Source organism: Balaenoptera borealis (assembly GCF_965194805.1).
Source record: "Balaenoptera borealis genome assembly, chromosome: 20".
NCBI classification, from domain to species: domain Eukaryota; kingdom Metazoa; phylum Chordata; class Mammalia; order Artiodactyla; family Balaenopteridae; genus Balaenoptera; species Balaenoptera borealis.
In genome coordinates, this window is record NC_138879.1 from 41,317,136 (window position 1) to 41,388,747 (window position 71,612).

The 71,612-nt window shown below is 49.2% G+C and overlaps 1 long non-coding RNA gene across 1 annotated transcript; it reads right to left on the reverse strand.

Annotated features, from left to right (window-relative positions):
• Positions 1 to 1,147: 1,147 nt before the first annotated feature.
• LOC309618453 lies at positions 1,148 to 21,798 on the reverse strand. The gene is made up of 2 exons (XR_014238494.1): positions 18,701 to 21,798; positions 1,148 to 18,395 (listed from the first exon to the last, which is right to left on the reverse strand). It is a non-coding gene; the product is annotated as an uncharacterized lncRNA (long non-coding RNA).
• Positions 21,799 to 71,612: the final 49,814 nt, after the last annotated feature.

Here is a 71,612-nt window from a genome sequence, read left to right on the forward strand (position 1 = left end):
TTGTCTCTTTTACAGCTCTGAGGTTTGGGAACTTAGATATTTTCTCTGCCTGGACCATTGAAGAAATCCTTTCGGGTTAAGAAAACAACACACGCGCTAGGGTTGAGGTTGATGCTGGGGCCAGACCTGGACCTGCCCGTTTCCCTGCAGTCGCCTTTCTGTCCCTCCGGAGGGCATCCTAGCCCTGAAGGGAGATCGCTCCCCTTCTCCTGGCCGCACCCTTCCTCTCCCACACCCTCTTCTCCCACAGCTGTTCCGTTTCCCACCAGGAAGCTTAACTTAGGCCTCCTGGTTGGGCTTTTAATTTGGATTTATTGCCGGCCATGACTGTATGTTAAACAAACTCCAGGCGATTATTAAAAACATGATTATCACGGTTTATTGTCTCGCTAGGTCCACGGTGGGTGTTCTGGTGCTGAGAGCCAGCCAAGCCTCTCGGATACAGAGGAGTGAAGACCCCCAGAGAGGGTCCGCTCTGATTTCTGGCCTTGTCACACCTCTTAGGGGAGGAGGTGGCAGTGGGGGCGGAGGGATACTTCCGAAGGAGGACAGAGACCCTGGGGAGGGGCGGTGATGTGGCAGAAAGAGCACGAACCTGGGACCTGGGAAACCTCGTGCCAGTTTGACCCATGGCTTCTTTGGGCTTCAGTGTCTTCTTCTGAAAACTTGAGAATTGAACCAGATGACCCAGTGCTCTGAGAGCTGAAATCCAAGTATCCGTTGGGGTTGGAGGAACTTCACTTTGTTCCGCAGAAAGACCCGAGCCAGGCCGCTGACAAGGCACACATAATTCAGAATATTCCATCATGGGCATTGGCTGAAGACCCGCCCAACCTAGTTATCCTGGCCTGGGGAATATTCTCCCGTGTCAGGCAGGCTGCCTGCTTGCTGCAAGGTCACCTCTGGTTTGGGAGGGACAGAGCCACGCAAAGGCATCAGCAAGGTGAGGCCAGTGGAGAAGGCGGAGGCTCCTGGCCTGGGAGCCAGGACCCTGGGCTCTAGTCACAGCTCTGCCATTGACTGGCCAATGGCCTTGGGCAAGTCATTTGTCCACTCAGGGCCTCAGTTTCCTTGTCTGTAAAATGAAGGGGTAGATTGTTCAATGATTTGCAAGCTTTAAAGCATTAATGGTGCACTTTTTTTTCCCCCAAAAGAGCATCTCCTATAGAAACTAAAGATTGAAGGCAGATGAGGGAGGGAGCTTGGAAGCCAGGAGCAGAGAGCCTAACCCATGGCCTCTCCCTTGCCCCAGCACCTGCCCCGTCTGGGACATGATGCCAGCAGTTCTCAAATGCCTTCCTTGACAGTCAGCTGGGATGTTACCCACTTGACTTCCCGTGGAGAGCAGGGTCCCACCATTGCCCCATGGATCCTCACCGCCTCCTGTAAAACTGGAGGGCAGACAGGGGTACTCCCACTCTGGGGAAGGTGCAGCCCACACTGTTGAAGGGAGGGTGCCCAGAGCCGGGGTCGAGCATCCTTGGGTGCCCAGGGCGCCTCCTTTGTCTCAGCCCCACTCCACCGAGCGAGAGAGCCAGGGCTGGCGGAGCCCCCAGTGCAGCTCCGGAGGCCCACATGCCTGCCCAGCCTGCCGGCCCCCTGGCCTCCTCTCTCATTTCACCTCCGCTTGGCTCCTTAGGCAAATGCTTGGGCCAATCCCAAGCCTGATGAATCTTTGATGAATTCTGAGTAAAGTCATTTTTAAAAATTCAGAAAGGTAAGGAGGTGTTGGGATGCAGGAAGGTGAGGTGATTCTGCTCCCCTCCCGTCCTTCTCCCCTTGTCGGTCGGCTAACGAAGCCTGAGCCCTGGAGTGTGGGGCTAGGGACAGGGCAGGACACAGCCGAGCCACCCAGACCAAGAGAACCTGCAAAACAAGGCCAGCATCCTGGAGAAGGCTTCTGTTAGCCTTTCTAATTGAAGCAGAGGTAAATTCTAGGACCAAAGGATATTAAAGATGGAAAAAGCTTAGAAATAACCATCTAAGACAACATGCCTACACTGAATGGAGGTAGGAAATGGAGTCTCAGAGAGGAGAGATACATGCCCAAGTCAGACCCAAAGTGGTCAAGGCAGGCCTGGAACTCAGACCCCTGTCTCCTGGTACAGTGCTGAGCCCACAGGTTACCTCTGGACCCAAGTGCCTGTGACAGGCTTCCTGACCCCCATTCAGAGCTTTGCATTTCAGTCCTTCCACAGAGCCACCTTCAGGATGTGCAGGATCCAGGGGACAGCTTGGTCATTCATCAGTGAGAAATGGAAGGGCAGAGACTCAGGGAAGAGGGAACAGACTAAGACAGCTCTACCCCTGCTGCTGATAGCCGGTCAACCCCTACTCTTGTCCCCCCCAATCCTCAAGGCTTAGAGGAACTGGGTCTCTTTCCCCTGCTCTGTTTCTCCCCGAACCCTTCAGGTTGCCTTTCTGTGGCTTAATTTCCTCTTTGCATCTCCCCGCAGTGGCTCAGTAGCCCAGCCTTTCCTAGATGAATCCACGTCCAGACGGGTTCAGAGCCTTCCCAGCTGGCAGCTGGATAGAGAGGAGCTGACATGGACTCACTGCCCTGGTTCCAATTCTGGCCCTACCACTCCCTAGCTGTGTGACTGTAGACAAGTTACCAAACCTCTCTGAACACTCTTCCTGAGGATTAAATGAGACAAAATGGCTGAAAGCCTAGCATGGTGGAGGCACACGGTGGGTTCCATACAGATTGATGGTATTTCTTTCACCTTCTAAAATCTGATCTCCAAGTTCTAAGAAAGTCAGGACATTTCCCACGTCTTTCTTCACCATCCTCCTTGGATGCCCACGGTGTCTGATATCCTTAGAAATCCCCCTAACCTGAAGGCAGAGAGGGCTGCCACGCTGCATAGCTTTGGGGGCGCCATTTGTATTATTGAACGTGCAAATGGCAACCCCTGGAGGTGAGCGCAATCTCTGTGGTTCTGTGTAGTGTTGCCTTTGGCAGGGAGGCAGGGATGGAAAAACCTGCATCCTTGAGTTCTCAGATGGAGAACTCTACTGAGTTTGTTTTTCTTCTGCTGAAGTTCCATTCCCTTCTCTTGGCGGCGATACCTGTCATCTTGTCTGGCTCGCTGTGTATTTTGAACTTTACTCCCAGAGCTGAGATTTCAACTTGATTCCCATAATTTAGACTTCAGCTTTCGGAACAACTTCTCCCTTCACCGATGTGCTCTGCTTTGATTTCCAAGCACGTAAGAGTCTAGAGACACATTTTTTGGGTCTATTTCAATTGTGCATTCATAGGACTTGTAAATATAAAGGAGGCCCGTAAACTGAGAGATGCTGCATATTGGCCTCAAAAACAATACATTTTATATCAGAACCTGAAGGATAAGCCCTAAATCAAGCACCTGGGTTTGCACCCTCCAGGTCCTCAAGTCCAAAGTGAGATTCTGCATGTGCTTCAAGGGGTATCTGGGGGATCACAGAGTACGGAACACAGAGCCCAGTTTTATACTCATATTTATATTTGGAACCCTACCACTTCCACCCTAGCTGTGTGACCTTGGACATGTCACATAACCTCTCAGGGTCTAAACTTCCTTTTCAGCAAAATGAGGCTAATAACAACCATCCACCTCACAGGGCTGTAGGACAGTGGCTTGATGTTTGTGGAATGACAGCCATTGTCAATACCCTGAGACGTTAATTCTTGTCCTGGTCTCCCTCCCTGCCCATATCACAGAAGAGAAAGTAGAAGCTCGGAGAGGTCAAGTTGTATTTGCCAAAGATCACTGAGACAGCTGGGATTCACACCCACACTTCCCCGACTCTGAAGTTCAGAATTCATCTCCTAGTCCAGCTTTGTTGTAAGCATGTCTTCTTTTGGTGTGTGTGCTAAAATATACATAGCATAAAATTTACCATTTTAACTATTTTAAATGTACATTTCAGTGACGTCAAGTACACTCACATTGTTGTGCAACCATCACCACCATCTATCTCCAGAACTTTTCCATCTTCCCAAACCGAAACTCCATACCTATTAAACAATAACTCTGTACTCCCATCTCCCTCCTGCCCCTGGCAACCACTATTCTATTTTCTGTCTCTATGAGTTTGACTACTCTGGGAATCTTGAGTAAATGGAAACATACAGTATTTATCCTTTTGGGACTGGCTTATTTCACTTAGTATAATGTCCTCAAGGTTCATCCATGTTGTATCCAATATTAAGGCTGAATTCTATTCCACTATATGTATATACTATGTTTTGTTTATATAAGGATGCATTTTTAATGCATGTAAGGAACCTGGTACATGCTAGATACAAGTCCTGTGATATTGTCATTGTTGGTGCTTATTATTATTCTACTTGACTGTTCTAAACATTTGCTATAAAATTCAGTTCTTCAGTGACTTAGTAATAGTAATGACAGTAAGAAATATCCACCAAATAGAGAAGTCCGTTCTTTTATCCCATGTCAGGATTTCCCTGGTCCAGTGAGCTCAAACTCTGGTGTGCCTCAGAGCCACAAGGGCAGCTTGGTAACCATCTCAGTGTCTATATTCTCAATAAGCTCCCCGAGTTCTGATATGCCGTAAATCCTGAGCACTATTATTCTGGTCTTTGAATCTTTCGCTGGTGGTATCTGGAAAGATGCCACAAAACCAAGGTCAGGAGGATGCGAGGGCAGAAGAGTGGAGGCACTGGTGTTTCTGAGCAGCTTCTCTGAGACCACAGGCTCTGGCTTTGTGACTGACCCCGTTCTGACTTTCCTGTGTTGGACAAGCTTTCCAACCCTTTCTGGGAAAATGCCTGAAATGACCTATTCAGACCTGCATTTGGAACTCAGGCAGACAGCTGTGTCTGTCTCACCTCTGCTTTCCTGGTGGGTCAGGATGGGATTTTTGGCTCAAGGCTGGAATAATTAAGAGCTTTGGTGAGCAGGGGCTCTTTGTTTATAACCTGCTGCTATGGACTGAATGTTTGTGTCCCCCAGACCCCCAGATTCACACATAGAAGCCCTAATCCCCAGTTTGTTGGTATTAGGAGGTGGGGCCTTTGAGAGGTAATCAGGTCATGAGGGTGGAGCCCTTATGATGGAGTTAGTGCCCTTAAAAAAAGGACGCAAGGCAAATGATCTCCTTCTTTCTCTCTCTCTCTCTCTCTCTCTCTGTCTTTGTCTCTCTTGGCCATGTAAGGATACCATACGAAATTCAGGCAGGAAATCAATCCTCACTGACACAGGGAATGCATTGGCATCTTCAGCATCCCTTTGGTCAAACTCAGTACAGCCAGGGAACCCAGAGCAGAGCAGAGAGAGAGAGATTTTAAGGGGCACATGGAAGGCATCTGGTGCACTGGGTTCTGCCTTTCCATCTGCCTGGAATTCCTTCCACTCACTCTGTCTTCCTGGGCTGGCACCATCCTAATGATCCTTGAGGACTCAGTCCAAAGTCACCTCCTCTGGGAAGGCTTCCCTGATCTCTGCAGGCAGAGCTGGATACTCCTGCCCCAGGAAGCTTACTGTTGTATCATTGTATCAATTGCATGATTGTGATTGAGACCTTTGCTCATTCATCCCATCACCCAGGGTCTTTTTTGCAGCAGGGAGGAGGCTGGAAACCTCAGGTAGATTTATTCATATTATAAAGATATAGCTAAATAGTACACCACAGCATTTTTATAAAATGATTGCATTTTCAGTCTAAGAATCACGTTCTGATTAAGAATCCTGTCATTTATTGTGAGGCACATCCCAGATTTAGGCTGTAGTTTGTTGAATTGGTCTAGGGATCACCCAGACATTTCAAATGGAATAAGATTTTGAGTGACTAAAATAAAGCAGATGTCACAAAATTCAGAATTCAGCGTAATGCCTTCCATAATTTCCTTCCCACTGTCTTGCTTTCCTTGTAGCCTTAAGGTCAGATGTCCTGGATAATATTCTGGCCGTGAGCAGCTATATTCTTACTGAAAAAAATTATTGTGTCACTTTAAAGTTAATAGTTGTGAAAAAGAAAAAAAGGGAGCTAAAGTCCACTTGCTTATACAAAATGATGATTCTCCCAAATCTTGTCATGTTCTGTAAATCTCACTCTAAATTCTATTCTGTGACTTTTTCACTGCCCAGGGACATGACATTGGCAGAAACTAGTAAATGGAGCCAAAAAAAGTCAAAAGATTGATGCCTGTTGATGTAGCTTAAAATGCCCCTAAAGCAGCAGTCTCCAACCTTTTGGCACCAGGGACCGGTTTCATGGAAGACAATTTTTCTATGGACCAGTCGTGGGGCGCGGGGGTGGGATGGTTCAGGTGGTAATGTGAGTGATGGGGAGTGACAGATGAAGCTTCCCTGGCTCACTGCTCACCTCCTGCTGTGTGGCCCGGTCCCTAACAGGCCGCGGACGGGTACCGGTCCTCGGCCCAGGGGTTGGGGACCCCTGCCCTAAAGAATGTAAATTGCTGCAGCCACTAAGGAAAACAGTATGGAGGTTCCTCAAAAAACTAGAAATAGAGTTGCCATATGATCCAGCAATCCCACTCCCGGGCATATATCCAGACAAAATAATGATTCAAAAGGATACATGCACCCCTATGTTCATAGCAGCACTATTCACAATAGCCAAGACATGTAAGCAACCTAAATGTCCATCGACAGATGAATGGATAAAGAAGATGTGGTAATATATATATATATATATATATATATATATATATATATATATATGATGGAATATTACTCATTATATATATTATTATATATATATAATGGAATATTATATATATATATAATGGAATATATATATAATGGAATATTATATATATATAATGGAATATTATATGTATATAATGGAATATATATATATATAATGGAGTATTACTCTCTCTCTATATATATATATAATGGAATATATATAATGGAATATAAAAAAGAATGAAATAATGCCATTTTGCTGCAACATGAGGAACCTAGAGATTGTCATACTAAGTGAAGTAAGTCAGAAAGAGAAAGACAAATACCATATCACTTATATGTAGAATCTAAAATGTGACACAAATGAACTTATCTATGAAAAAGAAACAAACTCACAGACATAGAGAACAGACTTGTGGTTGCCAAGGGGGAGGTGAGGTGAGGGAGGGATAGACTGGGAGTTTGGGATTAGCAGATGCAAACTATTGTATATAGAATGGATACTGTATAGCACAGGGAACTATATTCAATATCCTGTGATAAACCATAATGGAAGAGAATATGAAAAAAATGTATATGTATGTATAACTGAATCACTTTGCTGTACAGCAGAAATTAACACAACACAGTAAATCAACTATACTTCAATAAAATAAATTAACACCACCCCACCCCCCCACCCCAGCCAAAATGCCCCTAAAGCACCTGGGATTATCTGTTGGGTACTCCCTCAATTCAGAGTCCATATCCTTTCTATATTATATACAATCACTTCTAAATGTCCCCTGAATGTCAATTTTGACCACTCAAGAATTATTTCAGCAGATATTTATAAAAAACCTATTATGTGTCAGATACTGTGTAGATGTGAATGGCGCCCCTGGGAGTTACAAGTAGGAATAGCACAAACCTGAGTCTAGCGGGCAGTGTGGAGGGAATACTTGGAGCAAGGGTTGGGCTCTATCTGTGGATGACTTCTTCTTCTTCCTCTTCTCCTTCTCCTTCTCCCTCTCCCTCCTTCTTCCTCTTCCTCTTATTTTTTTTTGTAAATAAATGTTTGATTATAAACCTTTGATTTTGGAATACTTTTAGATTCATAGGAAAGTTGCCAATACAGCACAGAGAGTTCCCATATATTCCTCACCTAGTTTTAGAGTCTCCTCTTGAGAACCGCTCGGAGAGGAATTTCTCTCAGGTCCCAGCATCAGGATTGCTTATGCATCTCCGGAGTTATACCCATGCTTTATTTTAAGGAGCACTGTGAATTGTACAACTTTGAGGATTTCTCCTTTTGCATTGACTACTAGGAAGCTCACAGGCAAATTTGTGGCTCGATTCTAGCAAGAGTGTGGACCTTTTGGTAGACATTTTGGGTATTAACTTTACCCTTGCTTTCACCTTCTTCCTCCTACATGATTTTTCTTGCCTCGTTTACTTCATTTTCACTTTGTTTTTCTGTATTGAGCTTTGTTGGCCCCTTCAAATCATTTTTGGAACGAGGTGGAGGAATATATAACTGGATAAACAGACCATTTCCTCTGTGTTCCCAAAGTGCCTGATGCAGGCTTCTATTCTTGCATTTGTCACGTTTTATTATAATAGCTTGTTTATGTGTTTGACACCCCCAGTGGGCTGCGACTGCCGCGTGGCTTCCCCGCAGCTGGAGTCCTGTGCATGACGGAGCACCCCAGGATGGGCTGTTGCCTGAATCCCTTTTTTCAGACCCTGAGCCTACCACTGCCATCCCACCACTGCCCTACGTGGGCATCCTCACCCCTGCACATGCTCAGAAGCGGCCTTAGCATTTCTTGGAGTCTGTCCTGCCCTGGTGGATATCCTGTACACACCACTGTGAGGTGTGGGCAGACACAGTGTGTCAATATCAAGAGCGGAAGAGATACCAGCGTGCACCCACAGTCAGAAGATGGTGGCCTGAGAAGATGGAAAGGAAATCAGGGGTGCAGGCTGTTTCCTCTTCCTCCTCCTCCTCAGCTCCAGGGTGGCACCTCTCTCCTCCCCCCAACCATCCTGGAGATGGGTTGGAGAGGCCTTGTATGACAATAGAATCACAGGATCACAGGTTGTTGGCTCAAAATTACTCACGTCTCACCCAGAAACTCAACTTGGACCGTTCTCTTACCCAACTTTCCTCCATTCTACATAATTCCATTGTGTAGAAGGAGCAACTGAAGCCCAGAAAGGGAGAGTGATTTCTTCAAGGTCACACAGTGAATTCGAGGCAGATCTGTTCTCTACTTGGAGGAGGGGGCAGTGAGCTCTGTTCTTTGTGACCATCAGGCGGAAGCTGAGCTGGTTGGGAGCATTTCAGGGGGCAGAGGAGCTATCCGAGTGCCCCGGAGGCAGCCACCCAAGAAACTGGCCAATCATTCTGGGTAAAACCCTTCCTCTCTGCCCCACCCCCAATTCCAGGAGGAATCGTGTAGACTCCAAAGGTTTTCTCTGATGGAGGAAAAATAATGGTAAAGGGGAAGTTTGGGATTGGGTGGAGGGAAAAGTGGGTCAGAGAATGGCCCCAGTGACTTCCTGGGAGAGAGAGGTGAGGTGGGAGAAAGAGACTAGAAAATGTAGAATAAGCATCGCAGACTCTAATGCGTGCAGGGGTGCTGGGGGCTGCGGGGTGGGAGTGGCCAGGGAACTTGGGGCCTCATCCTGAGTGAGTGCTGGCTGCTCCGTGCTGCTGCTGTCAGGGGGATGAGGCTGCCAAGTTGCAAATATTTCAATTTTTTTCCCAAGAAAATGTGAAAACCTGATGTTTGTGTGAAATCCAGATTTTTCATATGTTGACCACCAATTCAAAAATTTAAAAGCTCTGTGTGAATACAACGTGTAGATTTTATTTGGATTCAAACAAAACACCTGTAAAAAAGGTGTTTTTGAGATAATTAGGGAAATTTAAATATATAAGAGGTACTGGATGTTAATAAGCAATTATTCTTCATTTTGTTAAGGTGATAATGGTTGTGTTTTCAAAAAGGTCTTATCTGCTAGAGAGATGTACTGAAGTATTTATGGATGAAATAATGTGATGTCTAGATTTGCTTTAAAATACCTCCAAAAAAAGGTGTGTGGGGGGAATAGATGACATGGGATTGGTAAAGCGGTGATAGTTGCTGAAACTGGGTGATGGGTTCATGTGGGTTCATTGTACTAGTCTCTGCTTCAGGGTGTGTTTTAAATGTCCTTGAAATAGAAACACTCTGTTTGGGCTGAACACAATCTGTCGGTGGGCTGGATGTGGCTTAGACCCCCATTTTAAACCTTTCGTCTAGGACTTTCTCTTATACATAAGCCACAGAATACTAGGGGGTGAAGAAACCCTAGAGATTGCATAGGTCAGGAGTTGGCAAACTACATGCTAGGGGCCAAATCTGACTTGCCACCCGGGTTTTTTTGTCAATAAAGTTTTATTGGAACATAGTCACGTCCACTTGTTTTCATATTGTCTGTGACCGCGCTGGTGCTGTGATAGCAGAGTTGAGGAAATGCGATTGAAACTGTATATCTCAAAGAGTTTAAGATATTGACTATCTTTTCCTTTTATGGAAGAAGTCTGTTGACCACCGATCCAGGTCAACAGCCATCCGTCTTTAGCACTGAGGCCCTCGTGCTGCATTTTCCAAGCCCAAGGCTAACTTGGGGTTGGAGGGAAGGTGAGCCTACTGATGGGGTGGGGAGCAGGAGACCTGGGCAAACAGATCTCAGGGACGGAATTAGGGCAGTCGGGTAAAACGAGAACGCTGAGTGAATGTTAGGTGTTGAACAAATCTTAATTCCACCAATCCATCCATCCTTCCATCATCCACTGTTAGTCTGTCTTGTTTTCCCCAACCCCAAATGCCCTACATTTGGTCTATATGGTTAGTAGTTTGGTTTGCTGGCTATATATTCTCTTGGCAAGTTTTTTTTGTTTTTTTTTTAGATCGTGTTCTTCAAACTTTAATGTGTAGACAGATTCTTATTCAGTAGGCCTGAGGAACAAGCTCCCAGGAGATCTTTGTCACACTTTTAACATCAAGGGTGTAAAAGATATTGAGCAGAGTCTCAACACTGCTGACATTTTGAGCCAGCTCACTCTTTGTTATGGCCTGTCCTGTGCATTGTAGGATGTTTAACAGCATCCCTGGCCTTTTACTCACCTGTGATGAGCCCTTAGGTTGTGACAACCAAAAGTGTCTCTAGACACTGCCAAATGGTCCACCCCCAGTTGAGAACCATTGGGGTAGAGAATAATTGATCCACAGGCAAGTGCAGGGTTCACGAAACTATCTATAAATAGTTTCATCAATTGCCATATGCAATCAGGCATCTAGTGTTAATGTTCTGACATCTAGTATCAATGTTGTGATGATGATGACGATGATGATGCTAATGATGATGATGATGGTGATGATAATGACGATGATGATGATGATGACGATGACGATGACGATGATGATGACGATGATGACGATGGTGACGATGATGACGATGATGATGATGACGATGATGACGACGATGACGATGATGATGATGATGACGATGATGATGATGATGACGATGATGATGATGATGATGATGATGATGATGATGACGATGATGATGACGATGACGATGATGATGATGATGACGATGATGATGACGATGTTGATGATGATGACGATGATAGCTCCCACAGATCCGTATGCCCAGAGCCTGGTCTTAGCTTTTCCACCTCCTTAGGGCTCCGAAGCTCCTGCTTACCTTCATCATGCTTCCATTCTCCTGATATTCCTACCAGGGCACCTTTGTGAAGACTAACCATCACTTAGAGTACACATGATGCTGTCACTGCTGTAACCCACATAGAAGGGCAGGTGTTATTACCTTTGCTCTGCAGTTAAGAAAACTGAAGCTCTTCGAGGCGAAACGAACCGTCCTGTGTCACAGGACATCTTGGACCCAGAGCTGGGGTGCTAGCTGAGATGTCACAGCTGCCCCTGGGACGGGATAGATCTAGTCATTCTCCCCTAGAGGGTGAGAGGTTGTCATCCCTCCCCTTTCCTCCTATTCACTGGGTCAGGGGTCACTGGAATAGTAGTGGCTGGCATTGACAGAGTACCACTGAAAGCATTTTACAAATATTAATCTACTATTCCCTCGTGACAACACCTTGATGATAATATAGATGGGGAAACTGAGGCACAGAGAGAGTTAAGCAGCATCCCCAAGGTCATGGAGCTCATAAATGGGAGAGTAAGTGTTCAAACCAGGCAGGCTGGCTCCAGAAGCTATGTGCTGTATCGCCTGTTGTGACCTGGATATAGAACCTGAGGTCCCTGCCTCCCAGGCTGTCATTTGTCAGCATGGAGTCCGAGGAGATCGTCATAGGTTGCCAGAGACACCCGTGATGAGGCCCCCTCTGCCCAGCGTGGCTTCAGCTGCCCCCAGACAAGGCGTAACCCCACTGGCACATCTCCTGCCACTCCAGCCTGGCGGGAGACAGCTCCTTTATGCCAGTCTTCAAGGCTTACTCAGGTACCGTGACTGCGTGACAGATTCACAAGCTTTTTAGCCTTGTAAAGAATGTTCCAGCTTCCTCTGGTGGGAGCCAGCCCACCCAAGGATGATGGGGAACGGAGAGAGTCAGGGGAGCCTCCTTCAAAAGCCTGTAGTCGTTGTCAGAAAGCGAAGAGAACACACCTGTGCTGGCAGAGAGACTGCAGATGCCAGCTGGCTGCGGGGCTTCTGCTAAGGAGAGCGAACAGGCAAGAGAGCATTTGATTTTCATTTAGAGCTTGAATCCCAGCTCATCCACTGTCCAGCTGTGTGACTTTGGGCAACTGATGTGACCTCTCTGAGCGTCAGGTTCTTTGTCTGTAAAATGGGGGTGCTAACACCCAACTGAAACGCTGTTGTTAAGATGAGAAAACCCATGGGAGGTGCTGGGCAGGTCCCGGGCATTGAATAACAGGAAGCTGTTATTATAAGGAGATGGAGGTTATAGAAGTCCCATGAGCTGGGCACTCGGAGGTTTGTGGTCTTCTTGAGAAGGTTGAAAAGTCATGTCAGGGAGCCCTGTTGGGTTTGTCTGTTTGAGACCCCCTTCTTGGGGAAAGAGCTCTCCATCTTTCCTTTGGGGAATTTCCCTTCTCCCATGCCATGTAGTGTTGGTGGGACTGTGAAACCCAGCACATGCCTGGTTACAGAGAATGGCCAAGAAGTGGGCACAGGCCCAAGCCAGGCCTATCAGAATCCACCCTGGGATTTTACATACAGATTTTTACATACAGATTTTACATACAGGGGGAGAAGACTCTTTCCCTGTCCTCTGAGATTATTAAACTGGATTTATTGAAGCCTAGAAATATTTGAGGCATGGCACCTACTTCCCTGTCCCACCTACCCAGCCCCACAGAGAAGCCAGTCTCCAGAAGGAAAAGACCACACAGAGGCACACAGATCTATGTGAGAGAGAAATGCTGACCTGGTGATCTCATTTTCAATGCTTCCCTTCCCCTGATCCAGACTTCTCCTTTCAATGAGCCAATAAAGTCTCCTTTTAGGTTCAGCTATCATGAGTTGGGTCTTTATAACTTTCAGCCATAAGAAGCCTGGCTACTACAAAGAGGTACTCTCAGAGACTTGGGGTGACCTGGAGAGGGCATCCAGCTAAAGCTGTGCGGGTCCAAAGTCAGAAGAAGCTGTTTGGGGATAAATTTCCCATTCTGTGGTTCCTTTGCTTTTATCGATTTCTTACATCTTGCATGTCTTTTTATCTTACAGCCTTTTAGAGCTTCCCATCATGTTTGAGGGAACCTTAGGTAGTCAGGGCTGGAATGCTATACCTAGATGGACCTTGTTCAGTGGCCTTATCTACAGATACTGGACATCCAGCAGGACACACGTGGTCTGAGCTGTAACCCTGGTGCCAAGAAATCAGCGGATTCGTGATTTGGATGTGGGTTTCCAAGCACTCCTGGGCAGTGCAGCTGCATGAGATGCTGGGAGTGTAAACAAAAAATAGTCGTGAAGTGCAGCTAAGCCAAGAGCTGGCCCCCAGTCATGTCCCGAGGACGAGCAAGTGAAGTGCTATGTGGGGCTCCTAGCAAGCCCCCCCGGTGCCTGGGGTGAACTTGGTGGGAGAAATCATCACTATGCAAATGAGGTATAAATTGGAGTGAAGAACTTGGCCTTAGATTCAGGTCGAGATCCATAGGGTGAATTTAGGCAAAGTGTTAGGAAAAGTTGGAGTTGTTCAGGACCCTGACATATTGATAAAGGGAAGAGGGAACTACTCTTTTTTCCACTACTTGCCAGACACCATACTAGATACATTATAAACACCATCTTAGTTCAGCTGGTAAGGACAGCCCTGGGCCTCATACACTGCCGGTGGAATTGTAAAGCAGTGCCGCGCTTCGGAGAACAGTCTCTGATGCCTCCAATGGTTAAACAGAGAATTCCTGTATGACCCAGCGATCCCACTCCTAAGTATACATCCAAGGGAAACGAAAACATATGTCCAAGTGAAGACTTGCGTACCAATATTTATACTGCATTATTCATGATAGCCCAGAAGTGGAAACAACCCAAAGGTTCACCAGCTGATGAAGGAATAAAGAAAAGGTAGTATATAAGCACACAATGGAATCTTATTAGGCAAAAAAAGAAACGAAGTACTGATACATGCTACAGAATTGGTGAACCTTGAAAACATCATGCTACGTGAAAGAAGCTGGTCACAAAAGACCATATATTGTATGATTCCATTTATATGAAATGTCTAGAATAGGCAAATCTATATAGAGACAGAAAGTAGATGAGTGGTTGCCTAGGGCTGGGGGAGGGGAGACAGAGTTGATGGCTAAGGGGTGGGGAGTTTTTTGGGGGGAGGTTAATGAGAACGTTCTAAAATCAATGGCGGGGATGGCGGAGCAAGTCTGTGAATGTGCTAAAAGCTATTGAATTGTACACTTTAAATGGGTAAATTGTATGGTATGTGGCTTACCTCTCAATAGAACTGTTAAAAAATTCAAAGTGTTTTTCTTAGAGAAGTAAGCAACGAGAAGTAGAAATGGGACAGGGGTTGCTGTTTTTTGTAAAAGTCTCGGATAATGATTTGATGCTTAACCTATGTTACGTGGAATAAAAGAAAAATTAAACTAAAAATCACGCACTAATCCTAAAAAAAGGAACAACCCTGTAGTGTATTGCTGTTTCTATTTTACAGAGGGATAAGCTTAGATTCAGAGAGGGATGGATTTTTTACTCATGATCCAATTGCTGATGAGTGGAGAGTCAGGACTGGAACTTGTGTCAGCTTGATTCCTACTGTTTAACCATCACTAGGGGCCAGAGGAAAGAAGATTAGCTCGCTGCTCTTGAAAAGCATCCTCTTTGGGGGATTCGGCATGAGACCATGGATGGATGAGGTTGACCTCGTCCCATCTCGCCAACCCACGTGATGTAAGAAATGGCACCTGCCTGGATGAAAGGCTCCATGCTTTACTTCCAAGATTGGTGTAGGAAAGAGGGGCCAACAGGGAAGCAGACCTGCAGGGACCTCCATTTCACCTTGTTTCAAAGGTTTCCTTTCTGATTTCTGCCATTGCCACCCTGCTGGCTTCGGGGGGATGCTGAGACTTCAGTAACACTCTAGCCCCACCCTGGACAAATGGCCCTTCCCTTTACACCCCATAACAGAGCCAAGGAGAGAGCAGATGATCTTTCATAAAGGCTGTGGAAAGCAGGGGTGAAGAGGAGATGGACTCAGCTGCTTGAACTTGAGCAAAGTCACTTCACTGTCCTGAGCCTCAGTTTTCTCATCTGTACAAGGCGTTAAGAAGGCTCAGATTACAGGATCATGAAGACTTAATAAAGAACACAGGGAAAGTGTGACTGTGGGCCCCTGATGTCCTTTTGCCTGCAGGGCTGGATCCTGGGGAATAAGAGATGGAGGTCAAGGCATCCCCATATTTTGGCCCCTAAGTTCATCCTCTTCACATGTCTAACCTTACTTTTGCAGGAGTAGTTCCTGTGTATCATTTCCCAGAAATGGTTTGGGTACCATCTCGCCTGGGTCAAGTGAAGGCCCTCAGGAGCTGGCTCCAGCCCCTAAGTACTTCCCAGCTGTGGCTTTTCAGGGGGCTGCCACGTATGGCTGCATCTTCCCCACCCTGAGACTGGGGTCCGCAGGTACAATGCAGGCTTGCTCACTGGTCCTTCCTTACTGGCCAACATCGTGCCTACCTTGCAGTAGAACCTTAAGAAATAGATCAAGGACGGGAAAGAGAATGTCAAAGCTGAAAGAAACCTCAGAGGACGTCCAATCCAGTAATTCTCAGTTTATTTTTAACCTCAAAACCCTTTCTTCAAAGGGAAGGTTTATGCAGAGGTCCGGTCTATCTATAGATGAAAACTGAGCTGTCTGACCACAGTGGGGGTAGAGCCAGGCCTCGCCCTTGTTCGGTCCTTCCTTTCCAGCCATCTCTGTGGAACCCTTACAACTGCAGGGAGTGGAGTTTGAAACTCACTGATCACATCTCAGCTGCCCATTTCACAGATGGGAAAACTAAAGCTCAGAAAGGAGGAGTGGATTGTGACTTGCTCAGAGTCATGGAGGGTGCAGTGCTGGGTTTGCAACTGGGCTTCTAGCTCCCGGGCCATCTCCCTTGCTATACAAATCTCCCAGCACTCCAACCTTTGAGTGCAGTTTGAGAGGTGCAGGTGCTTCTAAATGCCTTTTTCTTTGCAGCAGTGTTGACTGTCCTGGACTCTTCACAGAACAGCTTTGCTATCATGATCGTGTTAATCATTAACCGGGGGAAGCACTGGGGTGAAGGAGAAAGGCAGAGGTTTGGGAACTTGCCAGAATAAGTCAGGCTTTATTATCATCATACTAAATTGACACGACTCCCACCTCTTCCAAGGAGCAGTTCCTCCCAGGCTGAAGGGGTCTATTCCTCTTCCATTCTCTTTAACCCCTTCCTCCTGGCCTGCCTGCCTTCTTACCTGTCTCCCTTTAGTCAGCCATTCACAGTGCAAGATGCAATGGGCCTTTGGTGATTTAGTTGTTTCTTGATTTAAAAAACAACCACTGTATCCAGGCCCCTAAGGCGTGGAGCTTCCACTGATGAAAGACCCAGACTCAGCCTTCCAGGAGCAAAGACCCAGGGAGAGACTTGGAAAGCAGTTGGTTATATGATACTGGGCTTGTTGCTCCAAACCAAGGCAGCTGGGGGGTTTACCTATGCATTATCGTTATGCAAACCACGTTTTTCCAGCCCCAAATCAGGACACCCGGCAAGAACTCACGTACCTAAAGAGACAACAGAATATGGAATATTTGAAATTATGATGGTCACCAAGAATCTGGGTGATTTGGGTGTTTTAACTATAATATCAATCTCAATTTACCTGACATCAAAGTTAAGTATGTGGTGAATATATACTCAGGTCTCTTTAAAGCCTCTGCCTTTTAACCAGAAACACTCAGAATCTTTCCTTTGCTTTCTTCCTTAATAAGAATGGGGGAAAACTTAACCCTTTTTTAAAGCAACTAGAATTGAGTTTTAGTCTTCACAAGACCCACAGCTGATTTCTTGCACTTGTGACAGTTTTTGTGTGTGTGTATTTCTGACGGCTACAGCTGTGCCCCTGGGAATAGGGCTCTGTATGGGTGTCTGGCTTCCTCACTGCCAAGACAGGAAGTTCCTTGAGAGCAGGAACAGAGTCTTATTTATATTTATTTTTCTAATCCCTCTGGTGCCCAGTACAGCCCTTGGAATGAGGGAAGGCTTAACCAGGCCTTGTTGAATTGAATTATTGAGTAGACAAGCTTGTGATGGGAAACAAACAAACAAAAGAACCAACCCCCTATGATTCAGTGCTGTTCAACCTGTCACTTGCAGAGTAAATCCCCAGCTCCCTCAGATGGATGGTGAAGGGGACACACAGACAGGGAGAAAGAAGGATGTGCCAGGTGCTGCGCTGGGCACACCTGGTCTCCCTCATCCCTCCCCGCATCCCTGGGAGGGAAGTGCTCTTGCTATCTTGTCACAGATGAGGAAACGGGCTCAGGGAGGTCCAGGCTCACCAAGTGGAGAGCTGGGTTGGTGCCCACAGCCTGCCTGTCCCCAGTGCATGCTTTTCCTCCCAGACGGCACTGAGTCAGTGTTGTCATGACTCCTCTCTTCCCTGGTCCCTCACAGTTCCTGGAAACAGGCTGCAACCCCCTGACCTGCTGATCAGGTGAAAACAGTGGCTATGGAAACAACAGTTGTCAGGACCTCGGCAGTGGCTTTTATCTCTTTATTGGTCCCAAGTTTCTGAAAGACGGCAATGTAAAGATGTGACCCAGAGCCTTTCAACCATCAAGACCTCTTTCAATGGAAAAATGTTTCGGGTTATAGGAAGGGATTTTGTTTCTTTGAACTCCTCTCTGTGTACAGCATCTGGCACATGGTATGTCCTCAGTTCTTATTTGTTGAAAGATGAAGGAAGGAGGCCTGGATTGAATGACTGAATTGTCCTGGGTCAGGTGTTTCTCACCTCTCCTTTCTTTGGAGAGCGGAAGCCCAGCCTGTGAAGGCCTGATCTCAAAGTGACCCTAAAGGCCAAAAAGAAACAGAGAAAGAAAGAAAGAGAGTAGGCAGGAGGGAAGAAAGAAGAGGGAAAAAGACCAGCTCTCCCTAATTCCTCTGCCCTCTTCTCCATGTATATTTTCTGGAAATAAAAGTTTACCCTGGGGCTTCCCTGGTGGCGCAGTGGTTGAGAATCTGCCTGCCAATGCAGGGGACACGGGTTCGAGCCCTGGTCTGGGAAGATCCCACATGCCGCGGAGCAGCTGGACCTGTGAGCCACAATTACTGAGCTTGCGCGTCTGGAGCCTGTGCTCTGTAACAAGAGAGGCCGTGATACTGAGAGGCCCGCGCACCGCGATGAAGAGTGGCCCCCGCTTGCCACAACTAGAGAAAGCCCTCGCACAGAAACAAAGACCCAACACAGCCATAAATAAATAAATAAATTAAAAAAAAAAAAAAGTTTACCCTGTGGGCTACTCTTTGCTACTTTAAGTGTGGTCCATGGACCAGCGGCATCCACATTCCCTGGGAGCCTGTTAGAAATGCAGAATCTCAGGCCCCACCCCACTCTTACTGAAAATCAGAATTTCCATTTAGCGAGATCTTCAGGAGACTTGTGTGCACATTAACTGTTGAGAAGCACTGGGCTAGAGGACAAGGCTGTAGGAAGCTTGTCTATTCCTTTAAGAGGGTAGTCAGATTCCTTCCACATCATGGGAAAGGACTTGGAGGGGTTTTAATGCACGAACTTCCGGAATGGAGAGAGAAGACACCTTGGGAGGAGACTAATAGTGACGATTATCATCACCATCACCATCGCCATCTTACTGAGCCTTGACTACACGCAGAACACTTGACATTCATGATCTCATTTTATCCCCGCATCGACCCTATCAAGGATCTGTCATCATTATTCCTATTTCAGAGATGAGAAAATTCAGGTTGTGGTGACAGTGCAACTGGCCAAGGTGACAGAAGGAGATCTGAGTTCTGACTCTACTCTGACCTTGGCCAAACTACTTTGGTCTCCAGGCTAGGCTGCTCCCTGCCTTCAAACCAGAGAGAACAAAGCCCAGAGCCTTCTAGGAAGCAGGCAAGAGAAGAATAGCAAATACATAAGACTGCAATGTCCTTTGGAGCTGAGATGTCCTATTTCCAATGCAACAGAATCATTTAACTGATAAACATGGAAGCCATGTCAAGATGGCAGTAAATTGCCTTGCTATCAAGCTAGGCCTTTGTGTTGTGTTCAAAAGAAACTAATTAAAGGAATTTTTCTTTAAAGTTTATTTGACCCAGACATTTCCACATCGGCCTAGGAAGCCAATTCAGTTTGAAAACTTGGTGTGAAGCTTGAATTATTAACGCATGCATGAAAAATGATACTGCATATTTGCTTTAGAACATTTTGGGGATGGGGGAGGATTAAGTGTATCTCTGGAGGATTTGGCCAGGGGTGGGGGTGAGGGAGGGTAAAAGCAGAGAAGGATGTGAGTGTGGGCCAATGCTTGTAAAACATATATCATAAAACTTGGCGCTTCATAGGAACTCCAGCGTTCAGATGACTGAGACAAATTTTAAAGAGAATTTTCCACAGCTAATACATAAAACATGGTCCTCGCAGTCTTCCTCTTTAAACAGCTTTGTTTAACACATCTTCCTATTTAACACATCTCCCTTGCTGCTGTGTATCCATTAGGGAATTGTATTTATATAAGGAGTTTCGCCTGATCATCTCGAACTGCTTAGAAAACATCAGTCCGTTCACCCTCTTGGCACCCTAGTGGGAGCCATATCAACACTCCTGGCTTATTTCTCCTCCCTTGGTGCTGGAGTGGCTCTGTGAAAAGTGGACTTGGCAGAACCAGAGTCCCAGCTAGCGCCTTCCAGGATAGCTGGCGCAGGGCTGACTCTCGCTGGCCAGGTTGCTGGGATCCAAGAGGATGGGTGTACGATCGGGGCTGCTGCAGCTCCTACCATCACACACACTCCCCACTCAAGTGTACATCGAGCTGATGTGGAAACTCCAACAAGGAGGGAAGCTGGCGTCTAAATAACGATGGTAATGGTACGAGTTGCTAAGATGTGTTGCTTAAGGTGTGACAGGCACCCTGTAAAACACGTGGCGTAGGTAGCCCAGGAAATCTTTGCCTTCGAGAGGCTTCTAGTGTTAACCTTATAGCATCGATGAGGTCTAGAGAGGTTAATTCACTGGCTCAAACCCACATTTGTCTCGTTCAGTCCACACTTGTATCCATCACTATGATAGACCAAAGGACACTCAAAGAGGGAGTTGGATAGAGGGAGAAGATGGAGTGTGAAACATTTTATATGCATAGATACATATATATATTCAACATGTGCATTCATAAATGCCGCCAGCCTTGCTCCCTCTCATTCGGTCCTCAACAAGGAAGCAGAAATAGTGTTCTTTTTTCCCTTAAAATTGTCTGTATCTGATTATGTGAAGCAGCTAGCATGGTGGCTGGCACGCAGTGGATAATCAATGGTGTTGCTTCTCTTTTCCACTTAAAGTCCACACACACATGCTGACACGCCCTGATTTCACGAATCAATATATTTCTTGAAATCATGCTCGGAGAAGAATCCTGAAAACGTGGATTGGGCAGGATTATTGCAGTCATCAGTTTAAACATGGTTAGCCATACACCAGCACAAACCATTAGAAGCTGAGGTAAGGTAAAAAGGAAGGAAGTAGAGGAGCTTATTAGGTAGCGTGGAATGAACAGAGAGGTGGGTGAGCAGCAGAGTGGCGAAAGTGAGGACTAATCTGATATTCTGCTGTGGAAATGCTGGTGGGGCTGATGCTGAGAAGAAAAATCACTTATGGCCCCAGGGCTCCTATGTACAGTTGTGCAGGCTGCGCACTGCAAAACTCCTGGGGGTTGCTACTTTCACCCACCCTTCTGGGAATGGCAGCCCTGAGCAGTGGGATGCACAGTGAGTATGGCCATAGGCAAGGGCCTTGCAAGCATCCTTTACTGAGCTCTAAAAAGAGTAGAAGCATGTGTTGTGGGGAAGTGGAGAAAATACGGGGCAAATTGGGACTGGTTGGGTTAAGGGGATCAGGGAGGGATTTTTAAGCTGGGCCTTGCTGGTTGAGTAGAATTTCAACAAGTGGAAAATGGGGGGGGGTGGGAAATCCAGGTGGCTTATTTTTATTCATCTTTGAGACTGAACTCATCTTGGGGATGAGTTCCGACCCCTCCTATAGCACTGGGCTTACTGTATTCTAACTTTTACCACACCTTTCTGAAATGGTTCATTCATGCCTGTCGACTCCCATGGTGCCTCCACTACACTGTGAGCTCCTCAAAAACAGGAACTACGTCTTTCACTCTCATATGCAGGGTATAGCACGGGTGCTGGCGCAAAATAGGTCCCAGCACATAGTAGGTGTTGAGTGAACCGAGTAACAAATGTATGAATGGGTGAAGCTTCTGCGGCAGGGATGCTGATGGAGGCAGGTGGCCGGTTTGCAGCTGAGAGATGCTAACATCCCCAGAAGGGCTAGTGGACCAGGGTGAGAATGGGCAGACTGAGGGGATTGCTGGGCTGTGGGGTGGTGGGGAGAGTTGAGAGGAAACTGAATGATGTCAGCCACCCGGTATGGAGCTGGGGCCTCTGCTCATGAACCCGACACACAGCCCGGGGCTCGGAGCCAGGTAACAAGCTCCTGCCCTGGGCCCTGAGCCTCATTTGAAGGCTGATGATTTTTTAACAGCATTTGTTCCCCCAAGGGTCAGGATTCAGTATGTGCCTCTCTCCAGCAGGGCAGGGAATGGGCTGGGAGACAAACAGCTTTTACCAGATTGAAAAATTAATATGTGAAGCAAAGCCAATGCTGCCGGCTGCTCCCAGGCATAGAAAGGCCAGAGAGCCGGTGATGCTTGATGGTGGACTGGCAGGTAAGGCCAGTCCTCCAGGGCCAGAGGCAAGGGCTCCCTTGCTCTCCAGCCCCTGCTTGGAGAGACCTTCCCAAGGCACAATACAGGTTTGTTCCTTGAGGTCAGAGAGGTGCTGACACCTGCTCTCTTCCCCTCACTCTGGAGATCAGGTCCTCAGGGCGATGCTCCTTCTATGGTCTCCTCTTGCCCTGAACCTAAATCCCATCCACTCTAGATCTGGGCAGGATCTTAAGTAGGTGCTGTAGAGGCAGTGTAGACCATGGGAAAAGCAGGTGTTGGGAGGTAGACACACCTTTGTTCAAATTCTGGCTTGCTAGTTCCTAGCTTTGTGACTAGAGGCAAGTCACTCAACCTCTCTGAGTTCCTGTCACAAAGGGATAATGAGTCTTTTTCATAGAGATGTGTGGATTCAGTGGGCTACCTCTCATCCGTCAAATGCCTGGCACGCAGAAGGTTCCCAATAAATTATGACTGTTTTAAAGAGGTAATAGCCTCTGTGTACTCTTAGCCTAGCCTAGCCCTGCCCCCATTTGCTGTCTGTGACGCCCTCTGCACCCCCACAATGACTGCTTGCTCCAGGAGCCCTGATCTGCCTCTGCCTGTGAGGAGGAACCCCTCCTCACGGCGCAACAATCCGATTTTGCTCTTCTGGCCCCAGTGATCCACACTGGACCCGAGAGTAACTAGCAGCTGGGAACACGAGCTCTGGAATCAGCCGGTCTTCTTGTTCTCTCAGTGTCTCGGTTTCCTCCTCTATACCCTGGTAGGGTCGCATACGGCCTCTGACCTGTGCGCTCATCTGTGGGAGGGCAGAGAGCCACGTGGCCGGGAATAGGTGGGTGCCAGCATGTCCCAAGCACCTGCCTTGGGTGCCCTCGTTTCTCTGGGATTCAGAGGGGCTAAGGGGCTGAGTGACATCATGGGGTAAGCAAGAGGGAGGTGGGCTGGGTCTGTCTGATTTCCAGCTGCGGTCTCTCACCTCCCCCAAATCCCCGCTCCCGAGGTCCTCAGAGGGGCGGGAACCAGTTAGAGATGCCCAATCCACCAGTTATCTCCTTGTCTAAGCTTCCTCCCTCTGCTTTTCACACATCCTATAGGTTTCTCCCCGAGGAAGGCTCGATTTCGAGCTCAAAGGCCCTATCGAGGCATCAGGAGCAGCTCCGCTTCCCCCGCCCCCCACCCATATTAGCCGCCGCTTTCTCGCCTCCTATCTCGGTAAAACCCTCCCGATGCTCCCTCCCTCGCCTCCTTTGCCAGCACTATCGCTCTCGCCAGTTCTCTCTCTCCCTGGAAGGCTGGATGCTTCGCTGAGCCCCGCTGCCTGTGCGGTACAGCCAACTCGTTACATGAACATGATCCTTGCATTAAGTCAGTGCTCCCCTCCCAGGGGTCCAAGGTGCCTGCTGGGCTTCATCTCAGCCCTCCTCTCTAGGCTCCACAGGGGAGAAGGCAAGGGCAGGAGGAGCATCTTCCCATTCCACAAATGGGGAAACTGAGGCAAGAGGCACCTGGGCTCTCCTCCTCTGCCAGGCACCCAGAGCTCTCCCGGGGACCCCGTGCCTGCCCTCCCCAGGCCTGCCTCAGCCTTACTGAGACCCCTCTGCTCCTCCCCGCAGCTTGAATCTCCAGGGAGCCTTAACTCCTCCCACCGGGCTTCCGCTCTGCCTTCAGGCAAACCCTGAAAAATGCCCCCTTCCTCTGCTGCCCCCACGAGCTTGCAGACCTTTCTTTTGGTGCCTCGCCACCTGCCCCACCTGATTTAGTGACCCTGGATTAGGGGGATCCCACACATTGCCCAAGGGGCTGCTTAGTGCTTTAGTACTTAACTGGGGTACGGTTCTGGGAGCTTTGGAAATTACAGGTCAGTGTGTCAGCGTGTGTGCACACGATTGTTTCAGAGGGAGGATCCACAGCTCTAACAGAATCTCAAAGGGGTGGGAGCCACTGCACCAGCCTGGGAGTGATGGGGGTCACCTGGGCCACTAGAGACCTGGTTACCGTGTGCCTTTGCACACGGAGGGTAGCACTGTCTTGTCTGGGGCTCTTTGGCCTCTGGGAAGGGAGCTCGGTCTGGCTGTTCTGTCTCTTAGACTCCAGCTCCAGCCCCCATGCTGCTCCTCATCCCCTGCTCCAAACAGCTGTGATCTGCATTCTCTCAGGGACTAGATGCTGGCACACAGGTTGGCTTCTCCCCTGTGAAGTCAACTTTTCCTCATCTAGACGCCCTGGCGCTGAGCCATTTCCGGGTCCTGGTCTCGCCTCTGAAACTGGTGTTACTCAATGTGTGGTCTCTGGACCAGTCTGTTAGGCAGCACTGCCTTAGACTTTATCTAGGCATTTCCTTTTGTCTCCCCAACTGCCCCTTTTCCCTCTGTGTCCACCTGTTGGAATCCTGTCCATCCTTCAGGGCCCAGCTGCAATGCCACTTCCTCCAGGAAGTCTCCCTGGGTGGGAGCTGTCCTTCTGACTTTTCCTAGTACTGGCTTCTTCCTTTGTTGACAGTCCTCTCCAGACTTACCATGTGTTAGAAGCCGATGGGTGTTCTCTGTGCCCAGCAGTGCTGGGCACATAGGAGGAGCTCAGGAAATGCCTGGTGTGTGCTTGGTCACACCCAGTGAGGAAGAACTTATTCTCACACTCAGTGTGCATTTCTTCAACAAGTATGTACTAGGCGTTATGCTGGGGACAAAACAGTGAAAGGTACAAAGCTGTCACCCTTCCAGAGCTCCTAGTTGAGGGAGGGAAACAGCATGAGGACAGGTACCGACCAAGGAGTGAGTGATAACGAGGGTGCTGGGGGTGGATGGCACCCTGAGAGCATGTTGCGGGTGTCGGGAAGGTCTCCCGCAGGAAGTGGGCTCCAGGTAAGACTTGGAGGTGGAGTTAGCCAGGGTTGTTGAGGAGGAACCAGGGCACTGGGCCAAAGGGAGAGCACATGTGAGATATGAGGGCATGCCATGTTCCAGAACTCAAGGTATTTCAGATGCAGACGCTGTGGGAGGAGAAGGGGAAAGACCTGAGCCCAGAAGTAGGCAGGGCCGATCCTGGAGGTCCTGGCAAGTCGTTGTAAAGAACTTGGACTTCATAATAACGACAGACAATGGGGAGCCGTTCTAGTTACTTTTGCCTGTGTAACAAATCATGTCAAAGTGTAGTGGTGTAAAACACCCATTTATTATGTCAAGGATTCTGGGGATCAGTAGTTGGGTCAGGGCACAGCGGGGATGGCTTTTCTCTGCTCCATGACATCTGGGGCCTCAGCTGGAAAACTCGAAGGCTGGAGGCTGGAATCTGTCTGGCAGGTGATGCTGGTGGTCACCTGGGGCCCTCAGTTCCTCTTCGCATGGGCCTCTCCATGTGGGCTGGTGATTGAAAATGCCTGGCAGAGTGGACTCGAGGCCAGGCCTTGGGTCTAACTGTGTCTGGGGGTTCCCCTATGTGTGTTGTTGCCTGTCCTACCCTCCGCCTCCTATAAATCCCGTCTGAGAGTCACCTCCCCTGGGAAGCCCTCCCTGATTTCTCTGGGTAAGGCTGCCCATAGGCTGTCTGTGCCTGGAGTCATTTGTCTCATCGCCTGTCTCCCCCACTAGCCTGGGACCTCCTTGAGGACAGGGATACCATCTCAGGTCTGATTCCCCACTGCCTGGTATACAGAAGGTGCTTGACAAATGTTTGTTGAATTGTAAACGAACCATGAGAAGGTTGTCTAGCTCCTTCCTGGCAGGGTTGGAGTGGCGGTGGCTATTGGCTTATCTTTGCTGAATCTGCCTTTTCAAAGCTACATTCTACCCATCTCCTTTCTAAGCTCATTTGGATCAAATATTCATACCTATTATGGAGACTCCTTCCACACCAAGTGCATCCACTCCCGTCCCTCTCAACTTATTCCCTGCAAAGCAGCTAGATGGATCTGTACCAGATGTAATTAGATCACGGCCCTCCCCAGCTCAGAACCTCCCCATGGTAAAATCCACACGCTTTACCCCACCGTCTACAGCCTGCAAAGCCCTGTGTGGTCTGTCCTCTGCCACCTTCTCTAACTGCATTTCCTACTGCCCCAACCCCACATCCCAGTGACACCAGACTGGCTTGCTTTCTGCCTGACATGCTAAGCTGCTTCCCACCTCAGGACCTCGCACTGCTGTTCCGCCTGCCTGGCATGCTTTTCCTTCATGTCCTTGACTTCTCCTCCTTATCACTGAGACCTCGGCTCCACGCCACTCCCTCAGACTTCCCCAAAACCCTTTGCTTCAGTTGTGTCCTCACCCCAATCGCTCTCTCTTCTAGCACCCTTTCAATTTTCTTCAGAGCCATTATTATCTGAAACAGTCTAGTTTCTCCATGTGTTTACCTTGGCATTCCTGGTCTCCTTCACCAGAAGGCAAGCTTGCTCAGGGCAGGGTCTTGTCTTCATGATGGCTAGGTAGAGCATTCAGAACAAGGTCAGGCATGTAAATATTTGTTGAAAAAAATGAATGGAGACCCATTGTACAGATGGGAAAATCTAGGCACAAAGCAGCCTGCCGGCCGAGGAATCTGACTCTGCGCTTCCAGTCCTGCTCGCCTCTCCCTGTTGGGGCTTCCCTTCTTCCCTCCCCCGTCCCCCCCAGCCCTGCCCCACTCTTCCCTCCTTCCTCTCCTGGGCTTGGAAGGGTTGTTGAGCTGGAGAATGCAGGCAGGGAGCCACAGAAGCATTCCAAGAAGTGAGAGAGATCCTGGTCCAGGGGGAGAATTAAACTCCCAGCTTCAGTGGGAGGTGAGAAAGAGGCGGTTGTCTGAGCCAGCAAGGAGAGGGAGGGAGGCTCCTCCCCTGGGGTTGCTGATGGATCAGATGCAGAACCGCACATTACGCTCCGTGCAGGCTGCGGTGCCCGTAGCGTGCAGAGCAGCTGGGCCCCGGGAGGAAAGATGCTTGCCAAGGAGGTGTAGCCTCGCTTGTTTGCTCGCTCCTGCCCGGGATTTATGGTGCTGCCTTTGAATGGGAGTCTCTGACAGAGATATATGGGCCTGCTTATCTGCCGGGAGTGGGCCCTCCCCATGAATCTGAGCAACTACTGCTGTAGCCACCGTGAGGGAGATGGCAGGAGATCTATGGCTCTTTCTCCAGGCTGGAATTCCTCTATTCTCCGGCCAATGGGCCAACAACCACTTAGCCAGGAGAGAAAGGCCCTGACCGGCTTGGTCCCTGTGCAATCATAACGCTTGGTGTCTGAGAAGGATGCCGCTAGCCAGTTCTCTCTCGTTGGCTGCTCTCAGTGGTGGCCCTGAGTGGATGGACACCATCAACAGTAAATCCTGAGATGGACCAAACGTAGAGGTCCAGGAGGGAGGGGCATGGGGGGGTTGGGACAGGGGGCTCATGTGTATCGAGGACCTTTCCTAAGCGCCAGGCGTATGCCACATGCCACAGATGCCACCTACGCCCTCGGCAGCCTGGAGAGTGAGCACCACCAGCTCTGTCTCAGATGCAGAAACTGAGACTTGGGAGGGGAGATGGGGGCGGCACTTATGAAGCACCATGTGCATTACACTTGCTATTTAATGTTTATATCCACCCTGAGAGGTGGACCTTGTTACCCCCTTTTAGAGATTAGGAGCTTTGAGCCTCAACGACGGGACAGTAAGGAAAAGAAAGGATGGGGATGGCTACTGGTTGCGTCTCTGCCCTTCACAGACGTTAAGTTCTTTGCGTGTACCTTGTCATCAGCACAGCCAGTCAAGGAGGTAGCTGGGTTCTGCTGTCCCAGTTGGATTAATGAAAAAGCGGGGTCAGTGAGGTTGGTAACAGTGGGGGCAGGATGGAACCCTCCTTTTTCTGCACCTCACGGCCAGGCTGAGATGCTTCTTTGGGACCACACCGGAGTCATTTTCTGGTTTAACATCAGAGGTCAGCTGGGGGGGCGCGGGGGTGATGGTCTTCATTTTAAAGGGCCCCAGCAGCCCCTGTCCTCACCTGCTGTTGTTCTCTCCTACTGGCACCTCCTTCTTGCGGATACCCGGTCCGCCCAGCCTTCTCCAGTCAGGGCCCGAGCTGGCAGGCAGCAACCGGGAGGCCTCCCTGGGATCTCTCTCCACAGCTGGAGCCTGTCCCACCGTCTCCTCCCCTCCTCCCAGGCAGTGCCAGCCCCGGGAGACTTATGGTAAAGGCACTTTGATCACAGAAGCCCTGGGGAGCAGAAGCGAGTGGGAAAGAGAGAGAGAGAGAGCGAGCATGTGTGGAGAGATTTACATCCAAAGCCGGATCAGAGATTCCCGTCCCGCTGCGGTTACGTGGGGGCTTGTCGCTGTCATGGGGCCGTGGCCAAGCAGCTAAGGACAGGAGCGGCGAGGTGCCAGCCTGTCATCAGGAGAGGCGATGAGGCCACTGGGTGGGTGTCCCTCTGACATAGTCATCACCTTTTGGGTAGAGAACCAAACCTCCCCTTTACTCCAACTCGTTAGAATCAGAGAACATCAGAGCCAGAGGGCCCTGAGAGATCTCGTCCTCATTACAGATGGGAAAACTGTGGCTTGGGAGGAGAGTAATTTGCCCAAGTCATAGGTTTACCAGCAGCAGAGCTGAAGCTAGGATCTGGAGCTCTGGGCAGTGTCCTCTCCATGACAGCAGAGGAAGTTTAAGGAAGCAGTTAAGAGCACAAGCTTTGTAGCCAGGCAGGCCTCGGTCCATAGGCGGGCCGAACCCCAGCCTTGCTGCTGTGTGATCTGGGGCAGGTAGGTGTCTCAACGTCTCTGCTTCTTCATAGGATACACACCGGTGAGGACTGCTGTGAGGCTTAAATGAGACGCATGCCTACGGAGACCCCAGCAATGCTTACTGTTTTCACTGCTGTCGTTGTTGGGCTTCACGCTCAAGCAGAGCAGACAGTGGGTGGAGGGCAGGGCGTAGGGACGGAGTGTGGGAAGGGAATGCAGCTTCCTCGCAGAGGAACTGGCCCTGAGTTAGGTGATGCGGAGCTCCTAAGAGGATCCGACACTTGACACAGATGATCTCATTTAATCCCCCCACTACCCTATGAGCTGAGGGGAATTATCCCCATTTTACAGATGAAATGAGAACACTAAGGTTCATCCTTCCTGGGCTGAGCCGAGTCCAGCTTCCCCCGACAGAGGGAGCCAGTGCCTTGGTTCTCTGGCTGCCGCGTGGCCCACCGGGTCCTGCCTTGTTTCCCTGGAGACAGGTGGGGTTGATTCGCCCCAAGCTGGTGCTGAGGGAGGGACACCATCTCCTTTGTTCCTCGGCTCCTGCCCGCGCTGTCGATGTTCTTGAGTGAGCCTGGCTCCTCTGTGGTCTGATGGGGGAATAACACAAAGTAAAACGGAATGGCACTTCGGAGTAAATTACTCTAATTTTTATGGTACTGAGTATGCTGTTTCCTGACAAAGTAACTCTATTTAGTTTACAGTGGGAATTGTTCTCCCTGGGTTTTAGTTCCTCCTCCCCCGTGCCCTCCCCCTTTCCTGCCTCCACCCTCACGACTTGATTACAGCCCCAGAGAAGGACGCGGAAACCATTGAATCCCCCTCAAGTGTCACTGTGAGGAAACTGGGGCCCCGAGATGGGAGGTGCCTGAGCCCAGGTCCCACGGGGGCTGGCGGCTGGCACACGAGGCAGGGCTAGATTCCAGGATCCCTCTTCGCGCGGGCCACAGGGCAGCTTGCGGGACACGCAGATGGGCAAGCTTGGGGGCACCATTCTCAGAGCTGCCCCCAGCTCCTCTTCTCTAATGCCAAGGCAAAGTGGGAGTGCCCCCCTGCCCTCTGCTTTCTCAGGCTGCCCTTTCAGGATCCATCATCTTGTCTCTTTTATCCCCAGAGCTAATATTTGTTGGGGAGAAGGTCCCTTTGAGGCCATCCCTGGGGTTCTTGGTAACTTGATTTGTATAAAAAGCCTGGGGTTGTGGAACTGCTCTCCAGTGCTAATCATGTACATTTAAAAAGTGTCGGGAGGCGTGGAACAGAGGTGACACCTTGAAGACCCCAGGGATGTCCTGGGTCCCACATCCATCTAGCTGCACTCCTCCATCCCCCATTGCCAGGAAGCCGATGCTATTTGCTAGGCTTTAGGTGAGGCGCTCAAACCCAAGTCACTCCAAGTATGCCAGTGGTGCCAGCATCACAGGGGGCTTGCTAGAAATGCAGACACTCAGGCCCCACCCCGGAACTGCTGAATCAGACTCTGCTGGGTAACATGATCCCCTGGTGAGCTTGCACATCCAAGTTTGAGAAGGCCTATTTTAAACCACACTTTTAACCTTCACTCATCCCCATTTCACAGATGCAGACACTGAAGCCTGTGGAGGGTACATCGCTAGTCCGGGTGGTCCTGTTATTAAGTTACAGGGCTGGGATTCAGACTCTGATCTTTCTAATGCCAAAGGATGTTGGAAGATGGGTATGATTTCAACAGGACAAGATGGAGAGAAGGGACTTTGAGAAGAAGAAATGAACGGGGAGATATAAGACGGTGAGGGTGAGCTTGGGAAGAAGTGTAGGGTTGTTTGGAGAGAGGCCTTGGCTCTTTTCAGCAGGCGATGGAGATCTATTAAAGACCTGGGAGCAGAGAGGTCACTGGATCTATCCATCGCCCCAAAATGACCTACATTGCAAGAAAAGCCCCCAGATCAGTTTAAAGGCACTGGGGGGCCTTGGGGCTGAGATGTGTCCTTGACCTTTCCTTAAGGGCCCTGGTTACACATCTGGCCTCATAGCTTGCTGCTGGTCTGAATTACCCAGCCCAGTGTGGAGCTGATGAGGGACAGATGGGCAGGCCGCTGGGGGCTTGGACTGCAGGGAGTCGGGGGTGGGGGCAGTGGGAGGAGCCCTGGATGGGGAGGAGGATTCGTGGGCCCTGCATCATCTCTTCTTCAGCAGAAACACCTACACTTTGTTCATCTGGGTCTTGAGGGCTTCTGTTCCTGTGCCACCTTGAGCCATCTCTGTGCTCCCGGGTGTCAGCGCTCTGCCCAAGGCCCGGGCTCAGAAGGGACCGTGACCAGGGATTCTGTCTCGTTGGGTCTGGGTGCTCTCCGTCTGGTAATGCAGGCCAGTCGTAACATTTTCAGCAGTGAGCTCATGGAGGGAGCAGGGCCCTCAATGCAGTGGAGGGAGCAGTGGACTCCAAAGTCTGGGGTGCTTGTCCCAAGGGTCAGCTCAAACACACGACCACTGCCCCTTGCCTCCCCTTTCCTAGCCCCTCATCCCTGTCCTCTCGCTCCCCTAGGCAGCATCCTGACGGCACTTCCTACATCACCAAGCTCCTTCAGAGCCAGAAGCTCATGTCCTCCTAGGACAACCTGATGAGAGAGGTAGGATTTTATCATCCCCATTTTACAGATGGGAAGATGGTGGCCAATAAAGTTCAAATGATTTGCCCAGCGTCATAGGCTCAGAGCCAAGGCTATAACCCAGGGCTCTTGACTTTGAGTCCACAGTTCCTTCTACTTTAAAACCTTGAGCACTATTTCTAGTCTGCTTTGGGGCACTTTCTAGAACACGAGATGCTGGGCCCAGGATATGTGCCTGGGGACCCTTGTATGTCTGAGCACTGGGGCTGTCACCTCTCAGGTATCTGGGAGTAGTGTGGAGTTTCCGAGGGAAAGGATGACTTTTAATCCCTCCTCCCACCATTCCTCTCCTGCCTGAGACAGGCAGCCAGAAGAGCGTGTATCGCATGAACACCCGAGGGCTGACGTAGCGCAGCTCCACGTCTGTCCTTGTCACCCACCTGCCACCATCCTCTTGGGTGCCCCTCCTCTGCCCCTGTCTTCTGGGGAGCCTGTTTTCTACTCTCTTGCTTCTCTGTTTCTAGAAACCCCTTATCCTCTTGTCGTGCCTTATACCCTTGCCTCAAAGCTTCCCTTTCCCCCAAGCCTCCCCTTTCTGACCCAGAGCCATAAATCCTAAATCCCTGGGAATCCAAGGTGATGGTGGGTATCACGGGATGAGGCCACTCCGAGCTGCTTTCCGGGCCCCATCGATGTGCGGTGGCCAGTCCATCAGTCAGTGTGGGGACAGCCTAGAATGGAAGCAGCCTGCCCTACAGCCTCTGCTCCCAACACACCGGGTGACCTTGCACGGTGCTGAAGGACACGCATTCCGGAGCAAGCCTGTCCAGACTGGAATTCTAATTTTGCTCCCGTTAGCTGCACGACCTGGGACAAATTATGCTACTTCTCTGTGCCTCAGTTTACTCATCTTTTAAAGGGGGTCATGATAGTACCTGCTTCATAGGATTTTGGAGGATTGAATAAGTGAATGCCCCCCAATGCTTAGAAACCACACACATCAGCTATTTCTCTTAGAGAAGCCTCAGTTTCCCCATCTGTAAAAGGGGTTGTGCTCTCTGCTCCCTAAGGCCCCTCTGGCTCTGACATCGCAGGGTTCAAACTCTGGGCTCTGAGCTCTGCTTATTTCTCTCCCTTTGTGGAATCAGCACAGGATCATGTGCAAGATAAATAAATAAATGGATAAATAAATAAATAATGCCTTTCGTTTGCAGAGTGTTGAGTACTTTGCAAAGTACTTTCTCATCCATTAATGATCTCAGTGGCATCATCATGCTGGCTCTGGAATGTAAGCTGCCCAGTGATTATTACTGCCATTTTCAGATGGGGAATGAAAGCTTCAGAGAGGCAAAGTGACCTGCCCAAGGTCATGTAGTTGTTTGATGCTGGGATGAGAAGAGGTGGAAAAGAGAGGCTGAAAAAAAAAAAAAAAGAAAGCTGGGGGAGGGTGAGTGTGGGGGGCTCTGGGTGTCAGAGAGCAGAAACAAAAATGAAACAGAAATTTAAAAAAAGGAGTATTTGTCAAAGTCAAACTCAGGGCTTTGGAGTTTCTCCTCCTGCTTGAGTGTTCCTCAAGTATCTGACTTCTGGGGAGTTTTCTTCCCTCACTGTGACTGGGTAGTGTCTGGGGCTCAATCTAAGCTTTGGCTAGAAATTAGTAAAATCTTGGGCAGCATTAACAGAGGTATGATGCTCAGAGTAAGGGAGGTGAAAATCTATTTTGTGCTGGAACCTCGTGTCTAGTCCTAAGCACAGCACTTTGAGATGGACTTTGACAAACTGGAGGTGGGTGGTGAAAAGTCTGAACCCTCAGCCATCTGGGGCGAAGTTGGAGGAAACAGACTTGAGGAAGAAAAGGCTAGGAAGTTTCAGCAGTGTCTTCACCTATTAGAAAGAACCTAGACTTGCTCTGGGAGGCCCCAGGGGGGCAGAAACAGGACTGATGGGTCAAGGTACCAGGGGAACATTTAATTGCAACAGGGAAAGAACTGGCTAATCTCTGCTGCGAAATAATCTCTGACCCCCAGCGTCCCCCCCATACCACCTACACACTGAAGTTTAAGTCCCCTTGCTTCCCCTCTTTCCTGGCTCTCCCCTCGGCCTCCATGAAGCCCTTTCCAGGTTGCAGGAGTGGGATGGGCCATGCCCTTGTCACTCTTCCCTCCGGATGACAGCGTCCTGACGGCTGGGCAGGGCACAGGGATCCACGCCTGGGGTGTAGGCTCACGGTTGAGGTCCCTCCCAGCCCTGAACAGAAGTCGTGAAAGTCTCTGTGTGGGGAAGGCCCCTGAGAAAGCTGACAGGGTTTGTTTTGGAAGACAGTCCCTGGGTGGGGCAGGATTAAACACCAGGCTTGGGGAGCTGGTTGCTGAAGATGCCAAGGTCACTGAGAACTGGGCCCATGTGAGGCATGGGAGGGAGGCCCAGGGGCCAGGGTGGGTGTGTGGATGGGGGTGCGGGGATCCTGAAAGGAGACAGAACGAGATCTGCAGGTCGGGGGGCAGGGATGGGGAGACACATCTGCCCGGCACCATCTCTCGGGATCCAGGGCTCAGTTTGGAGTCTGCTGCCCTCTCAGCCACGGCACTCATCCTCAGACGGAATAAAACAAGGCGATTATCGTGGGTGTTTGGGCATCCTGCGTACCCCCTCCGAGGCTACAGCGACTGATGGCAGGGCTGGATCTTTAAGAGAGTGAGAACTAGAAGGGCTTAAAAAAAAAACACCCCAGCTTGTCAGCAGTAATCGGCTTTTGTTCTCTCTCTCTCTTCTGGGGTTCGGGCTGCTTTGAAGGGGGGATAATTTACCTCTAAGAAGCTTTGCCATCTCAGAGGCCGGCACACAGGGCCCGCTGCCTTAACTTGGTGCTCTGTGGCCCCCACCGTCCACCTCCACCGGCCCACTTCTGCAGGGGCAGGCGGCCTCCTGAAAGGTCCTATCTTTCTGTCTGCCTCTCTCCCTTATCTCCCCACACTTTCCCACGCCTGCCATTGCTCTGGGGGTTCCCTGCTTCTCCTTCCCTGCTCCCAGCCCCATGGCAGTGAGGACCGCGGAGGCAAGATGAGGACTTAGGGGGGAGGGGTGGGAAGATGGGGGTGTGCAGCCAGGTGCTTAAGACTGGTGTCTTTCTTTTTTTAATTTTTTATTTTTTTGGTCATGCCCGTGGCATCTGGGATCTTGGTTCCCCGACCAGGGATCGAACCCACGCCCCCTGCAGTGGAAGTGCAGAGTCTTAACCACTGGACCACCAGGGAATTCCCCCAACACTGGTGTCTTGCAATACCTCCTCCATCACCTGGACCTGGCTCTGATGAAGCAGATAAAAATACAGGATGGCCAGTTAATTTAAATTTCAGATCAACAACAAATAAATGTTTTTGGTATAAGTATGTCCCATGTAGGATTTGAGATATACTTATTCTAAACAGTGTATTTATTGTTTACCTGAGATTCAGATTCACTGGGGGTCTGTATTTGATCTGGCCATCCTAGTCTTGACTGCTCCTTCCTACTGCCTCTGGGAGGGTCCTGGAGCATCTACCTGGCTGGGAGGGCACAGTCCCAAATCCTAGTCCCAACCATGTTTAATGAAGGACAGAGTTTCCATCTCCCGGTAATGGACAGACAATGATAACTGACGGCCTTTGGGAAGTTTCGGGGTGGCCCTCAGCCACCAGTATCGTTGTCAGCACTGCCGAAGAGAAATGCACTTGTGTAAACATGTAGGCATCCCGATTCAAGATGAGGGAAGGGAGGCCCAGAGAGGAGGACCAAGTGGCCCAAGGTTCTGCGGTGAGCTGCATCAGAGCAGCCTGGGCTGCGGCCTCCTGGCTCTTTGCAGGGTGCTCTGCTGATTCCATGCATTTCTAGAAGCAACCACTTGAGAAAGGGCAGAGGTGGGCACGGGGGTCAGGGCTGAGGGAGGGAAGGGCCCAGGTTCACGTCTCTGGCCATCGCAGCTTCCCTCCCCCAGCCCACTCCTAAGTCCCCCGCCCACTGCGAGCCCCGTGCAGTCCAATATCCTCCCCAGAGGGCTAGCCTAGAGGGCTTCCTGGAGGAATCTTTGGCTGCCACAAATGACTCTGGAGAGCTGTGCTCAACTCCTGCTCCTCCGAAGGGGGCCCTCGGTTGAGATGCTGGGCTGCTCAGAGTAAAGGAGGTGATGATCCTATCCTCTCTGTGGGCACCTGGAGTCCCGACTGTGGCACCGCACTGTGAGGCTGACTGACAAACTGGAGGTGGAAGGGAAGAGTCTGACCCTGAGGCATCAGAGTCAAGTTGCAGGAACTGGACTTGGGGAAGGAAAGGCTGGGGAGTTTCCACACCTTCTCCACATGCTAGAAACAACCTGGACTTGCAAAGGGGGTCCTGGGGGTAGAAACAGGACCTCAAGGTGGAGGGTCCCAGGAGTAAAACCCTCATTCGCGCAGAAGCAGGGGGAGCGGCTGTGATTCTGGTCTCAGTTTTGTGTGACCTTGTTCAAGGTGCCTGTTGTCTCTGAACCTCAGTGCCCCAGTTAGAAAATTATGGGGTGTGCTAGATCATATGCAAGCCTCCTTCCAGTGCAAAGTCAAGGTGAGTCTCACCCGTGGTCCGCTGGCCAACTCCACAGCCAGCAAGCTGAGGTCAGAGGTCATGTCTCATTCTGCTTGGTGCTTCCCCTCGCCCTCTATCTTGCTTCATAAAGATGTGTTAGTTGTTGGGGGATAAAGAGGAGGGAGATTCATTCATTCAAAACACAGCTGAAAAGTCCCCTCCTCCATGAAGCCCTTCAGATTGCTCTCGAGGTGCAGAGTCTTGTTTGGCTACACAAGGAACTCGAGCTTGGATCTGACCTCTGTATCCCTCAGGCTCATTACCTGTTGATGGGCCAATCAAGGCCTTGTTAACCACCACAACAGGTGAGCCCAGCCTCTCCCCTCTTGTCACTCCAGGGTGTCCGCTAGACGGAGCTTCACTCTTCCCCAAACGTCCCTGATCCCCTTGCCTCTAATTCTCTTTCTCTCTTTCGTGTCCTACCTTGTATCTACTCATACAAGACTTGGTTTAAATGTCTGTGCAAAGCCTTCTAACCCCTCCCCGTGCTTGCCCTCCCCCAAGCCCCTCCAGAGGACTTAGTTGCTTTCTTCCTGATGTCCCAAGGGAGGGATTGTGTCTGTATTTTACAGAGCACTTGCTGTACTGCAGGGCAGGGAGTCTGTCTACTCGCCCGATATGCACACGGGATGCTCAAGGCTCCTTTCAGCCTCCACGCCTCAGCTTTAACAAACCCTCGCAGTGAGCCTTCCCCGCTGGTCCACCTCATGAAGCGTCTCCATTGTTATTCGCTTCGTGGGAAATCAGGATCTGAATTGAAATAAAAATGTATTGTTGACATCTTTGTTTTCTGTCTTCACTTCTAGAATCCAATCGCAGTGACTTTGTCTTGGTCAAAGTTGTATCTCTAGCACTTAGAATAGAGTCTGGAACACAACATGCACTCGGAGAAGATTTACTGAGTGAAGGAGTGAGTGAATGAATGACTCTAAGGCCCTGGAGAATATCGATTGCTTTGCTAGGCCAGTCTCCATCCTCTCTTCTTCCTCCAGTTGGCCACACTGTGACTATCTTTTGGGGAACTTTCTCCTCTCTCTGTCTGTGTTGCTAAGTAGGTCCGGCCTCTTCCCCAGTCACAGAGCCAGACCCACAGTCTAGGCCTGGTCCATCTGAACATTCCTTCTCCCTGACCAGGAATGGGCGCTGGGCCAATCTGTTCCAGGGAGACCCAATCCCGGGACTTTTGCTGCCAACGTGGTAGGATGTAAACTTGTTGCTGCTGGTGGGAAAGTCTGTCTGGGAATGATGTCCACGCAGAAGGAAGCGGATCCAAGAGATGAAGAGAGACAGGTTCCTGGCAACATCGTTGCAGCACTTGGATCCAGATGTGCCTGAAGCTACCCCTAGACTTTCTAGTTACATGAGCCAATAAGTTCTCTTTTCTGCTGCAGCTGATTTGAATTGTAAAGTATTATTACAACTAGAGTAGTCCTCATTAATACCGATTGGAGAAGTATCTTAAATCATCTTTTTATTCTCATCTAGCATTAAATAGAGGCTGGCATGCAGTAGGCATTCAATACGTGTTTGGAGTGAAAAAATGATGGTGAACACTTTAAGGGGATGAATAGCATCCAATTTAACATTTTTTCCTTTTTCCATCCAGACAAATGTTGAGTATCCATTATGTATGCGGTGAATGTTGGTGGATCCCAGTTGGATGGGGCTCATCTCCTTTCCTCTTCCCCTCCCCTATTAACTTCCTGTTAATAGAGGCCCCTGCCTCTAACCCCCATTCTCTTTATGGCTCCTGAGTCCTCAGTCTCTCATTCTTCTTTCGGTTAATAATTGCAGTGGTTTGCAATTTGTCATCCACAATAGGTCCATGTCCTAAGTTCCAAAATAACCTGGGAAAAAAAGTGAATGCTAATAAATAAAATCATAGGTATAGTGTACGCCTGGGCTGACCGAGTTATTCACCCACCATGTTGCTTTTGCAAGCTGTGCAGTCTCACGTGACCCTCCAGAGAGGGGAAGGAAGCAGAGGGTGTAGAAAAGCTCCCCTGGTGCTGCCTCACTCCTCATTACCTTGGGAAGCAAGACATGATATTTGGAAGAAGCTACAAAAATGAGGGTGCCTTTGCCTCCCTTGGGTCCTCCTAGCGTTGGAAGTTGACCAGTCATTTAAAAGAGAATTTGATATCATTAAAAATTTCAGCCATATACAAGAGACAATAATAATATAATGGCCCATCATATACGCATCAATCAGCCTCAATAAACTCATGGCCAATCTTATTTCATCTCTACACCAACCCACTCCCTCTCCCCCATCCCCAATTACTTTGAAGCATATCATTTAAAAATAAATTTATTTATTTATATTTTATTTTTGCCTGCGTTGGGTCTTCATTGCTGTGCGCGGGCTTTCTCTAGTTGCGGTGAGTGGGGGCTACTCTTTGTTGCAGTGTGTGGGCTTCTCTTTGCTGTGGCTTCTCTTGTTGCAGAGCATGGGCTCTAGGCATGCAGGCTTCAGTAGTTGTGGTGCGTGGGCTCAGTAGTTGTGTCTCACAGGCTCCAGCACAGGCTCAGTAGCTGTGGCGCACGGGCTTAGTTGCTCCGCAGCATGTGGGATCTTCCCGGTCCAGGGCTCGAACCTGTGTCCCCTGCATTGGCAGGCGGATTCTTAACCACTTTGCCACCAGGGAAGTCCTAAAGCATATCATTTTATATGGAGATATTGTAATATGCCATATTAAAGATATATTTATACACATATAAATATATTTAATATTTATTTCTAGATGATAAACGCTCTTTTAAAACCATAGCTATAAGACCACTCTCACACTGGTTACAGCATGAGCGCCAATGAACCACACCTCTCAGTGTTTATGCCCTTGTGAATTCTCCCCCTACACTGACTCTGGGCTTGACAATGGGACTTTCTTTGGCCAATGGGACAATGACAAACACGGTGCAAGGCAGAAGCCCAGAAAGCACTTGCCCATGGGGGCCTTCCCTTTCTTGCTGTTGCTGCCAATGCTTCTGCCACCATATGAAGAGGCCCACAGCCCAGCCCCCTGAAAATGAGAGGCCACCTGGAGTGAGAGAAAGAGAGAGGCAGAGCTGGTTCTGTTGAGTCCATACATAGGAGTGATCCAACCACATTGGGTGGGACAGATCTGAGCCATCCCAGCTGATACCTGCCCAAACTGGTGACTCACAAAATCATGAACACACAAAACAGTTGTCGACTTAAGCCACTAAATTTCGGGGTGGTTTGTTACTCAGCAATAGCTAATTGGTGCATACCCCCAAAGCAAACATTAATACCTTAATTTCATTAAATACATAATCAGTATTGAAATTTCCTTGATTGTCTCATAAACTTTTTTTTTTTTTGCACTTTGCTTATTTTTATCAGGTTCCAGTGAGGTCTGTGTATTTTGGTTGATGGATAAGTCTCTTAAGTATCCTTTAATCTATAGTTTCTGTTTCCAATCTTTTTCTTTTTTCTTATAAATAAATAAATAAATAAATAAATAAATAAATTAATTTATTTTTGGCTGTGTTGGGTCTTCGTTTCTGTGCGAGGGCTTTCTCTAGTTGCGGTGAGCGGGGGCCACTCTTCATCGTGATGCGCGGGCCTCTCACTATCGCGGCCTCTCTTGTTGCGGAGCACAGGCTCCAGACGCGCAGGCTCAGTAGTTGTGGCTCACGGGCCCAGTTGCTCCGCTGCATGTGGGATCTTCCCAGACCAGGGCTTGAACCCGTGTCCCCTGCATTGGCAGGCAGATTCTCAACCACTGCGCCACCAGGGAAGCCCTTCCAATCTTTTTTTTTTCCCCTCCTCCTGGAATTTATTTTTCAAAGAAATTGTGTCCTTTGTCCTGTAGATTTTTCCACAATCGGATTTTGCTGAATACTATGGTGCCATTTGGGGTGTTCCTCTGTCCTTAAATTACCTGTAAACTGGCAGTTAGGTAGGTCTGGAGGCTTGATCAGGTTAAGGCTTGATTTATTTTGGTGTTTGTGTTCTTCCAACAAGAGATGTCAATATCTAGTTGCCTTTTGGTCACGTGGCTGCCCATGACCCTTGCCTACATCGACTAATCCATCAGTTTTTACAAAATGATACCGCAGTTATTCACTCTTCATTTGTCAGCTATAACAATTCTATTAAGATACATTTCTCCTCATTAAGTATTTTGTTACCAGTGGCACCATTTGATAGAAAAGGCAGGATAAATGTTTGATTCTTTCCCTTTATTTGCCAGTTTTCAAAAGAATGAGTTTGTTTCTTAGCATCTTCTGGAGCTGACAGCTTATTTTATTTTTTGAGTGTCATTATAAACTCACGAATTTAAACATTTTTATGTTTCTAATATAGTGAACTGTCCTTATTGATGCTTAAATTGCACCAGCTTTGACCAGTGGGAGCCTATTCAAGTTGGCTCCTGAGTCATTTTGACACAAATCCCATAATCTTTGATAATGTTTGATAGCTTCCTTGTTTCTGGTATAAAGATGTTCTGGCTTATCTTGTACTTTTTCCTGTCCTGCTCTGAGAATTAGCCTTTCCTCCAAGGATACTTGATTTCTTTTGACATAGTTATACATGATGTTTCACAGAGAGAAAGGCTTTGATGAGTTTTCTTTTCTTTCTTTCTTTTTTTTTTTTTTTTGGTGAGAACAGAAAGTCCAGCAATGTTCTAGGAGGTCAAATTGCTTGGCACAGATAGATGGCTTTCCCTGAGATAAGTTTGGAAAATTCTACCAGGTAAGAACAAATCAGTCTTACGTTTGCAAAAAGCAACAGTCAAGACGGATGATTCTTGGTGATCTACGGTTTTCTATGACAAAGAAAAAAATCTTACCTTTGTAAACAATGGAGCAGAAGAAAGAGTGATTTCAGAGCTGGTTGATTCCATGGATTGGAGATCCAAAGATGGAGAGGCTCTCAACATGACCTGCGGTTTGAGTCCTGAATGGGGCTCTTGGACCTACATCAGAGAATGTACACAACCAACCTGGGGAGGCTGAGCTGCACCCCGCAGAGCAGGGGTGTCTGAGAGACCAACTACCCCACCCCGCGTCAGATGCCACTTCTATCACTAATCCTGGGTAACTGGCTTTTCTAGGGCTCGCTTTTCTCATCTGAGGACTGGAGATAAACTATCTACTTCCGGACACATTTTGAGGATGAAACAAGATCATCACATGGAGACAGGACCAACCTGCGCTGCTAGGCCTGAGCTCTTCTCATTTGCTTTCCCATCCTCAAGAGCTCTATGCCCCCAGCCTTTCTCCATTTGGTTCTTTCCCCAAACAATTGTAGTGTCAAAAAGCCCTGTCCCTTCTCTCAAGGGACAGATTGAGAGAGAGACACAGGGACAATGAGAGACCTTTGCCCGGAGACTCTGGGTCCCCCAGGTTCACACAGCTCCACATGGAGTCCAGCAGGGTCTTGTGTTTGTTCTCTCCGGGGACAAGGGCTGTTTTGGGGTCTCCCTGACTCCCTACTCTTGACAGTGATGGTGAACTTGATAATACTAGCAATAATAATTATAGGTAACACTGACTGAGCACTTTCCTTGTGCCGGGCTTGGCTCGAGTATCATATATGTGTTTCTATTTGTTCAAACTACTATCATCTCTCCTCTAGGTTACGCAATAACTTCCCAGCTGACCTTCACGCCTGCTGTTCTACCGTCTATTTTTTTTTTACAAGCTGTCCAGAGAGATCCTTTTAAGACACGAGTCAGATCATGTCACTCCTCAAAGGCTGTCAATGTCTTTTCATCTCACTCTGAATAAAAGATAAAGCATGCACGGTGGTCACCAAGCCCCTCATCACCTGGTCCCTCACTACTTCTCAGATCTCATTACCCTTTTCCCTTCGCTCTAGCCACCCTGGCTTTTGACAAGCACACTGCTGCCTCAGAGTCTCTGCCCACGCTGTTCCCTCTGCATGGGATGTTCCCCTCCCCACGCCACTCTCTCACTTCCTCCAGGTCTCTGCTCAAATGCCACCTCCTCAGCAGGTCTTCCCTTCCCTGATCATTCTGCATAAGATAGACCGCTCTCCTGTCAATTTCTAGCCTCTTTTCTTCATAGCATTTCCACCATCTACCATATTACATAGTCACTCTTTGTGACTATCTGTCTCTGCTCCCTACAATGCCAAGCCCATGAAAATAAGAATTTTTAATCTCTATCCTAAGCACATAAGACAGTGACAGGTACATAATAGATGAGGAATAAATATCCATTGAGTGAATGAATGAATATTAACTCAATAATCTCAATAAGCTTCTAGGGTAGGTACGATTATTTTTCCATCTTTACAGATGAAGAAGCTAAGGGAAAACTGTAACCCACTTTAATTGGCAACCAGTTATTTGCTTAAGGTCCTACAACAAGTGAGTGGAAAGATGGAATTGGCTGGTCAGGTTGGTGCATGGACACCAACACCGTGCATCTCCCTCACCTCTTTCTTTTCCTCTTCCTCCTCCACCACAGGAGTTTATAGGGGATTCCTTTTTCCTCTCCTCCCACCTGGGCTTCTGCCGTGGCCCATTGTCTGCCTGTCTGCTCTGGATTTCAGGCCGGACAAAGTAGAAGGAAACCCAGAGGTCCCCTTGCCCTCCAGGACTACTCAGCCAGCTCCACTTACGCTACCTCTCTGGCTGCCCCAAGCATGCTTGGGCTGCCACAGCAGAAGGATTCTCCGTCCCCAAAGACGCACCTGCTTCTGCCAGACTGCCAAGGACTGCATACAGGGGACATGAAAGAAGTTGAAGGGGAGAGGAGGCAACTTTGATCATTTCTTTGCTCCCCTGAAAAATTTCCCATCTCTATCCCAGATGCACAGGGATGGAGGGAAGAGGGGGGCTGAAGACTAATGGTTTGATGGGGCCAATTAAAAAAATTTTTTTTTTATTGAAGTATAGTTGATTTACCATGTTGTGTTAATTTCTGCTGTACAGCAAAGTGATTCAGTCATACATAAATACACATTCTTTTTTAAAAATATTCTTTTCCGTTATGGTTTATCAAAGGATATTGAATATAGTTCTCTGGGCTTTAGAGTAGGATCTTGTCGTTTATCCATTTTATATATAAAAGCTTACATCTGCTAATCCCCACCTCCTGCCCCATCCCTCTCCCACCTCCCTCCCCCTTGGCAACCACCAGTCTGTTCTCTATGTCGTGATTCTGTTTCTGTTTCACAGATAGGTTCATTTGTGTCATATTTTAGATTCCACATAGAAATGATATCATATGGTATTTGTCTTTCTCTTTCTGACTTACTTCACTTAGTATGATAATCTCTAGTTGCATCCATGTTGCTGCAAAGGGCATTATTTTGTTCTTTTTTATGGCTGAGTAGTATTCCATTGTATATATGTACCACATCTTTATCTATTCATCTGTCTGATGGGGCCAATTTGATGTCACCATTTTAACAGAGCTATGTCAAATTGGCCATGTTAGCAATTTCCTTTAGCTTTTTGTTTTCATTTTAAAAAGTTATTATTATTTTAATAAATTTATTTATTTATTTATTTTTAAAATTTATTTTTGGCTGTGTTGGGTCTTCGTTTCTGTGCGAGGGCTTTCTCCAGTTGCGGCGAGCGGGGGCCACTCTTCATCGCGGTGCGCGGGCCTCTCACTGTTGCGGCTTCTCCCGTTGCAGAGCACAGGCTCCAGACGCACAGGCTCAGTAGTTGTGGTGCACAGGCTTAGTTGCTCCATGGCATGTGGGATCCTCCCAGACCAGGGCTCGAACCCGTGTCCCCTGTATTGGCAGGCAGATTCTTAACCACTGCGCCACCAGGGAAGCCCCAAAAAGTTATTTTTAAGTTTACACACAGAAGAGTTTTCTCTTTGTAGCATACAGTTCTATGGGTTTTGACAAATTCAGAGTGTCATGTATCCATCACCATGATCTTGACACAGAATAGTTCTGTCACAACCCAAATTCTCTTGTTTGCTGTCCTCTCCTCCCCACCACCCTTGGCAATCATTGGTGTGTTATCCATCCTTGTAGTTTCCCTTTTCTAGAAAGTCATATAAATGGAAGCATACAGTATATAGCCTTTCGAGTCAGGTTTCTTTCACTTAGCAAAATGCAAGTGCATCTATGATATTGTCAATTGTTTATTCTTTTTTATTGTTGAGTAATATTCCATTATATGGATATGCCACATTTTGTTTATCCATTCACCCACTGAAGGATATTCAAATTGTTCCCAGGTTTTGGCAATTACTAAGAAAGCTGCTCTAAAACATTAAGTGAGGGTTTTTGTGAGAACATAAGTTTTCATTTTTTCTTGGGTAAATACCTAGGACTAGGATTACTAGGTCATGTGATAAGCTTATGTTTAACTTTATAAGAAACTGCCGAATTGTTTTCCACAGTGGCTGTACGTTTTGTTTTCCTATCAGCAGTGTATGAAAGTTCCAATCCTCGCCAGCATTTCATACTGTCGGTTTAAAAACATTGTGTAGCCATGCTAGCAGGTATATTGTGGTATAGGACCCAAATGTGTCTCTTTGGCATGAGGATTATTTCAGGCTGATTGTTTTTAAGAAACAGAAGACTCAGGAAGTCTTTCCTTTTACCTCCCCCTTAACTGCCTAAACAAATTTACATAAGTGGTCTGGTCCAGGAAGTGAGCTACTGCCAGAGATATCTACAAAGAATATGAGCTACAAGTGTGGTAGCCTGGGGGAAAATTAGCAAGGCATGTTTGATCAAAGTCCTCTCTGTGTCCCATCGTCTCTACGTAGTGCGGCAAACATTTGTTTACCAACATTTACTCTTTTTCATCTTCCTATGGATTGCCTTCCTTCCCTTTGAAGTCCCAGACCCTTACGCCCTTTTCCTTAGTCTAGGGTGACATATATACCTCATCTGACCTGACTGTCTTTGGAATCTCTCATGTGTGGATTCCCTGTATGTACATAATTAAATTTGATTTTCTCCTATTAATCTGTCTTATGGCATTTTAATTCTTAGACCAATCAGAAGAACCAAGAAGGGTGGAGGGGAAATTTTTTTTTCCTCCTGGACATTGCCATCTCTATATTTTCTTTACTGAAGAGTTCAAATCTCTTTATATCAAAATTGTTGCCTCTCTTCTTTGTATTAAATTGTCATGCATCCCAAGAACTTTGCTCCCTTGTCTGAGGGACTGAGAGGAGAGGGTTGTTTTAAGGTTACTCCATCCAAGAACCTCTGCCAAGTATTGAGAAGGTTGGTGGCGGGGGGCCATTTTCTAGAACTAAGAACCACAATGGCTCTATTCTATTTTTAGTAGTTGAGAAAATTCTCCAAATCTATCTAGTTTAATCCTATTTCTCTGCTTTTTAGAAATAAGAAAACCGAGGCCCAGAGAGGAAAATCTTTTGCCCAGACCCCAGAACTAGAAGGTTCCTAAACTGGATCAAGATCTTAGCTTGACTAATTTCATTTCTAAAGGTCCCAAGCTCTTTCCACTGTAGACCTTAGGTGCTGTGCGAGATGCTGAAGATATAGATGTGGTTCCAGTCTCTGGGAAATTTTTGGGACAAACAGAAGCAATGCAGAACAATGCTAGGAAGAGAAGACATATATGGACATGCATTTCTGGGCTGCTGAAAATTCTGATGGAAAAGGAGAGGAAAGATAGATGTAGTTGAGCAAAGCTTCCTGGAAGAAAAGAACTCTGGGGTCCAGTTTGGGATGAAAGCAGAAAGCCCATGTGTCTGTCACTGTGCCTGTGTGTATGAGTTCCGTCTCGCGTGGGATTGTGTGTACTGGGTGTGCTCACAGTATATATGGGACGATGTCCATTTTCCTCTTTTGGTAATATACACGAGTAACTGTCAAGCTCAAAGTGAGCATCTGTTTGGTATATTTGGGGGTGAGTTTTCAGGTCTTGCTTAACTCTGAATATTCTTCATTGCCCTCATCTCCGAGGCCTCAGGTGTGGAGCCCCTCGTGACCCCTCCCACAGTCCAAACTCCAGCTGCCAGCAGTTAAATCCAGTGAGCAGTGAGTTCTTGGATTTGCTTCTAGTTGAAATCAATATTTTGTGAGAAGAATGCATCTCAATTTCAGCGGCCAGTTCTCCGGGCGAGAATTGCTCTAAAACAAACGTCCAAACCCGCAGACTTAATGCGTCCTAGTTCCGTTGTTTAGTAAATCTCTCTGTACAGACAAAAATCCATTAGCTGATGGGGCAGGGATGGGGGGTGGAGGTGTGGGGAGAGAGAGTGGAGGCCCCCAGATGAAGCCTCAGCAGCAGAGATGGGACCAAGAGCCCGGGGTACCCGATGAGACCTCAGCCACGTCCCTGGACACGGCCCAGGACATCCCCAGCCTCCTGCAAGCCTGGAGGCTCAGCCGGGAGTGTCACTGATAGAATGAATGGGAGATGGAAAGAGACCCCTTTCCCCAGAGCCTGCCTGGGGAAGTGTTTTTTAATTGCCAGCTGTCCCGTCCTAAATCTACAAGGAGGTGATTGATTTTCTTTTCAGCAGGATTGGGGGAAAGCAATCATTTACCCCAGAACATGGGCTTTAATGAATCTGTGAAACATATGAGGTCACCCTGATTACATCTTCCCCTGACGGCCTGGGATGGCTTGGCGGCCCTCAGAAGACTTCCTGAAGGAGGGGGTTTTCCCAACCCAGCTCCCTCCCTGCTCCTCTTGCTCTGCTGAGTCAGGGTGTGTCTTAGAGCTTTTCTCCCTGGAAAGCAGGAGGCCTGGGTTTAGGCTCAGCCTTAGACACAGTGTGGAGAGGCAGGGAGAGTCAGTGGAGAGAGCCGCGGGCTCCAGAGTCAAAGTGACCCGAGTCAGCGTCCAGCTTTGCCACTTTCTACTTGTGTGTCTTTAGGCGGCAGCTCTAACCTCTCTGAGATACAATTTCCTCAAGAATCCTCTAGGGAAGAATCATTGTCAAGACACAAATCTATGGATTTCAAGTGTCAGGAAGATAGTTGGTGGGCAAGGCAAGGAAGCAATAATTACCACTTTAGCACCTCAGTTTTTCCTCTCTGTATAATGGGTTGAATGTTGCCCCACAATGAATTGAGGACAGAGAAGAGGAAGGATGAACGTACCACGGCTTGGAAAACAACAAGAAATGGTAGTATGGGGGTCCTTCTGTGGTCAAACGCTGGAGATCAGAAATTCACTCAAGAACCAGATCTTGGGCTTCCCTGGTGGTGCAGTGGTTGAGAGTCTGCCTGCCAATGCAGGGGACACGGGTTCGAGCCCTGGTCTGGGAAGATCCCACATGCCGCGGAGCAGCTGGGCCCGTGAGCCACAACTACTGAGCCGGCGCGTCTGGAGCCTGTGCCCTGCAACGGGAGGGGCCGCGACAGTGAAAGGCCCGCGCACCGCGATGAACAGTGGCCCCCGCTTGCAGCAACTAGAGAAAGCCCTCGCACGAAACGAAGACCCAACACAACCAAAAATAAATAAATAAAAAATCCTTCCCCCCCCCAAAAAAAATCAATAAAAAAAAAAAAAAAAAAAAAAGAACCAGATCTTCAGGAAATGGTGTGGAAGGCATGTCCCTTTGCCTCAGAAGGGGTCCAGCCTTGGACTACTGGTTCCAAATTAGGACATTGCATGTTCAGTTTATCTCCTAATTTTCCAGATAGGGCAACCGAAACTCAGAGAGGGATAGCAACCTGTCTGGGGTCACCAGCCAGCCAGCTGGGAGCAGTGGAGTCTCAAATCCAGGGCTGCAGACTCCAGGGCCCCAGGCTTTTTGCCATTGGTAGGTTCCTGCCTTCACCTGCCTCTTGTAGGTGACCCAGACCACCTTAGAGGTGGGAGGCAGTGGCCTGAGTGAAAGGGGAGATGGAAGCTGAGGTGGTGTTGATGAAGGAGGAGGGACCAGGAAGGAAGAGGTATTTTTACCTTGAATTATTTTTCTTAAATGTCACAATGGCTTTGCAGTCCTTGGGATCTAAGTAGACGGATCAATGAAAATAATTATAGCAAACATCCTGCCTTCCCACTTCCCTCCTTCTTCCATCCCCACAGCTCCCTTGGACTAACAGAGGGACTGGATCACTCAGCTTTGTGCTCCAGCCCCAGGGGGGCAAGGGCAGTAGCCCCCTCTGACCTCTGCCTTCTCTTCACTTGGTTTGCAGGCTGCTTGGCCTGACTCGAGGCTCAAATCTCGGAGAGAGGAGCAGCTCCAGCAAGAGTAACAGCTTCAGCAATGGCAGCAGCAGCAGGAAAAATGAGCCAGAGGCAAGAGAGAGAGACAAGCAACTCCTGCAGGGACTTAGAACCTGGTAAGAGGGCTTGGTTCTTAGAACCCATTTATGGCTTAGAAATAAACCTTCTGGCAAGCCTTTTATTTCTAGTCAGATGACAAGATTAGTCAAAGCCACATGAATGAAGGCTGTAGGAGTCATCTATCCATTCACCCATCCATCCACCCAATCCAGTCATCCATCCATCCATCCATCCATCCATCATTCATCCAACCATCCACTCACCCACCCACCCACCTAACCACTCAAGCACCCATCAGTCTGTTCGTCCATCCATCCATCCATCCATCCATCCATCATTCATCCAACCATCCACTCACCCACCCACCCACCTATCCACTCAACCATCAGTCTGTTTGTCCATCCATCCATCCATCCATCCATCCATCCATCCATCCATCCATGTATTCATCCATCTATTCATCCCTTTTCAATCATTTAATGACCATTTACTGAGGATCTACAGGAAATGGCATTGTAGTGGAAAGGGTCTGATAGCCCGGTTTCAAATTGTTGTTCTGCTGTTTCAGAGTTAGTTGTGTGTGCTGGATTTCTTCCATCTGCCCTCCAGATTCACTGCGTAGACCTACATGGACTGCATCAGGAGCTCCCTCACCTCCTGGCTTCTGTGTGTGTTCATCTTATGGAGAGCACCAGCAGGAGATGAGAGGGAGGGAGGAGAGCAAGTTTGGAGTATTTAACTTTCCATTTTCCTCCCTACGTGGTACCTTAACTAAAGGTCATGGGTCTTGCTAGGTGGCCCTCTCCACACAACCCTTTCCATCCTTGGGTTGTGGGAATCTCCCTTTCAGGTAAAGGCACTAGTAGTTACCTGCCCCAAGGTACTTCCATATCCCTTATGGTTTTCCTATGCCCTGCCCATGTCTTTTCAAATAACCCTTTCATTAAACTTTCCTCACGTTATTTCAGTTTCAGTTTGCCATCAGGTTCCTGCTGAGACTTGGACTAATATACTGTGTGATCCTGAGTAAGTTACTTTACCTGTTTGAGTCTCAGTTCCTCCCTGAGTAAAATGAGAGTATAAATTCTGCTCTGCAGGATTGTCGTGAGGCTCAGAGAGGATAAGGGACTTACCCAAGTTTGCACAGCTGGTTAAGGGGTGGAGGTGGGAGGTGAAACAAGAAATATTTAATCCAAACCCCAACCTCCTAGGATCTGGGGCCCTAGGGTGGTGGCTGTGGGCATTTTGGGATAAATGACAATGGAGGGTCACGTTAATGGACTCAATGCCCCTCTCCAGCCTCACAGGACCCTACTGGCCAGGCTGGCATTGGTACCTTGCATTCATTGCTCAGGTGCTGGCTTGAGATCCTGCAGAAGGGAAGCAGTTAGCATTCTTCTTCCTGCCACTGCAGGGACAGTCTCAGAGAGGCTAAACCATCAATTCTATTCAAGAGAAGCATTCAAAAAAAAAAAAAAAAAAGGATACCCTGGTGTTGGCTGATGAGATAAAAAAAAGTACTGTCAAATTTCCCTCTTGACTGAACAGATAGTACTAAAGGGAAGGGGAGCTGGTATTTGTCAAGAGATGTCCATGTGCCAGGCACTTAAATGAAGTCTTTCATCTAATCTCCCAGCAATATATGAGGTGGGAATTCTTATCGCTATATTCCAGGTAAGGAAACAGAGGCATAGAAAGGTTAAACAGCTCACACAGCATCCAGCCAGTGAGGGGTGGGGTAGGTGAGGGACAACTCAAACCCAGTCCGTCTGCCTCTCAGCCTTCCCTCTTCCTATAATACGAGGACCAACAGAGGGAGACAATAATCTATTTTATTTGCTCAGCAATTTATATTTCTCCCTGCATCTTCTAGGACTTCGGTCCATCAATTATCCTTGCCCTCGCTCCTGCGTCTTCAACCTTACTCTCTTCCTTGGCTCCTTCTCCTGTACATAAGTATGTGTGTAAGTCTCCTGCGTCCTTTCTTTTCTTTTTTTTTCTATAAATTTATTTATTTTATTTATTTTTATTTTTGGCTGTGTTGGGTCTTCATTGCTGCACGCGGGCTTCCTCTACCCATCACCACTCTTTCTTGCCCTACTCCACCTCCTCACCTACCACCACCAGCCTTCCATCCCCATCAAGCCCTGTCCAGTGAAGACCACCAATGACCTCCTGGTTGCCGATTTCAATAGGAACTATCTCGTTTCATCCTCAGCTTCATTCATTCATTCATTCAATAAATATTGTTGAGTCCCTATTATGCTATGTGTCAGGCATGATTCTAGGTACTGGAGATAAAGCAATGAACAAAACAGAAAAAAAAAACCCCTGCCATCATGGAGCTTACATTCCAGTGGTTTGGGGTGACAGATGATTAAAAAAAGTACAGCAGCTCTTCCATTTCTCTCTCTCTCTCTCTCTGTCTCAATTGTGTGTCTCGATGACCAAGTCTTCTTGGTCTTACGTGACAGCACTCCCTCCCCTCTCTTTCTCACTTGCGGAAGCTGATCAGCCCATCAGTTCTGTCCTTGGTCCTGATGTCCCTCACCCACTCCAGAAAGAACTCATCTACTCCCTGGCTTCAACTGCCTGGACTCACAGGATTCCTGAATCCCTATTCCCTGTCCAAGCCCTGCTTTTGTGCTATAGATGTGTGTATCCAGCTGCCTTCTTGACTCTTCCACATGGACGCCTTACCTCGAGCCCCTTTTGATCACAGCTTATCCTTAACTGAATACTCTCTTCCTCCCCCCCCCAGTCTGCTCCCTTCCCTGTATTCCCAGGCTCTGTGTGGTCCTGGGTGTTCCCAGGCACGCAAACTGCACTCCTGGTCTTTATCGTATGTATCCCCCTACTTCCCCTCTTCCTGAGACCTATCATCTCCCGAGCTAGTTCCTCCCACTCCGCCCTGCCCGCCCCCCTCCCCCGACCCGATGCCACTTATGTGGATCCCCACGGCCACCTCATCTGCAGTCTCCGCCGTCTACACTCAAGCCCGGGGCTTGGCACGTAAGGGGCTTCCACTTAGTGTGTGTTGCGGGAATGTGTGCACATCTAAATAAGAGAATGCAAATGCCTTCCTTGTCCACAAGCTCACGGAGTCCTCACAGCAACTCCAAAAATGACTGTTAACACCTTCCTTTCACAGCTCAGGAATCTGAGGTTTAGAAGCATGAAAGAAAGTCCTGCAGCTAATAAGGGGAAAAGCCAGAGCTGCAGCTTTCCTGTTTCTCTGGATTTGAGAAATCCAACACTTAGGGCTTCAGGCTGGGCTAGGACAGTTCCAGGAGTGACTTGCCAAGAAACAAGAAGTTCTCTGAGTGGATGAAGCAATGCTTCCAGAGCTGATAAAGCCAAGGTTCTTACCGCATTCTCCAAGGGAGAGAAATTAAGAGTGCAGCTATAGCCCTCAGTGGCTCCTGGTGACCAGAGAGCCCAAGGTCAGCCCTGCTGAGGGTGTAATTTGCCCCCAGAAACATCCACTGAGTACTGATGGTGTGCACGGTACTGCTCTAGGCCTGGCCAAGTTGCTGAGTTAATACCACTGGCTGATTGTAACACCATGGGAAATAAACTCTTCAAAAAAGGAAGCAAAATATGCTGTTGCAAGTAGGGGGAGAAAAAAAGGATCGTTGTAAATGCATATTAAGTATATCTGACACTGTGTATGATATATTTTCAATGCCAGGCAACTTGTTAGCTTCTTAATATGTGTATTCTGGGATGTTTGCAAATATGTTACAGAGCTTGGCAAACAGCTCCACAGGCGCGGTGGAGAGGTTGCTCTTATTTTAAGCCGATGTCATCTGTGGCTTTTAAACTCTCTCCTGCCCCAGTTAACCCAGACCTGGGTTGGTGGCGCCCAGAGCAACTCACCTCACCATAATCTTTTCCATCCCTTTGGGACAGAAAAAGGTCAGTGGATCTACCAACTCAGCTCAACTTCCTATAGAGGGTTGCAGCCCCACCCTCGGGCTGTCCTAAAACGCTGGAGTGCCAGGGCTAAAGGGGCCTTTCTAGAGCTTTCAGTCCCAGTGCCCATTTTACAGCAGGGAAAATGGAGGCCCAGATAGGAAAGGTCCTTGCCTGAAGTCATTGGTGCAAGGTGACAGCAGAAGTAGGACTAGATCCAGGCCACCCGCAGCATTCCTGGCCATTTTGCTTGCTGGTGAGAGTTTAGGGAAGAGGCTGCATCTGTCTTCAGAACCATTGCATTTTTTTGGCAGAGGCCAGAGCAGCAATCAGGGAATGAAGGAGGAGACAGCATCCATCTCTCATGCCTCTGGGCAGAATTAAACTCCCTGTCCTTGTTCCCATTCTCCTCCTTGTACCCTACCTTCCAGAGCAAAGGGTGTAGGTCCCAGCCACCAGCCACAGGGCCTGCCAGGGGATAAGAATTGGAGGCCTGGTAGAGGCAGATACTGCCCTAAGCTCCCCCTCTCCGGCTGACTTGCTGTCCTTCTGGCCTAAGGAACAGAGCCTGGAGAACTCGCCCAGAGCAAAGGAAATCCCCACGAGACTTGGTTTTCGTTACCTGCCTGCAGATCTTGCCTGGTTAACCCCGCGGGTCATTTTAATTTTCCAGAAGCTTTCTGACTTCCCTTGGATCCTTAATCAGATAAGGGGATCTGTGTATGTGTTTGTGTGCGCCTGTGTATGTGTGCGTGTGTGTGTGCATATGCACACGCGTGCCTGGGCTCACTCCGCTCTCCTCCTTTCTTTTTCCCTTCGTCTCTCCCTCCCACAAGCGCTCACTCTCTCCATAATCACTTCCCATCTCTTCCAGAATGCTTAGTGAAGTCGAGATGAGACAAAGGACGATTTCATCTCCAAGCCCTCACGCCTCTCCCCTGTCCATCGTCCCTTTCCCTGTTATTCTGAGAGCGGATTTGGCAAAGTGCTTTCTTGGAGGAGGGAGAGGGACGTCGCTCCCCTGCTCCTTTGCTCCCCCTGCAAGGGTGATTTTGCCATCCCCTGCTCTGTTGTCATTGGGTCCCCACGTAACTGCCCGAGTCCAGTGCTGCTGGCGGTCACGAGCCAGCTCAGGCTGGGGGAACAGACTGTATGAAGTCGCATAATTGGATGAGGAGGAATGCCGATGGCTGGCAGGCGCCTTGGTGATGCCCAGGGAAAGAGAGCCCAATAGGGCGCCTCTAATCGCTTATCTCCTAATACTTGTTGTTAGGAAGCTGTTGTCTTCCCCTCCGAGCCTGTCTGCCCAGTGAAGCGCGGCACGGCTGGTGTCAGCTGCCTCCTCCTGCCGAGAGGACACTTAGCTCCCTTCTGCGGTGGAGGGCTCGGCACCCATCCTGTTACTGGGCATTCTTCTGCGGCCTGAGGGGGCCTCGCCCACTAGGGCGGGGGGTCAGCTCAGCACGGCAGGAGGAAGGGGAGAGAAGGCCATGCAGCACTCTCTCTGCAGAGCCTTTCACGTGCCCCATTTGTCTTTGTCCCACTCTACTGGGCATGTTGCTTGGCACACAGCAGGCCCTTAATAAGTGTTTGTGGTTCTGAACTGAATTGTCTACTGATGGCACTGGGCTGGACCAGATCACTTGAGGCCCTTTCCAGCCCTAAGATCTATGGGTCTGATAAATGCTACCATGCACCTACAGTGTGTGTTTCAGGCACCGGTTCTGTCTCGGGAGCGTACCTCACAGGGCTGCGTGCGAAGGAAGTGAAATCACAAGCGCGAGTACCAGGGGCCTTACAGCATGCATCAGCACCTTCCCTGTGTTTTCCCGACGCCAGGGATACTTACCCTCTAAGGCCCCTTGGAGAATCATCTTGCCTGATTCCACCGTCTACCAATTAAGTACCCGAGGCCCCAGGGATGACTTGCCCAGGGCCTCACATCCATCTGAAACAGAGTTAGGAGGCAAACTCAGTGTGGATGACTCCCAATATGGCACTCTCTCCATAATAGCAGGTTGCCAAAGAGTTGAGACCTGGATCCAAGAAAAGTGCACGTGGGACAAAGGTGGGCCAGGCATAGACTGGGACTTGAGTCCAACAGGAAGTGCTCTAAGGATTCAGATAAAGAAGACACACTCCCAGCACTGGTAATCTTCAATCTTTCATGGTTTGTCTGCTCTTTCCTTTGTTCCTTTGTTCATTCATTCATTCGATGACTATTTAATGAGCACCTTCTCTATGCCGAGCACAGGAAGTTGACTAGACTGAGTCCTTGGAGGAAAGGAGCTAATAGTCTAGCTCTCTTCCAGGTTGGCCACTCCTGGTTCCCCACCTTGGCTCTGCCTTGTCCTATGAGGATCCCATCAGCCCTCTGGATAATGTTGCTGCCTTTCCCAGCAACAGGGAGACCCACTCCTGAGCCCCTGTGGGCGGTACTTATTCTCTGTCCTGTCCCTGACTCATAGACAGAACCCAGGCCCTTTCCCCAGCTGCACAGAAAGTGTGTGCACGACCCATCCTCCCCACGCAGTGCTGCCAGGAGTGTGCCCCCCGGCTGGGTGGCCTGGCTGTGCCCAGACTGTCTGGAGTTGCTACACTTTCTGTGGCCTCAGCCGTATCCAAAGCAGGATGAACCCTGTCCCCAGGGAGGAGGGAATGTGAGGGAACTCAGCTGAGCTGCTGGTCAGGCTCTGAACTTTGACCCTGGTTCTTGCTGACTTAGGGCCTGCCGGGTATGTCCATTTGAGAAGCCACTTCCTCTGGGATAAAGGTTCTTCTAGGAAGGGAGTCCTGTTCCCATAGCTGTCTCCCTACTTCCTGCTGCCATATTGCCCTGTTCTCACCTGCGCAGAACTCCTCATCTGGCCTGCTCCTGCACCTGCTGGTCTGCTTGGGCCTCCTCCCACTGAGGCTGCGATGCTGCTTGCTGTCTGATTGCAGCCATCTATGGCCTGGCCAGCAAGTCTCTGACCCAGAGCCAGTGGGGCAAAGCCAGACCCCCAGGACTCTTCATGCACGTCTGCACTTCCAAGTCCCAGGGTGAACCGGTAGCAAGAAGTGGACTGATGCTTAGGAGCTCCAGAAACCCTTTCCTTCCTGTGCGCTGTGTGGTCACCCTGGTGAGTGGTCACATGCTGGCTGAGAGCTTGATCCCTCCCTGGGAGCGGGCGGGGGAAACTGGCAGAGTGTCTCAGGGTCTGGAGTCGGGCTGGAGTCTCTGAGCTGCTTGTTTTGGGGCCACGGGCAAAGGGGTTTGGGGGCTGGAGGGTAGCCAGCATTCCTGGTCCTATTAGCATCACCTCTTCCCTGCCTCCCTCCCCCTCTGCCCCCTGCTCACTCTGCGGGTGGGTGAAGTGGAAAACAACCCGGCTCTTAGGGGAATGTGTGTCTCTGCTCCTTTCCCTGGCTGCTAATGGAGCTGGCAGTGGTCCCCAGCCATGTGTGGCTGCCTGACCCTCTGAGACTGAGGGTGGAGACCAGCCAGGGGAAAGGACTTTGCATGGTTATGTTTCCCACGGGGCACAGAGCTGACATCATGCAGGCAGAGCAGAGAAACAAAGCAATTGATTTGGAGGTGGAGACTTGAGCATAATAATCACAGCTTCCATTTACTGAGCGCCTCCTTGTGAGTCAGGCAAAACGCAAGTTGTTCTAGTTGCATTGTCTCATGTAATCCTCGACCCCAGGAGACAGGGTAGGGATTGTTATGCTCTTCTTCTGCAGCAGCGACTGAGGCTCAGAGAGGTGAAGTAACTTGCTTATAGTCACACAGCTAGAGAGTGGCAGAGCTGGGATCTGAACCAGGACTGCCTGACTCTGAAGGTCTTTCCTGGTGCTGTGGGAGGGTTCCCAGAGGGTACAGATGTGCTGTAACCCCTGTAGCATGGTGCTGCATACCTGATTCCACCTTGGATGGGTAAGGAAAACAGGCAGGAAGGCTGCCCACCTAGAGAGGGGTTTCCCAAGGGAGCCTGAAACTGCAGAGCCTGAGAGACCATTGGAATCCAGGTTGAGGGGCTACCTGGGCCATACCCAGGAACTCAGGAGTGTGTGTCATACCTTTTGAACTTTTAAAGTCACTTTTTCCTTTTCCTATGGTCACACTATACAAACTGTGTGACTGTATCTAACCTTGGATGGGTTGACCACCTGTGTTGGGCTCAAGAAATCCAGCTCTGGGAAGACCAAGTGATAAGCCCCTTGTTGAATGGGTGAGGTGAGATGAGGCTGGACATGGCCTTGGAGGTGGCCAATGGAAGTTCCGAAGCCAGCTGGAGCTCTTTAGAAGAATGGGGCAGTGCAGTCCTGTGGGAAGCCGGAGACCAGCTCAGTGCAGCTCGGTGCTTGGCATGGGCCAGAGGGGCTGCTTGAAAGCTCTTTGCATATAATAGGTGCTCAATAAATACTTGGATCAAGAATAACTGGGCTCCATCCAGAGGATTTATCATTCCCTTTGCATAAAAGGAAACAAATGAACGTTTATTGAGCATCTACTATATGTCAGGCACACTACTAGCCATTCTCACGTATGCTATCTCAGGTAGTCTGGGCTTTTGTCAAAGCAGGACATTTAAGCCTCCACGTGGGGGAAGCAACACACGATGCCCCCAGAAAAGCCCCCTCTGCCTGCAGAAGCACGAGTCCCATCATTTGCCCAGTTCTGCGGGGGAGGCCTCTGGGGTCCATTCTCTATCTCCATCTTTAGCGCCCCTCATTCCAATCTTCCACTTCTGTGCTTGGGCTGCGGTGTTGCTTTTGATGCCACATCCATCCCCTGAGGGGTTAGAGTGACTGGCATTGAGAAGCAGGAGGGGACCTTGGAGGAGAGGCGTGGTGAGGATTCCAGGGCTCTGGGTCCACCCACCTCAAGTCCTGGCTGCTGTCTTGTCCTGCTGACTTGCTGTGTGATCTTAGGCAAGCCACGCCCCCCACCCCCCCCAGCTGGTTTCCAATTCTGGAATGTGGTGGGGATTCGGGGAAGGACTCAGTGCCTTTTTAGGTCTTTCCCTGCATTTTGGTCCTGTTCTGTGTTTTTTTCCCTCTCCTCACTGCCAGGCATAGTTAATCACGTGGGATTTGTGAGTCCAGGCTCCACCACTTTCTGGCTTTTTGACGTCAGGCAAGTTACTAACCTCTTTAAGCCTCAATTTCCTCATCCGTAGAGTAATACCCTCCTTATGGGTTGTCGTGAGGATTAAATGAGATAATGCATATAATCATGGAAAGTGCCCGATCCAGGGCCTGGTGCGGGGCGAGCGCTCAGAAGAGGCTCAGCTGATGTTTCTCCATCCTCCTCCCCCTCTTCCTCTCCTTCCTTCTCACCATCGTCTTCATGGGGGAGCAGGATGGAGCCAGCCCTGGCAGAGGGTGGACGAATCGGTCACCAGTCCCTGTTCTGTTCTCCTGGAAGAAGCAGTCAGGACTCTGGTTCTGCTCTGTCTCGCTCTCTTTCCAACCATCAGTGTATTTCAACCACTTTAAATTCCACTGTCATTTGGTTTGATCTCTGCCATCCCCATCTCCTGGGGCAGGGGCAGAAGGACTGTCTGTCTCTGAGTCCCTAGGAAGAGGAAGGAGGACGGCCAAGGGGAAACCAGTATAGATGAGCCTAGAATACCAGTCTCAAGTCCAGCCTGGGAAAAGGTCCTGGGGCAGGGGTTGGTAAAGGAGAAGAGGCAGTGGGCGGGGCTGGCCCGCTTGCTGCACCTCTGAGGCCCGGGACCTTGGCGGCTGGGAGGATTGCCTCTGCTTCCCTGTTCTGAGAGATGGAAAGGCAGGACCGGAAGACCTCTAAGGTCCCAGCAGTAGCACTCTTGGGTCCTACAGCCTGATGACCTGTGGCCTGACTCCTTCAATGTCATTTCTTCCTATTTCACCCCAGGCCTTACCACCCCCAAGGTCCCCAAGCCTTGTAATTCAATATTTCCTGCAAACTCTGTTACTGACTGACATTCATCAAGCATACCCCAAAAAAGCGGTCAAATGTTTGGGTGGGGACAGCAGGGCACAGGGCCTGGAGATCACGAGTAGCCATATTGCATGGTGGAAAAAGCTCCCAACAGAGACTGGGTTCTGGTCCCAGCTCTGACATGTATTACCTGGATGACCCAGGAGGAGTCACTCTCTGGGCCTCAGTTTCCTCATCTAAGAAATGGGTGAGTAGGGCTTGATGACTCCTGATGGACTCTCAGCTCTATTCATCTGCCTCTGAGCTTCTCAGGGGCCTCAGGCTATGGTCATGGTAGGGATGCCTGGGTTCCCCACTGCCTGCGGACCCCTTCCTCCTCCTGGACCCCAAGACCCTTCTCTGCAGAGTCGAAGCTTTACCCTTTGCCCTCCCTCCCTGCTTCCTCCCTTCCTATCCTCTGGTGTCTGTGAGCGCCTGCTGTGGAAGGCACTGAGTCAGGAAGCCCTGGGAGTGCGGGTTGTGTATGGAGATGGACACAGTTCTCTCCGCAGAGGCACTTTTGCTGGAAAAGGCTCTGTGTGCACGCAGACACAGCATACGTGGGAGGTGGGAGGTAAACTGGAGATGGGAGGCCACGGAGAAAGTGAGAGGTCTTGAGGGAGGCCTGGGGAGGCCACTGGGAATCTTCACGGAAGGGGCAACATAACTGGATCTTGAAGGATTGCACGAGAAAACTCCCTACTGACAGGGGAGCATAAGGGCCTCCTGGGCACAATGGTTAGCATTAGCAAAGCAGGGAGGCTTAAGGATGGGAGGCATGTTTAGAGAAGGAGGTTCTAGGTGGTGGGAGGGTAGGTTGTGTCCAGCAGAGGGGAGTGTGGAAAGCTGAGCAATCAATGAGCCAGAAAGGGGGATCTGGGCCAGATTAGGGAGGACTTTGGACTGTATCCATTTTTTATAAACCATGTATCTATTAAAAAAGATGATAATAATAGCTAACACGCAGCATTCATTCTAATTCAGAGGCTGTTCTAAGCATTCAGTACTTGTTCTGTTTTATCCTCCCTCAATCCCTATGACATATATACTATCAGCATCCCCATTTTCCAGATGAGAAAACTGAGGCATGGAGAAATTACTTGCCTGAGGTTCCACAGCCGAAAGTGACAAGGATTCAAATCCAGTTAGTTGAGCTTCACAGCCTGTCCTCCGAGGCACCAAGGGGGCGTGAAATACAGCCCCCAAAGGGTGCTGGGTGCAACCGGGCCCGAGGTTTTCCTCACGAGGCTGGGCCTCCTCCCTGGCTGGACCACCCGTCACCCCTCACCTACCCTCTCAGGCAGATAGGTGAGGGATGGCAGCCAGGAGCCTGGGTTCCGGGAGCATCTGTGCTCAGCTCTGAACATCTGCCTCCATTTTTATCTGATTACTCCCATCTTCTCCCTGCTGTTAGGAAATAGCACCTGCTTTCCACGGTCTTAATTAAGCCGCATTTTTGTTTTTATTTACTTAGCACCAGTGCACGAAGTATCTCCAGTGCACAAATGAGGAGTGGCAGGTGAAGAGGTGGGGCCCGTGCTTGCAAAGTCTTGCTGTTTGAGCCAGGGAGAGCCTTGGCTACTGACAGGTACACCCCACAACCCTGAAACCTTCAAGGACGCCCCACTGCCTACCTGTGCCGGCCAAGAAGGTCCACATTCCCCAATGTGTCAATCAAGCCTCTCCCTGATTTCGGCCACCTCCACTATTTAGTAATTCTGAGAACTTGGCTAAGATGCTTAACGTTATAGAGCCTCAGTTTCCTCATCTGTAAAATGTGGTTAATGATACCCGCCTTTCAGAATTAATGTGATATAAATGATATTCCCTAAGCCTCTAACCTGGGGCCGGCACACAGTAGGTGCTTAAGTACTTTCTCCATGTTTTATATCATCCTCCCCAAGCCCCTGTGAGGTGTGTACTATTATTTTCCCCATTTTCCAGAAGAGGAACCTGAGGCATGGAGTGGTGAAGTTACTTGTCTAAGGACAGGTGGCAAAGGTCAAGCGGCAAAGGCTTCACAGGCACCAGTCTCTCCTTCTATCTGGGCTATCCTTCCACGCACAACCCGTCCTTCGTCCAAACGACATTGCTTGCTGCTGCCATTTCCCAGCAGCTCTGCCTTTGCTCATGCGGTCCCTGCCCCGGGCTCCACACTTTCAGGTCTGTCTCTACTGCTGCTCCCTTCAGAAAGCCTTTCCTGATTTGCTAACAGAACGGAATTTCTCTCCCTGCTCTGAACTTGTGTCTTTCTTGGATTTTAAATGCAAGGATTTGGACTCAAATCCTAGTTCTGCTACTTAACTGCAGGGAGTGACCATAGGTAAGTCAGTCACCTGGTTCAAATTCTGCCCTCACCTTTGACTTGGCTGTGTGGCCTCGGGTGGTTTAAGTGAGTCTCTGTTTCTCTCTGTTATTATGAATGGAAATACCACGTGCTCACGACAAACAGCACCCGGATTCTGGAGCCAAAGTGCTTGGGCTCAAATCCCAGCTCGGCCACTCAGTATCCATGTGAATTTGGCAAAGTTACTTAACCTTTCTGTGCCTCAGTTTTTCCATCTGTGACATGGAGAGGCTGTAATGATACCAACCCCACAGTGCTGTTGTGAGGATTAAATGAGATAATGCACAGGGGACACTTAGTGCCTGGCACTTAGTAAGAGCACAGAAAGCATTGGTTGCTACAGTATCTGAGGATTGCTTGGGGATTAATGGAGACTGTGCAAGTATTTTAGTAAATTTCCAAGTTCTGGATCAACATGAGGTATTGATTTTTCTCTTTCTGCCTTGGACCTGGGCCATTTGTGCCTGGCCTCATCCCCCTCTAGGGGAGGGATCAAGTCCCTCCAGAGGCTCTGCCTTAAGCCCTGTGCTCCATACACAAGATTCAGGTGACCTGCTTGGTCAGGCAGCCCGGCCTCAGTTTCCCCAAGGACCCCAGCTGCGGCCACACTGGGAGCTGAGGCGATCAGCTGGCCTCCTGGTCTGGCCCCAGCCTGCTGCTCGGGGCTCCTGGTCAGCACTTCCTGCAGAGGCCCAATCAGCATCTCTGGGGATGCCCGCAGTGTGCCATCCTGACCCAGGGTCCACAGCAGGGGGGAGGCCTGCCTGGAGGGAGGCAGGAGGAAGACCCCCCAAGACACTTGCTGCTCTGACTTTCCAGGAATCCAGCCCTTGGGGGTCCCAGAGATACCCTGTGTCCCTCCCCATCCAGCCTGGGGGCTCTGCTGGGGACACCTGGTGGAGGGGGCACAGGCCCTTTGCTGAAGTAGCGGGAGGAGTGCCAGGTGAGGGAGAGAGGGTTTTCCCCTCTTCTGCAGTTTGCATTTACCTTTCCAACAGGTCAGTGAGCTGCGGAGTTAATTCAGAGAATTGCCGAGGTGGCAGCAGCAGCTGTGCCCTGGACACAGCTGATCAGTCAGCCATCAGGGCGCTAACCAGGACCGGCAGCGCCATCCACTCATCGCCAGGCAAAGCAGAGGGTGGCGCCGCTGAGTGAAGCTGCCACCACTGCCCTCGCCCTGGGCCTGGCTCAGCTGCCAGCTCCCGGGGGCGGTAGCGGCTGTGGCCCAGCCTATCGGGCACTCCAGGAAGCCGTGCAGGAGGCCATCTTGCTCACACAGCATGTGGTGCTACTGGGGACACCGGCTCACCTGGCTTCAAATCCCAGCTGGCATTCGCTAGCTGGGAGACCCTGGGCAAGTTCCTTAACCTCTCTGAGCCTCAACTTCTTTGTCGGTATCACAGGCACAGTAAGAGTGCCTGCTTTACAAGGCTCTTGGAAGGGTTTTAAAAGATCAGCCTGGGGGGCTTCCCTGGTGGCGCAGTGGTTGAGAATCTGCCTGCCAATGCAGGGGACACAGGTTCGAGCCCTGGTCCGGGAAGATCCCACATGCCACGGAGCAACTAGGCCCGTGAGCCACAACTACTGAGCCTGCGTGTCTGGAGCCTGTGCTCCGCAACAAGAGAGGCCGCGATAGTGAGAGGCCCGTGCACTGTGATGAAGAGTGGCCCCCGCTTGCCCCAACTAGAGAAAGCCCTCGCCAGAAACGAAGACCCAACACAGCCAAAAATAAATAAATAAATAAATAAATAAATAAATAAATTAAAAAAAAAAAAAAAAAGATCAGCCTGGAAAGTGTGAGGGTCACAGAGCGTACTCCCCATGCTTATAATTATGATTGAGTTTATTTATTTATTTATTTTTTATAGATGAGATTTCCCCTGCCCAAAGTGGTCCAGCTTGGGTGTTTTGGATTCTGTGGGACTTAATTTTTCCATCTGGGTGGATAATACAGAGATGTATTACAGGATTATTCTCACTTTGTTTTCACAAATGTTTTTGAGCACCTACTGTGGTGCTGTAACCGGGTTGAGACAACGTGAACAGCACACAGCCCTCCCTCAAGGAGCTCATCCGCCACGTCTGGTTGGTGGGTGGTGTGGAACCATGAGCATTAACCAAGAAACCAAGGGAGCAGGGCGTGGAAGGGCAAAGGGAGGAAGAGTCTGGCTCCGACGGCCCAGGGCAGTTTCTGAGGGGTGATGTGCAGTCACGGGATGGGGTGAGGAGACACCCAAAGCCGGTGGGGAGTGATACTGGAGTTTAGAGGGCGTGAAGTCTGCAGTTTTCCTGGTGCCAGATCATGGAGGGCCTTGACTGCCGAACCTAGGACCCAGGCTGTTATTCCCCCAGCAGCAAGTAAAGGGCATCTGATGCGCCAGCCTCACGGTAGGTAGATGCTGGCTCAATGCCTAGTGTATTAGGAGGAGAAAATGTGCCTGGTTTTGCAAAACTTGATAGCCTAGAGCTGACACAGAGCTGCTGGAAGAGGTGGCTTTCTCATACTCAGACAGGATTCTCCCTGCCACAAAAGGCTGTGCTACAATTTCCTTTAAATAACAAATCTCCTTGGTGTCTTTTTCTCTTATTTCTTTCTTTTTTCTTTTCTTTTCTTTCTTTCGTTCTTTCTTTCTTTTTCTTTCTTTCTTTCTTTCTTTCTTTCTTTCTTTCTTTCTTTCTTATCTTTCTTTCTTTCTTCTTGTAAAGGAAATATACTTGGTATGCGAGATGTGGCAGACCTCTGCATTGAGCTATGGCCATAGTTTCCTCCTTTCTTTAAAAAAACTTTTAAAAAATTGTGGTCAAATACACATAACATAAAATTTACTGTCTTTGCCATTTTTAAGTGTATATTTAGTGTTAAATACATTCACATTGTTGCGCAATTAATCACCAGGACTTTTTCATCTTGTAAAACTGAAACTCTGTATCCATTAAAAAATAACTCTCCAGTCCCTGGCAACCACCATGCTACTTTCTGTCTCCATGAATTTGACTCCTCCTGGTCCTCACATAAGTGGAATTATGCAATGTTTGTCTTTTTGTGACTGGCTTATTTCACTTGGCAAAATGGTTTCAAGGTTTGTACATGTTGCAGCATTTGTCAGAATTATGTGATTATACCACATTTTGTTTATCCATTCATCCATCGATGGACACTTGGATTCCTTCTCTCTTGACTCTTGTGAATAATGCTGCTATGAACATGGGTGTACAAATACCTCTTTGAGTTTCTGCTTTGCCAGTCTTTCAGATATATACCCAGAAGTGTCTGGATCAGATGGTAATTCCATACTTAATTTTTAAAGGAACTTCCATACTATTTCTGGTCATGGGAGGAACTTTAGAAACCACACAGACCTATTTATGGACAGGGGAAATGGGGGCCCAGCCATGGACCCTTCCTTCTGCCTCTCGTGAGTTGGTGACCCAGTCAAGACTAGAACCCGGGGTTCCGGGTTCTCAGTGTGTGCTTCTTGTACCTTTAAAGATGGCTGTGGGAACACCCCGCTGAGGCATGCCGATCTGTAGATGGGGACACCAGAGCCCAGATAGGCAGGGGACCCTGCAGTCACACAGCCGGCTGGGCAGACGGGCAGACAGCCTCCCTACCGAGTGCCTTCCACTCCACAGGGCTCTGGGGGCTCTTCCCATTCTGAGCTTTAAGTTCAGAAGGCAGAGCTTCCCCTTTTGGTCTCCAAAGCCCACTCAGCCTGACAAGGATGCTGTTGGATGCTGAGGAAAGAGCACGACATGGAGACCCCAGACCTAGCTGTGTGGCCCCACGAGTCATTCTCTCCTAGAGGGCCTCAGTTTACCCTCCTGTACAGTTGGGAAGGGGGCAGATAGATGGTTTCTCTGGCCCTGGCAGCTCTGCTCTTCCCCATGCAAGGAAGCCTGGCTCTGGGGCATGCTGACAAGTGCTCTCTGGTGGAGACAGCCAGCATTCCTTCCTTTGGACTATGGCTCCCCAAGTGCCACGATTCTCTTTGTTTTAAAGGTGGGAAAAGGAGGGCCCTTAGGAACAGGGGCACTGCAGGGAGGGTGGATGAGAACCTAGTCATCCAGGATCCTTCCTCACCATGACTGCAAAGGGATAGGGGGCCCAACCCCTGCTGATCCTGTGCTATTTGCTTCCAGCAGCCTCTCCCAGAGTCAACGTTGCTGGGGACCAAAGGGAACAGCCACCCCAAAGGCCTTCACTCGCCAGCTCTGGGAGAGGCCCTGTGCCCTTAGCTCATTGAGGAAGCATGATGTTCAATCTACGAGTGAGACCAAGAGGTGGCTGGGTCTGCAATAAAGGTTCCCTCCTGCCCTGGCTGGCCAGCACCATGGAAACATTAGGTGGTGGCCAATATCCCTTATTTATTACTGAGCACTTAGGCAGCTATTCTGGGTTTCTGCCCGCACCCTCCATCCTCTTCCCATCTACCAGTCCCATCTCCGCACTCAGGCCACCTCCTCTCTGCTTCTGTTCTGTCCTGAATGGCCCAGGCTGCCTGGGGGGTCAAACACAGAAGGCGGGTCCATCGCAACCACAGAGCGCCACGTGGAGCTGGGATTGTCATTATTACCCCAACATCCCAGGTAAGGAAACTGCCTCTTAGAGAGTGTAAGAGACTCACTTAACGGCAGACAGCTGGTAAGTGGCAAAGCCAGGACTGGACCCCAGTCAAGTTCATCGGATGACCTGCTGAGTTCTTATGCAGCCTCCCAGCCGGCTTGGAGCTGCCCTGGGAGCGAGCGGGAGGAATCTGGTTCGGCCAAGGTCAGTGACTAAGCAGGCTTTAGAAGCCAGCCTCGCTCATGGATGATGGAGAATGCAAGGCCGCTCTGGGATTCCAGATGCAGATGATGGCTCTATGGCCTCGGACCAAACACCCACTTCTCGGAGCTGCCCCATCCTCACACTGGGAATCGTAACTGAGGATCCTCACGCGGGGAGCCATCCTGCCTTGCAAGGCTGTGAGCCTTGTGTCATGATGGCCTGGGTCTGGGGAGCCCTTGCAGCCAGTGGCTACTGTTTTACCCTGATCGTTAGTTAGAGCATGGAACTCTCTGGGGAAGAGAGAAACTCGAGAGCTGGAACTTTCTGAAGGAAGACCTGCCTCCCACTTTACAGATTCTAGAAAAACTCAGCCCCTAACACCTCCAACCCCAGGACGCCCAGCCAGAGAGGACAGCCCGCCAGCCCCTCTTTTCCACTCTGTCTCATTATCATTGAGGTCAGAGCCAGAGGAGCTGGAGGGACCTTCTTGTCTAGCCCCTGAGGTTCAGAGAAGGAAAGGCGCCGGCCCAAGGTCACACAGCAGTCAGTGGAGGAGTGTGGTCTCTGCTGTCCGGTTCCATGCCCCTTGCCCCGTGTGCTGGCAGTCGGGGTGTGGACCCTGGCTCAGTGGAGGACCTGCAGACACCTCAACTTCTCCCTGAGCGAACACTTGCTTCAGGGGTCACAGGCAGACTTTCCTCTCCCAGGATATCCCGTGAAGTGGTGTGGGAAGACAGGGAGGGGTGGAAGAGGCTTCTGCAGGCCCAGAGAGCTGGCCTTGCTGCCCCCAGGGACGGAAGAGGCCCTGCCATTCGATCAGGTGCCCAGGATTGGGCTCAGGGCCAGGCCATGAGGGGGGGTATTCAGATTGCGGGGCATGGTTTCCACTTTCTGGATGAAAAAACTGAGGCTTGGTGCTGTTAAATGGTTTTCCCTGGCCGCACTGCTTTGATTCTGCTCCGGGCCCAGCTCTTCCGGCCTTCAGAATCCACACCCTTCTCCATGGACCTTGTTACTTTCCATATGCAAGTTCAGGCAGGCCCAGAATGCGGGTTCTGGCTCGCTCTGGCCCCTACACTCCCCTGGGTGGAGGCTGTGCTGTGCCCCATCCCAGGTTCCCCTCGCCCTCAGGGCTCTGGCCAGGTCTGGACACACTCAGGCTGCCCCTGGGGAGTGGTGACATCAGATCGAGTCCACTGTCACGCTATCGCCACCCGCAAGGCTGCATCAGCAGCTGCCTGGCTGAATAATTCAGCAGAACCTGTTTACTCTTCCTGGCTGTTAGTGGCTCTCAAAGCCCTCACCACAGCTCCCTCCCAGGTCCAGCTGCCTTGGCCAGGGCAGGGCTGTGTGCATTGGCCATGAATTATTCAGGCCTCGTTTGACTGGAGCCGGGGCGGATATTGGGGCTGGAGGAGACTCTGGGCCATGAGGTTCTGTCCCATTTAGGGGCACATGGATGGAGAATGGAGAGGACAGAGATGTCTCCATCTCTACCTCCATTTGAGCAGAAACCCAAATCCTGTTGGATCCAGAGTCATCTGCCAGTTGTGGGTCCCGGGGGTCACAGTGAGAGCTCCCCAAGCTTGAAGCTCAGAGACCCGTAGCCAGCTCACCATCAGTGCTTGGGGCTGCAGGTTGATCACCAGGCTACGGGCATCAGCAAGGGGACGACACATCCTATGAGAGGGGCCAAGAATGTGGCTTGGGAATCAGACAGGCCTGGGTGTAAATCCCAGCCCTTCTTCTTTGCAGCTGAGTAACCTTGGGCAAGTTACTTCACCTCTCTGAGCTCAGTTTGTTTTATCTGTAAAATGGGCATATCAATGGTTCCCACCTCACAGGATTGCTGTGCAGAGTGAAAGAGGCCATACCCCTAACACACCGGAATGTATTCTGTGTTCTACCTACACACCACTCTGTATTGTCACTGCTTGGTTATTTGTTTGCCTATCATTCTGAGAGCCTTTTGTAAGAAGGTACCGGGTTGTGTTTTTCTCAGCAAGAGAAAATAGTCCTTTTCTCCAAGAACTAGTCCTGAGGTGGCTCCTCGTAGATGCGTGGTAAATGCTTGTTGAATGAATGAATAAATGAATGAGTGAGAAATTGCTCTCCAGAGATGCAATGGGCTGATTTATGAAGCAGCGAGTGAGCTCCTTATTGCTGGGAGTGTCTCACTGGATCACAATTCACCAGGCATTCCGTGGCGAGGATTGATGCTCTGGCTAGAAAGATGCTCTTCAAAGTTCCTCCCCTCTCATTAAGCGTCTGTGTTTCTACGATTCAATGAATACATATGGGTTGTAGGATTTGGTGGTGGTAGTGGATGATGATGATTATGGTGGTGATGAAGGGGATAAATCCTCTGATGGGAGGTGAGGTGAGGTAGACAGAAGAAACAGCAGATCCACTGGTCTAGCCTATCACACTATGTGCTCCAAACAGGCAAGGAATTATGGCTTCTCTGTATTCCTGGTGCCTGTCATTCAGTAAGCATACAATAGAAGTTCACTGAATGAATGAGTGTCCTTAGTCCGTAGACAATCAGGCAGACTCAGGAATCACCCCTTCTCAATCCAGGGTACCAACTCCTCAATCTGCCCTGAGCCAGCTTCTGTGGCCCTTCTACCTTGGCCCTTGCCTCAGTTTCCCCAGCCGTAAAAATGGGTCACGTGACTCACTTCCCTTCCTCCTGGTAACCTCATCCGAACTGGCTAGTCCTGGCTGCACTAGACCTGCCAGGCTGGACCCCTGCTGTCAGCGTTCTGGCAACCACAGACATGAAGGAGGGACCACGCACACACCGTGAAGCACTAATAAACTATTTTGATATTTCTGTTGCTTTCAGAAAGACAGCTTCCAAGATTCAAGGCCAGGTGGTGCTGGTCTTTTTTTGGAAGCGCTAATTAATAATTTAACTTCATAGAATGATAATTTTATCTTGTTGCAGTTTGTGGCTTTATGATTATCTCATCCATCCGGTGTCTGGTGCTCAGCACAGAGCACCTCTCCTGCTGTCTACGGGAATGTGCTGCTGGGAGAATTTCCCCACAGGGAGAGGGGCCCGGGAGAGGCACTTAAGTGCAAGGTCTCCCAAACCCGTTTCTGGGGCTAAGACACTGTAGTCTGTGGGGTGCAGTGGCTTTCTAGAATCTCTCAGGGAGAGTTTTGCCTTGGAATAGAGGATGGAGCCCGTGGACCTTCATTTTGGTTTCCGTGGAAATGGGTATCAGAGGAGGCCCAGCCTCAGCCTGTCATGGCAGGAAGGGTCCTGAGAAGATATCAGAACTTCCCCCTCAGGGAAACTGAGGCTAGAGACAGGGAGGGACTAGCTTCATATTATGTATCAGCCACAGAGCTCATTCTAGAACCTTGGGTCTTCCCGTCCCTGGCTAAGCCCTCCGATATATCCCTCCTCTGGGCCAGCTGACCCAGCTGTCATGCCCCATCCCCTGGCACTTGGTGGGGAGTGGTCCAGGTGCATTTTAAATGGAGATGAAGGATGAACACTCAGGCCCCCTACTCCCATGAGGGTTGGGGACCAGACCACCCTAACCGCATTTCCTGCTGGTGGGGGAGAGTTGGGAAAAAGCTGAAAAAGAAGGGGGATTGGCAGGTGTGGCTGGGAATCCCTCCTGAATGAATGCAAAACCCTCTCTTGGCGTCATGTTCTCCATGTCTGGTGGGTGATACTGGGATTCTGTTGTCCAGAAGTGGGTGTGACTTAGATTCAACTGACCTGGAATAGAGAGCAGAGCTAGGACCGGGGGCTAGGAATGTTCTGGACTTAAAACTCTGGGGCATTGGAGAGGGAGCCATGAGGCTGGAGCAGGAGGCAGGGGCCAGGCTCTGGAAGACCACTATTGACATCATTTCAGTTGAAGCCAGGAGTGATTTAACTGCTTAGGTGAGACCTTTTGCCTCTGGGGCTTCAGCTAATTTTCCTGCCATACTGGGAAAAGCACTCGGGGAGGATCTTAGAGGCATCGTCTGTGTGTCTGTGTCCAGCTGAGATGGGGCTCCACTGGGTCTCCTCTGACTGTGAGACAAGGCTATGGGTCAGGGTGGGGTTGCTGGCCTCCCTACCTCTGTCCATCAGGGTTCTCAGGTTCCCCTCCACCCAAAGCTGGGCTGGTGGCCAGGCCCCAGGTTGGTCTCAGCCCATGCTAAAGAGATGCTAATACTCAAGACCAGATTGGCTGTGGTATCAAAGTGTTTAGGGACCCTCCTGACAGCTTGAGAAGACCCCCAGCCACTCTGGGCAGCTCGAGCTCTAAGCCAGGATGTTCTCCCAGCAATTGTACCTGTCACTTCTCATTACAGCTGACGCCCATTGTACCTGCCAGGGTGCAGTGGGGCGTAACTGGCCATGTTCCTTCCCAGAGCCCCTGGGGAGGCTGCTGCCGGGTCTGGAGGGGTCCCTGGGGACTCCGGAGGCTTCGGTGGTGCCAGGATCAGGTCCTGTCCATTCCGGATCCCCGTGGCTGCAGCTGGAGTGAAAGACCTCATAAGGACTCCTCACGCCCAGAACGATGTGGTGAACTTTCTTTGTTTTGACTTCCCCTTCCAGGGCCTCCAACAGTTTGTGTTCAGACAAATCTCAACTGTGACATAAACTTTCTCCCTTGGATGCTTAGAATTCAAGAAACTTAGAAGGTCAGAACTGAACAGCAAATGCAGGGTTTGTTTATCTTTTTTAGCGTTAGTTTTTGATTTGCCTTAAAAATTGTCCAAATAAGATATATGCAAATTGAAAGAAAATGAAAATACCAAAAGGCTTATAATACAGAAGCACACTCTTTCCCCACCCTTCCTACTGCCACTCTTGCTCTTTGGGGACAACACATTTTTTTTTTTTTAATTTTTAAATTTTATTTATTTTTTTATACAGCAGGTGCTTATTAGTCATCCATTTTATACACATCAGTGTATACATGTCAATCCCAATCTCCCAATTCATCACGCCACCACCCCCACCCGCTGCCGCTTTCCCCCCTTGGTGTCCATACATTTGTTCTCTACATCTGTGTCTCTATTTCTGCCCTGCAAACCGGTTCATCTGTACCATTTTTCTAGGTTCCACATATAGGCGTTAATATACGATATTTGTTTTTCTCTTTCTGACTTACTTCACTCAGTATGACAGTCTCTAGATCCATCCACGTCTCAACAAATGACTCAATTTCGTTCCTTTTTATGGCTGAGTAATATTCCATTGTATATATGTACTACATCTTCTTTATCCATTTGTCTGTTGATGGGCATTTAGGTTGCTTCCATGACCTGGCTATTGTAAATAGTGCTGCAATGAACATTGGGGTGCATGTGTCTTTTTCAATTGTGGTTTTCTCTGGGTATATGCCCAGTAGTGGGATTGCTGGATCATATGGTAATTCTATTTTTAGTTTTTTAAGGAAACTACATACTGTTTTCCATAGTGGCTGTATCAGTTTACATTCCCACCAACAGTGCAAGAGGGTTCCCTTTTCTCCAAACCCTCTCCAGCATTTGTTGTTTGTAGATTTTCTGATGAAACCCATTCTAACTGGTGTGACGTGATACCTCATTGTAGTTTTCATTTGCATTTCTCTAATAATTAGTGATGTTGAGCAGCTTTTCATGTGCTTCTTGGCCATCTGTATGTCTTCTTTGGAGAAATGTCTATTTAGGTCTTCTGCCCATTTTTGGATTGGGTTGTTTGTTTTTTTGATATTGCGCTGCATGAGCTGTTTATATATTTTGGAGATTAATCCTTTGTCCGTTGATTCGTTTGCAAATATTTTCTCCCGTTCTGAGGGTTGTCTTTTCATCTGGTTTATGGTTTCCTTTGCTGTGCAAAAGCTTTTAAGTTTCATTAGGTCCCATTTATTTATTTTTGTTTTTATTTCCATTACTCTAGGAGGTGGATCAAAAAAGATCTTGCTGTGATGTATGTCATCGAGTGTTCTGCCTATGTTTTCCTCTAAGAGTTTTATAGTGTCCAGTCTTACATTTAGGTCTCTAATCCATTTTGAGTTTATTTTTGTGTATGGTGTTAGGGAGTGTTCTAATTTCTTTCTTTTACATGTAGCTGTCCAGTTTTCCCAGCACCACTTATTGAAGAGACTGTCTTTTCTCCATTGTATATCCTTGCCTCCTTTGTCATAGATTAGTTGACCATAGGTGCATGAGTTTACCTCTGGGCTTTCTATCTTGTTCCATTGATCTATGTTTCTGTTTTTGTGCCAGTACCATATTGTCTTGATTACTGTAGCCTTGTAGTATAGACTGAAGTCAGGGAGTCTGATTCCTCCAGCTCCGTTTTTTTCCCTCAAGACTGCTTTGGCTATTCGGGGTCTTTTGTGTCTCCATACAAATTTTAAGATTTTTTGTTCTAGCTCTGTAAAAAATGCCATTGGTAATTTGATAG